We start from the raw sequence: 72089 nt of genomic DNA, 5'->3' as shown, positions 1-72089 counted from the left end.
ATATATTTGATAAAAAGGGGAAGAAATCCCGGTTGAATGAAAGGAAAATTCGATGGATCTCTGAAAAGGAATTGACGGTAAAAAGGATCTAGCCCGGACGGGTGATCCTATTCTGATATAGCCCTCCCGAAGTATATGTGGAAAATAGATTTAGCCCGGACGAGTAATCCGAATTAGAGTCTGAATTTAGCCTGGACTAGTAATTCAAATCCAAGCTCATTAGAGTAATTGTCGTTGCATGGGATTTAGCCTGGACTGGTAATCCCGCTGTAAGGATGAGGTTCGCGGGAGTGTGCTTTCTGAAATGAAATGTGTAAGACCATGGTTGAAAGATACCATGACAACATGATATAAAATGTGTAAGACCATAGTTGAAAGATACCATGGCAATGTGACATGAAAAGAATAAGACCATGGTTGAAAGATACCGTGGCAACATGACGGGAATGAATAAGACCATGGTTGAAAGATACCATGGCAACATGACGGGAAATGAAAAAGATCATGGTCGAAAGATACCATGGCAACATGACAGAAAATGAGTAAGACCATAGTTGAAAGACACTATGGCATCATGTCGAAGATAAATAAGACCGTGGATGGGGGATGCTATGACATCAGTTGAACAATTGATATTCAAGTAATATGTATCTGATGATGAATGGTTATATGGAAATATATGTACAAAATAGTTGTATGAAACAATTAAGAAGATAGATAAATGAAATAAGTATAGGTACATGGAATTTAATTTATGTTAAGTTTAATATGAACTATTACCGAAATAAATATACATAAGATATAAGGAAATGATGGTGCATGAAATATTGATATAACAAAATGAATGATATATGCTTATGAAGAAACGGTAAGAGAATAATATGTTTCGTGACATGTACATATATGATTATCTTTGATATGTTGATACAAGGAAATTATGTAAGTTGAGACTATTATTAAACTCAAGTGTGATATGTCGAGAAAAATAGGTATATTAATGTTGAAATTATATGAAATATGTACAAGTATACTAACAATGTTGATGTTTGATACTTAGACAAGTGCCAAGCTATTGATTGAACGGTAATATGTTTATTTGTATGATACATTGAATCGGTAAAGTATTTAATTGAAATTTTTGTTAAATGATATGTAAATCTTGTTAATGCCCCGAAACCCTGTTCCAGCAACGAATACGGGTTAGGGGTGCTACACCTAGTTATGTGTTGTTTTATTGAAGATATTCTGATCCATTTATGGATGACCAATCATTGACATTTGAAGATTGGATTGGATTCGAGTGAATCAAATAATCCCTTAAAACATGGAGAATCAATGAAAACTATGTAGCTGTTTTAGAAATCAAATCTTCGATTGATTGTGGTTTGATTATTGTATTGTAATAGTTATTTTCGAAGAGTTACTTTATATTCACTTATTGAGTGTAACACCCTTAAATTTTAATTTTTTTACAATTTAGTCCCTATTACTCAAAACCTACAATTTGTTCTACAATTTAATCCTTTTCCATTTCTAGCTTACAAATCTATCAATTTGATCCCTAATAATAAAACTATTCAACATTAACAACATTTAAAAACTTAATCAATGCTAAAATTTCAACATGGGTCGAGTAACCCTAAGTATCAAGATTCCAAAACATAAAAATTACAAGAAAAGAGACTAAATTGACTAACCAATTGAACTTTGAACCCTAGAAGTCCTTAGGTTGTGCGTATTTTTCCTTCCTTCTTTCTCTTTTTTCTTTTTCTTTCTTTTCTTTCTAATTTGTATGTTCTCTTCCTTTATTTCTTTTTTTTATTACACTAGCTATTATTATATAATATATATTTAATTAATTATTAAGATAACATATTTTAACTTTAATTATTATAACATAGGTATAATTACTACATTGGCCCTTTCATTAATTTTTAATCTACAATTCAACTTTCATCCCATACGCAATTTAGTCCTTATACTATAATAACTCTTAATTCATGCAAATTTACTTAACCAAAACCTAATTAACTACGCAACTAACTTCGTAAATATTTTTAATAAATATTTACAAGTCCAATTTACGAGAATGGAGTCCTGGAAATGTACTTTCCGACACCCCTGACTATCGGGTCGTTACATTGAGAGCTTATCTAGGTTTTGTAAAAGAGCTTATAGAGAGCACTTGAATCTGTTCATTGAGAAATTATTTTTGTGAGAGAATGCAAAGGTTGTATTGTAAATGTTGTTGAAAGTGTTTACTGCCCAAGTTCTCAAGGGGAGAATTTGGAGATGAGAGTTCTAATATTTTAAGTACAAGGGTGAGGTCTCTATACTCAGAGAGTGATAGAGTGTGAATCACTATTTGTATTATTGACTAAAGAGAGTCAAATTTCTTACTAAGCTAGGCTCTGCAAATGTAAAAAAATCGAATTGTGTAAACAAATCCTTAATGTTATTTGTTATTTTGTTTGCACAATTTCATAGTGCCAAGTCATAATAACCACTACAGTTTAGCACTTCCATTACAATTGTTGTGTTAAGCAAATAAGTAACTTAAGATAGCAACAATAATATATTTTTTTTCCTTTGGATGAAACCAATATGTTTGTTTTACTGTTCATGTAAAATACTTCTTCCAAATTTCATGATTGCCTTCCCGACGATGTAATCTCTAACATTTAAACACAAATTCTTTTCACGTAATGTAACTTAAACATAACACAAATTTTATCAAATATCTCTCATTTAGTTTTGAAGTTGGTATTTTTATTATTCAACTAAAAGGTAAAAGCATGAACAAAATCAAAATCGGAAAAAGGAATTCAAACGGGACATAAGCATTACAACTTTTATTTTTCATAAATAAAACTATGAAGATATAGATTATAGAATATATGTTTTTATTAGTTTAGTTTGAATATATACTGACCACATAATTCTCTCTCTCAAAAACAATCCAAGAGTGAATATTCATGAGAGCAGTTAGATTTCTTTTTGTAGTTCAACAAAAAATAATAGTACCAAAAAGATGATATGCATATCAACCACAAAATATTTGAATGGTGAGCGGACAAATTGCTCAACACATCAAATCTAATTAATCATCCAACAACTTTTCCCTTTTATCTTTCTAAATCATTCCACTTCCAATTTTATTCATCTTCTATTTCATGCTTTCATTTTAATTTCCCTCTACCTTTATTCAATCTTCTCTTTTGTTTAAGTTTTTCACTCTTTTCTTTCTTTTTTTTTTCTTTTAAAGTATATTCTAACACTTAATTCCTAAATTTGACATTTCTTTCCTTTTCAGCCTTGAATTTTTTTATCCATATTCATCAATGTGATTTTTTCAATCCTAAATATATATATATATTTTGCATTTTCTTAATATTTTATTAAAAATATTTTAATAATAAATATACATTACAATTCACAAATATTTTATAATATAAAATATAAATATGAGTATTTTAAATTCTATTTAATTTTATTTATCCCTTTCAGCTCCAATATACCTCAGATATAATTGATTACCAAATTAATAGTTTGTACTTTTTCAAAAATAATAAGTTGTTTTGATTAACAAACCCCGTCATCGTATATAAGCAGTATTCAAGGGATGAAAAAAGCAGTTGATTGTTGAGTAAAAGTGAAGGCAAGAACCCCTACACTCTAGTCAATGATTTTAATTTGTTGGTATTTCTGGGTAAATTTCGAAGCAAATTACAAGTAAGAAAAGGATTTTGTTAATTTCCTATAAGCTTGAAGTCGATTTGTGTTGACTGTTTGAGATGACAGAGAATGTGGACCCCAGTGAGTAAGGATTAAAATTCCAATGATATGGGATTACGTAGATTTTTAATGAGATTTGTATTTCTATTTTTGAAGTATAAAGTGTGTTTTTTTTTTTACAAAATAATGATTCGATGTGAAATCAAGAAATTAAACGAAGATGAAACTCGAATTTAATATGTGAATTTGAATTTGATGTGGTGTAACTTTTTCCCAATAAGTTCATCAACTAGGTTTTGGTTTGTACTCAATACATTAACCACATTAGAAACTAGGGTGATGGTAATCTAATAATACATGAGATTTTACAGATAACATTTTTACTGATCTGGTTAAAAGTCAAAATTTTGAGGGACCATTTTCATTATAGACCAAATTCTTGTGGCGATTAGAGCCGCCACTTGTTTGTAAAATCTGACACTGAGCCATGTTGTTAAGCAATTATGTGGAACTCAACAGCCGAACCTCCTCTGAAATTTTGGCCTAAGCAACCAAAGCTCACTGCCCACTTGTCAATTTTTTGTTGGTACTTTTACAGCACGTATATTCATGATTCGTGTATGTTTACATTGAAGGTAAAAAAGAGTTTGAAAGGTTTGAGCAGGAAAAGAGTTGAGACTTCAAATAAAGACGCACACCCTTCTTGACACTTGGAAAATTTTCAAACAATGCAATCAAGTCCATCACGCAACAACATTCTTTTCATGCTTTATTTGATTCCATTTTCCTTTAATTCAAACTTGTCAATTATTGGATTCTTTTAACATTAAAGTTAATGCTATAAATAGATAAATGAACAAACAAGGGAAATGTTTATCAAAATTCAAACTCCAAAATTATGGTATTAATGATAAATCAGGGGAGCTAATGTTGCAGTGCATGAATGAAGTTGACATTCTGATTGGTTCCCTTGAGGTCCATATCTAGTATTATATGCAACAAAACTTTACACTTCCAAGTACAAGTCATTGAAACAGTCTTGCAAACTAAACTATTAGACTTAGGCGAATTTAAATTCAACAGAGTAGTAATGAAACTCGACACCATATTTGAGGATGGCTTTCTATTTTCCATATTTACAAGGTCACTCACTTTTTGCTTGTAAAAAGTAAACACATGTACCATCCATTCCTTGTTATCTATCTGGTCTGGAAGTTGAGTGTCCTTATGCAGTAGGCAAACATGAAGGCGAAGAACACTGCAAAGCCAACCAAAACAGCTGCAACTGGTCCTATGAAGTCCGAATCATACCCGTATCGATCTTTAATATAAGCTTTAACCATAGGGTCAGGACTGATGCCGGGTGCTTTAATGGTGTCTACGATATCTCCATACTGTGTCACAATCAGTCCGTAAACCGTCCACGCCACGGGGCAAATCCAGTAATACCAGACCCACCACTTGGGAATTCTCTGAAATTTCAAGAGAGGAATGTATCAGCTTTGATTGTGGATCCAATTAAGGGTTAAAAATCTCGGTTTCTTGTGAAACAAGTAAACTTACCGGTCTTGGAATAAAGAAGCCAGAGAAAAGATTAAAGAGCGCATAGAAAGCTGCGGCAAAGATAGCTGCTACTTGATGGTTTGGTGTGATGGAAACAGTCATCATTCCGTAGAATGTGAAGTAAAGGAAGGAGAAGCAGTTGATAAAGAAGAACCAGAAAAACTTTGCTGCCGTCCATTGAAAGCCCACCATAGCATACACGATGAGTGTATAGTATGTTGTTTGGACAAAAATATAAGGTATTTCACAAAACACCTGCATGCCATATAATTAAAGTTTGATTATTTAGCAGTTTATGTAGGTCTGTCATTTGAACTTTTACAGATTGAAAACAATTACTTGTATATATTTTTTATATCATGAAATAGCATCGATGTCAAACAAAACTAATCATAAGTCAGGAAACCAATGCCCTTTTTTTCTCACCTGTGCAAGGGCATAAGGTAATGCAGAATACATCCCGGCTGCTCTTTCACGATAGAACACTGTTCTTTCAATGGCTACAACTGGTTGAACTGTTGAGCAATTATTAATTCCGACAAACAAGACTGCAGCATACATTGCCCCTATTATCATTGTAAGATCAGTTGTGGTGTCCCTGAACGATTGAACAAATAAAAGGAAAATGTAATGAGTCTGTAAGCCATTTGTCTTGCATTGGATCATACAGTAGACATAAAAGAACAAGAAATGTGAGCATTATAAGCATGAAATAGGCACTGACCTTTTAGTGCCGACCTGCCAGAAAATAGTACCGACCATGAGGGCGGAGACCAAAGTGAAGAAGTATCGGACAAGGTTATAATCTGGACTTCTCCAATAAGTCCACCATTGCTTCCAAAGGCATGATTTGAATTGACCCCATGCGGATTGTGAGTATTGAGTGGCAAAATAGAGGTCTTTTGCTCCTGGGAGTGGTGTGCTCAACTCATTTACTAAGGCCTTGTTTCTCCTGTTATCGGATTCATATGTTAGCTCATAGCATAAAGAAAAGGTAAAACAATTGAATTAGTGTCACTATTGCTTATGTCTCGACTTACTGATACAAGGATGACGATTTATAGTGTTCGGCAAAGTCCATTCCGAGCCTAACTTCAGCAGCTACGGAGCTCACTTCTAGCATCCATGTAGCTGGATTGTACTTTTCTTTAATTTTGGGAATTCCAGGAATTGACTGCAGTGATGAATAAGAGGGGAATCAGATAATACCGCCTTCTTTATCTTTAGATTAGTGTATTAGATATTGAAGATCATGCTATAGATACATACCTCAAAATATTCAATGATCTTGTGAGAATTCCGGCCTAATGGTCCAGAGTAAATCACCTGACCTCCTCTTTTCATCAGTAGCAACTCATCAAAGGCTTCAAAGATATCAATACTAGGCTGATGAATAGTGCAGACAACTGTTCTTCCAGTGTCCACAGTGTTTCTGACAGTCCTCATGACAATGGCTGCTGCTCTCGCGTCAAGGCCAGATGTCGGCTCATCCATGAAAATTATTGAGGGATTAGCTACAAGCTCTACTGCAATTGTCAACCTTTTTCTTTGCTCTGTTGACAACCCTGTGACTCCTGGCAGCCCTACTATGGCATCCTTGAGATTGTCTAATTCTACCAGTTCCATCACTTCATCCACGAATATCTAAAAGATAACAGCAAATATTGTTTAGAGACTAAATTGAACAACTAATTCCATGCTTTATTTCACTGAAAAATACGGAAAGGAGACTTCTTACCATCTTTTCCTCCTTGTTGACATCTTCAGGAAGCCGTAGGAAAGCAGAGTAAATTAAGGATTCTCTGACAGTAACTTGGGGTGAGTGAATATCATTTTGTTCGCAGTATCCAGAAATTCTTGCAAAGGTATCTTGCATCTTGGGGAACCCTGAAATTCTAATATCACCCTCAATATATCCACCGGTCTTTCTTCCTGCTAAAACATCCATCAGTGTTGTCTTTCCTGCACCACTGACTCCCATGAGTGCAGTCAACACTCCGGGCCTAAATGCACCAGTCACTCCTCTAAGTAGTTGTAACCTGTCCTCTGCAACTCCTTGTGCTTTCATTTCCTGTTAAATAACTGAATTTTAGACCATGCTCTATGGTAACAATTAGAAGGTTTATGTACTTATTTCGCTCTTGAGATAAGTAATAAGAGGGAAGAGGGATCTTACTGGTGGCATATCAACATAGTAATTGACAGTGTCAAAGGACATCGCTAGAGGAGAGAAAGGAAGAACCATTCCTCTCTTGGGAGCAACACCACTGGCTATATCAATCGAAGAATCATTCCTGCTCATTCTGTTGGGGTTCGTCCGACTGCTCATTCTCCGGATTGCCATTTCTCCTAAAAGATTTCATTCGATATGATTGACACAATAGTAAACATTGGTAACCGAGCTAAGAGAAACAAAATCAACATTGTCCATTTTGTTATGTTTCTTACTTGAGTTGTTGGCATCTGCAGATGAAAGTGATCGAGAGAACGAATCTTTGCTTGATTTTGGTCTCCTTAACCTTGGTTCACCCTCATGGTTAGCCTCCAGCTCTTCAGCGGTTTCCTCTGAAATTACGGCCTGTGGCTTCCCAAGGGCTGTTATGCCAACCAAGAAAATGTACAAGATTAGCTACCTAAAGGAAAAAAAATACAGATAGGCAACAAAAGGAACACATTAGCCTAACTGAATGTTAGAACTTACGGTTTAGGTACATGAGCGCAAAGGTGAAGAGAACGTTGAACAAAACTGCGAACCCTAAAAGAGCACCTGCACCAATCCAGTACCAGTTTTTATCATTTGGAACATCAAAGTTCCTGAGCACTTGTATCCCCAAGCTCGTAATGTTGTCCGAGGCCTGCATTGTGGACAAAGATTCCGCTTGTAACTTGCTTTCTTTCAAATGAGACTATATATATGTATACTATACGTCGAATGCTGAACACGCAGATTTTAAGTTAAAAACCATCGGAAAAAACCACAGCATAGGAAAATTTCACTAATGTTAAAAAACAATAATACAAGATTCTACGAAAGCTGAATAAAATACGTCTTTTGCTTTCTAGGAAAGCTGAATAAAATACCTTTTTGTTCATCCACCTTGGAGCAAAAAGTTCATTCACAGTAAAGGCATTGTAACCATAAGTCAAAGGTGAAATCCAGTAAGCCCACTCCCACCACTTTGGGATTTCACCTGTCAAAAGAAAACTATATTAGTTTTTTTTTTCGTTAATGTAGCTTCCTTATCATAAGAAACTGGAGATTTACAAATATAGAGAATTTAAATAACCGTTTTCTACGTATGCTCTCTTTTACGATTTGAAAGCTTACCTTTTGGAATGATGAAGCCTCCCAGCAAGAACACAAGGAGAAGAGTGAGAGCCCCACCAGTGTTAGCTATGATCATAGTTCTGCATATTCCAGCAATGAGTCTAAAGATCCCAGCTGCCATTTGTTGTACTAAAAACACCAGGAGGAAGGTCTTGAAAAACCTGGAAATAGATTTTAGGGATTAGCCAGTTAATACTAATTTGAGCTGCTATTTAACTTGTTAGTCAAGAAAGAAAAAAGCCGGATTAGTGTAATGAGATGAAAATAAATTGGTGCAATTCAAGTCACCTGCTGGCCTCAGGTGCAAATCCCATAGTGTAATATGTTACAATCATCCAAACAGTGGATTCTAGAATAGATATCGGAACTCGGAGTAGGAAAGTGGGCAGAGTGAAAGTCCAGACAGGGTGGAATAGAAGGTCTCTTTGCTTGTAGAACACTGGAAGCCTACTGATCATCAAGGAAAGCTCAGAGAAACCATTGAACATGTTGATGATCATTCCAAATATAAGTGCACCAACATAGATTGCCGCATCCTGCTCGTTCCTAGTGTGCAATTCAGTCCTCAAAAACACCGTGGATGAGATGATTGCCACGATGATAATTTGGACAGTCTTGAAAACGTAAATAAACGAATTCCTCTTAATCAATAGCCATTCTTTGTCCCAACATGCCTTAAGAAGTTCCATTTTGGAGACCGAGTATTTTTTGAAGGCCAATGCCGCTCTGTGGCCTCTTGATTTGTCGAAAGGCACGGAAAGCTCGTTCTCTAACTGCATTCCGACATGGAAACGCTTGAACTTGTTTGCAAACTCGGTTACTGTAATGTATCTGTATGGTTTACTCCTATCCGCCCAGTATTGTTCTTGGTCCTTCTTTGAGGTAACCTGTCACAGTTTCACTGCCTTGTCAGCTTATGTTGCACCAGTTAGTTATGTTTTAACTAAACTAAATTAAACCCCAATTTACTGTGACTAAGGAAGTTAAAATGTGAAATATCAAATGGTGTATAGTTGTACCTCTTGCAAGAAGTCAGCAGTGCCTTTCCTTTCAGGACATCTAAAGCCACAACTCTCAAAGAACTCAACAACATGCTGACGTGGACCCTGGTATACAATTTGGCCCTCTGATAAAAGAATGATATCATCAAAGAGGTCGAAAGTCTCGGGAGCAGGTTGGAGTAGGGACATCAAGATTGTGGCCTCTGTTAGGTGCACAATCTGCTGCAAACACTTAACTATCTGGTATGTCGTGGAACTGTCAAGACCCGTTGATATTTCATCCATGAAAAGTGTCTTGGTAGGTCCAACAATCATCTCCCCTATTATTCATCAAACCTTTACATTATTATTTTTTATATTACATGACCTAAAACGCCAATAAGAAAGTAGAAAACAAAATAATGAAGCTAAAATCAGTGGAAAAAGTAGCCGTGTCCCTATTCAGAAAAAATAAGGGTATATTTCCACATTGGAGGGGTTGGTGGGGAATCAACTTTGAGATTTGGTCAATCACTTGCATTTGGCTTAGTTTTTCAGTCCTTTGAAAAATTGGAAGTTTGTATAGATCAAGTAAGGTGGGTTTTCGCTGTTTAGTGTTTCTCACACGTAAGTTGGAAGCGGATGATATTTTTAATTGCTTACCAGATGAGATAAGGAAGATATAATCATGGATTAAAAACAAATTAATACTGATAATTAAGGTCTTTGTGGGACTCAAAATAATCAACCTGTTGTTACTCTTTTCTTTTGACCTCCAGAAATTCCCCTCTGCATCTCATCTCCAACAATGATATCCTTGCATATATCAAGTCCCAAGAGCTGACCAATTCAACCACATACCAGAAAGAAAAAATGACGTTAGAAATGGTCATTTTATCTATGCTTATTATTCCCATGATTGATGACTGTACTTTTCATTGCATTTTTTTTCTATGGAAGTGGGAATTTAGGAAAAATCATATTTTAATGAGAAAAATTGTTCACCACCAAAATTGTAGAAATCGAGAACAAAGCTGCATAAGGAATAGGACCCATATTATCCACTGACGGTATATTATAATTGGTGAGCAAGAGTCAAAAGACAGTAGGTGAGGGTACATCTTTGTCAAGAAAATTCTAAAATATCAACTGATAGAAGACCTTGGTTGAACCTTTGAATTAACAAAAAATTTTCAACGACCGAGTGAAAAAAATTTCTAACATGGTAAATGCCGATTTTCATACCTAATAAATATAATATTTTTTAAGATGAACCTACTTTGAGAGTGTAATCAGTGAAAAGGCTGCTTTCAACTCCTTCCATGGCAGTTGCCTGAAATTTCACATATTTTAAAGCATGATATGAATAACAATGTAAAACTAAGACATTAGTAAATATGAATTAACATTATTCACACGAATGATGACAAATATTTGCCTTTGAAAGATTGTGGAATTTAAGATTTTGTTTACCTTCATGAAAAGGTCTACATCAGCTTCTGGGAAAATTCCAGCATCTCTTTCCCTTCTAGCAAGCTCACTTAAGAGATCTATATGAAACAAAACACTTGCAATTTTTAGTAATTCATCACCCATTTCATAAAATTTGGTATTAAGATAAATTGTGGTATACACTATTTTTTGTTAGTTTTTTTTTACCGTATCGGGTCCCAACACCCTGGCATCTTGCTGAGAAATCCAAGGTTTCTTTCACAGTCATTTCTCCAACATGAACATCATTTTGGCTGATATAAGCAGATGTCTTTTTAGGAACAAATTCATTCAATCTATATCCATTATATGTTACTTCTCCTTTAACCTGTGTTTCATTCCAAAAAAACAGCTATGTTAATCTTGAATATTTTATGAGCAGAAATTAAGTTTAAAAAAAAAATTGATTGAAACTAACCCTTAAGCTTGGATCCAACTTGCCCGCCAATGCCAGCAAAAGAGTTGTTTTCCCGGAAGAAGGTGGACCTAGCAAGAGTGTCATCCTATAACAAAAAAAAAAAATCTATTATAAGCCATGAAATGACAAATTTCATTAGCTGTTATCAATACATCACATATAAACTTTTTAAGAAACTTACAATCTGATTTTTGTACCAAAAATGAAATGAATGAGTTAAAAAAATTATACCTTGATGGTTTAATAACTCCGGTGGCATCTTTAAGAATGGTAAGATTTGTTGTCTTGGCCAGTTTGATTCCAACCATTCCGAGAATGGATTCAAAAATGTTTCTAGCTGCGTTTGGAAGACTAGGAAGAGCTCTGCTGCCGATGTAACAGTCGGCTTCTATGGTCAAGTGGTCGAACCTAACTTCTACTGTTGGAAGCCGAATCCCAACCCTGTGATTATCATCCCATCAACAGTCTACTTAAAAACTATTCATTTGTGTCGGATTAAAATTCATGTAAAGTTTACATATATGAATTATTAATTACTCATGATGTCCCAACACAACAAAAACAGATACACTTAGATTCCTTCCCAAAACATACTGGATTTACAAAAATTCTTGTTTTGATTTAATTAGTTTGTCTTGTGAAAGATAAAATGACAGGCTGAAGGCAAGTTGGGTAATAATATGCAAATGTGTGCGTTTGCGTGATGAGAATATACTACTTTCAGCTAACAAAACAATTAAAGACTAACATACTATAATTATCAATGCTAAAGTTTAGGCATATCCCAAAGAAAATAAACTTTTCTCCAACCGCCAATTAGTGGGAAAATATCACATAAGTAAGACAAGAAGCTTCATTTAATTTTTTAAAACATGACAAAGTATAAAATGTATGATATATAATTTTATATTCCTTGAAGTTTTAAAATATTTGTATTCTACATTGATATGTTTTAAACATAGGATCAACTTTTAAAATCAAAGGTTGGACTTTGTATTTGGGACGTATATTTGTTTTCAATACTCAATCGAATTCTACATTACATAGTACAATTAGTATGGTTCAACACAACCAACAACTATGGCAGACTGAATTTTTGTTTTAGGCAAAGTTGAAAACCAATATATTGATGGTAAAATTTGAATCTATTTTGAATGGAGTGGATGTATTTTTCTTTTTCTTTTTTTTGAAAAGTACATATGAGATAGGGCAGGGTAAATTTTTTTCTTTTGAATTATGAGTATAGAGTGGTTATGGTAATTGCTTGTCTCAACTTACCTTACTTCATTATATGAAATTATTATTTTATCCTTACATATATAAATTATTAAAAGACTAAAAATGTAACATCGTAATATAGACAAATATTCATATATTTTATTTTAAATGTTTTTAAAAAGTTATATTTAAATATTTACTTGATTTTAAAAGGATTGAAAATATTATATATATATATCAAAAGTTAAATTGAAACAAACGGGAATAGATGTGTGTAAGTGATAAAATGTAGTGAATTTAACGTTCTCTATCTTTATCCCTTTGTTTTCGAAAGGGATTAAAAAATGGAAGGATATGCTCACAAAGCCATGGTTCCTTAATGCCTAATCAGGAAAAAATGAAAGGAAACCTAACATAATAATAAGTCATAACCAAGATATTTGATTTGAAAAAAATAAAAAATAAAATAAAACTTACTTATCAATCCTGTTCCTAAACTTCTTGAGGAACCTCTCATTATCTTCCTCAGCAACCTTGAAGAGCATGTCGATGAACTTCTGCCGGTCATTCATGTCAAGCTTTGTAACATCGACAGCTCTATGTTCCACCTTGTTTCCCACAATTTCATGGTCCACAAAGGATTGCATGATGCTGGTTCTGAGGCGATCATATGTGGGCAGCTTCTCGATGGCCGCCCATTTTAGAGCTTCTTCATCTTCATCCACCCGGCTACTTCTCCTGGAATGCTTGGAACCTGAAAATACTTCTTCCATGCTCCAGCTACTCCTGCTTAGGCTCCTCCCTATGCTGCTATGCCCTGTTCTTCTGCTCGGATTTCTTCCTCTTTCCATACCGTCCATCTCTTTCCCTATCCTGGATTCAAATTCTCGTTAACCTCGTATATATTTGTTTGGTTGATTAATATAAAAGCCTAAAGAAAACCAATTGTTCATATTGGTTGAAATGAGGTTTTCAATGCTTTGTAAGCAATAACAACATCTGAACGTCAAAAAATTACAAAAAGGAACTAACGAAGAAAACACCAAAAACTGAGGTACCACCCCACCACATGGATTTTCTCTTATGTTTTCTCTACAAACAAACAAAAAGTAGCTGAGGGAAGGGAATTGCTAGAAATGAACTCACTGTGGAAAAGAAAAACCCAAGCTTTGGGTTGTTTATGAATTTGACACTTTTGACTGCACCTTGTTGTCGTTGTTCTTCTTCTCTTTGTCACCTTCTCTGGTTGTAATGTAAGGTGTAGAGATAAGAGAAGATGGTGCAATGCAAGTGAAGTCTATTTCCAGAGTTAATGGCGATATTTATATATACGTGCTGCAATTGTAATACGGGCTCTTCTTAGTCTGAGGTCATATTTTTCAATTATTTATGAATCAAGTGTTCAAATCTGATAGGCCGCAATCCAATAGGGTCATATCAACGAATTGGAAAGTCAAAGTTACGGGTGCCACCCAAACAGCCTCCTCTGTTTTCAACTAACATTATTCATTTTCATTTCTTTTATTTACTTTTGGGTTTTTATTTTTTTTCTTGTGAGTTTTAGGTAACTCTCAATAATCATATCTTTTCTTTCCATTGAAATTTTCTCACTAAAAATGCAATATTCTTTTTATTACTTTTTTGGGTTGATTAAAATTCTTATAATTTGCATGATTACTTTTTGCTACCATATAAGGAGTTGTGAAGGAAATATTTGAATTCCATTAAGTTTAAGCATGTGGATAGCCACCCTCAACAATGCTCTGTTTTACAATATTGTGATGCGTAGTCTTCGGCTTTGTCTAGGGCCTTCCCCTCCTTCTCCAACCAATATATATAATAGTGGAAAAAAAGCAAAATTAAAGAAAAAGGGGTGTATAAATAAACAGGGGCGTAACTTCGCTAGAGTCACAAGGCCTCTTGGCTCCCAAAATTTTTGAAAAGGTTGAAGCATATCATAAATGTTAATTTTTTTATTTTAAATTTAGATTATTGTAATTTAATTTTCAAAAAAAAATTATTTTTTAAATTTTAAAATTCAGCTTTAATTGTTAATATTGTTAAATTTAAGTTTCTTATAAGATTTTATTTACATTTTAAACCTCAAACTTTTCCTATTTTTTCAAATAAATACTTAAAAACTTTTTTTTTATCTCAAATAGATACTTGAACTTTAACCCGTAAAAAAAGTTCAATTTTTTAATCCAAGTGACTAACACCGTTTGTTCTCTTCTTGTTCTATTACGAGAATCTGAAAAAAAAAAACCCAAATTTTGTTTTCATTTCAATCATCCATTTTCTTAATTAGGTTACTAAAACATTGAAGAAGAAGAAAAATGAATTCAATTGGAATCCGATTCTTTTGATATGAATTGGATTGACCCTTCTTTTTCTTTTTCAATTTCAATTTCATCAAAAAAATCCATGACGATGAAAGGTTGGGCAATAGAACAACGGAGGGGCTATTTCCATACACCAAACTTTGATATATTCGATAAAATCAATCATGCTATTAGATTGTCTCAATCTCAAAGAGTTCAGATTATGCAAAGATCGAATCACTGAAAAGCTCTTCACTTGCAACTTAACTTGTTCTTCGGATTGTGATCGAGTCAAGTTGATTCTACCCAAATATAAGGATGATGATAACCCTACAGGCTGCCATGGGAGCTTTAAAAGAGAAGCTCATTTGTTACTTTATGTATATTAAATATTTTATTTCTTTTTTTATTTACGTTTTCACAAATAATTTATTTATTTCTTTAAAATATTTGAGTGGAAACAGTAATAAACGTGTCAAAGCTGGATTAATCAGGGATTTTTTTTTCAAATGACATTACTCACTTGGACTAAAAAAGTTAATGGAGTTAAAAAGTTCAGCTACCTATTTGAGATAAATTAAAGAGTTCAGGTACCCATTTGAGAAAATGGGAAAAGTTTAGAGGCTAAAATGTGAATAAAGCCTTATTATAATGTCATTTTTTTAGTTAGATGATTATCTAGTGAAAATGTATTTTTAAATTTAAAAATATCACACCAACAAATTTAACAAAATAAAATTAATAAAGTTAACAATTAAACTTAAATGTTAAAATATGAAGAGTATATAGACTAAATTCTTGAAAAAAATAAGGATTAAATTTTAATTTTTAAAAAATACAAAGAATTATTTAAAAAACTTTTATTATTTTAAAAAAATTAATTAGCCGCTCAAATTTTAAAAAAAATGATGATTGAGCCTTTTAAAAGTTTTAAGACGTTTTTCATTAATTCTCTCAAAAAATATTAATTAAATGTTAGGATTTTTGAAATATTTATTAAAACCCTAAAAAAATTGAAACATTTAATTAAACCTCCTAAACACATTAAAAGATTTAATCCTGTCCAAAACTTACCATCAGGTGACACCACTATAAATATAAGAAATGATTGAATAATATTATAATAAAAATTGAACGAAGTATATGCATGCTATTACAACGACGAACGTCTATATATATATTGAAGCCACTGCAAAGACCATAATTATTCAAAGTTAAAAGCACTCAAAATGTGTGTACACTTGATGGTTAAAACTTTACTAATTTTTTAAAGATTGAAGTGAGAGAAAGTAGGTGGAGTAGAAAGTGATTTGTGCAAATTGGGTGCTTATTATTCTAAAATTGCAAGTAGAGGGAGAGGGTTGGTGAATTTCCCTTCTTATATTTTCATTTCTTTGCATTAGGCCAAGAACTGTCTTTTTCTTTTCTCAAATCACTTACAACACCTTTGCAACATCATTCTTTCTACCATATATGTAATGAACCGAAAGTTACGATATCGGAAATTGAGTCTTGAGTACTGTTTCCGTGAAATTTATTCATGAATATTTATTAGAAATATTTATGAATTATAGTTGAATGGTTATTTAGTGTTTATAATTAAGTGAAGTAGCTTGAATTTAGTTTAAAGGATTAAATTGCATAAGGAATAAAAGTTTAATTATAGATTAAAGAAGTAAAAGGGACTAATCTAGCAATTAGACCCTAAGTGCCATGTGTGTGAATGTATGATATAACATGTGTAATAGTTGGTATATATGTGTAATAGCTATAAGATATTTTATGTTATAGCTATTACACATGTTAATTTTATATTTATTATAGGTTAATAATAATATAATATAGTATAATGAATAAAGAATAATAAGTAAAGAATAGAAAAGTTACAGAGAGCAAACGTGAGAAAGAAAGAAAGATAGAAAGACTAACAGAGAGCAAACGTGAGAAAGAAAGAAGGAAAGAAAGAAAGAAATAAAAAAGAGAAATTTAGGATTTAGGCCCTAAAGTTTGATTGGTAAGTTGTTTTAGCTCATTTTCCTATGATTTTTATGTTTATGGATGTCTAATTCAAAGTTCTACATGTATGAGGTTAAAATGAAGAAAAATAGAGAATTTTTAGATATTGATTTAGTTGAATAAATTGAGGTTTTATGGGTTAAATTGATAGAAATTGAAGTTAGAAGTGATTAGTTAAAGGAATTTCTAAGTTAGGTTTAAATAGGGACTAAGTTGAATAGAGCTCAAAATTTATGTTTTATAATGAATTTTATGAGTTAGAAATTGTTAATGAGTTGATTAAAAGAGAATATGAAGCTTAAGTTAAAGAAAAAAAGATTAGTAATGGAAAAAGGACGAAATTGGAATTTTTGTAAAAGTTTGGTAGAAAGTGAAAATGTGTTTTATGAATTAATATATTGATGATTTTTAATTGTATGATTGTTAGTAGCAAACGTAGCACCGGATACGTCATCAAAGAAGGGAAAAGAGAAAGTGAACGAAGATATCGATTAAATTCGATAAATAGTGGTTTGTATTTCTATAAACCGAGCTTAATCGTTATTGCTATATTTGATATTTATATTGTATGAAAATGTGAACGAGGTAAGTATTTTTACCATATTGAAATGAATGTGATTTTGAATACCCTATTAACAGTGTCGGGCTAGTCGGATATAGTTGACATGTCATAGGAATTGGAAGTATTGGGATATTCCGACATTGAGTCGATGAGACACTATGTGTCGACTACTGTTAAAGTTTCGGATTTGTTCCGATGAAGTACTTTGTGTACTATAATGTTAAAGTTCCGGATTTATTCCGATGAAGCACTATGTGCTTATCCCGGAGTGTGGGTTGGATCCGTGTATCCGTCAGTGTCCGAGTTATGTTAATAAGGGTAAATAAAGTAAAGGTTATTAAAGTACTAATTGATATTGAATAATAGCAATAATGTGTTTGAATTACCATGTTTTAAAGTTGATTAAGCTATTGTTTATAGAAATACCACTGAGAGTATTCTCAGCGTACAGTTTGTTTCCGTGCGCAGGCTAGGTACGAAAGTATAAGGACTCAGCATACAAGCCGATCCCCAAACTCAAATTGCTGAAGTTTCTGTCTTTTTGGAAAATGGAATTGTACCTAGGATGTCTTTTGGTCATTTTGAAAGTATCTAAGTTGTTAAGTGATATTTTGGTATGTTTTTGTAAATGTTACCAAAACCTTAAGTATGGTATGTTTTGATATGTTAGTGAAGAGTAATAAGAGGAAGTGTTGGTAAATATTGTAGAGAGAAGAAATGAAGATGTTATAAACTTAGTTATCAACATTTTATATTAAAACAGATTTGGACAGTAACAGTAGTCCAACTTTGAAAATATATCAAAAATAGTATAAAGTGAATTAGATAATGAATAAAATTTTTAATTGAATCTTAATGAATCTATTTTTATATGGAAGAAACAAAATAGGTAACAGAGTTGTATTTTATGAGATATTTACGTTTTGGTAAAATAGGGTTAGAACAATTTTTGGATTCCCTGTTCTGATTTTAGAAATTCACCATAAATCATGTATTAAGAATTAGGACTCACACTTTATATGTATGGATTCCTTATTGAGTCTATTTTTAATTGAAACAAATGGATTAGTCATTGGATTTCTGTACAGGAAGAAATTTGATTCGTAGTGCACAAGGGTCAGAGTAGCCGAACCCTGAAACATAGGAGACTTTTTCTAATAAACTGTACTAATTGGCCTGACCAAAAATTCTAGAAAAAAATTAGTAAGTAGATATATGAGTTTAGTTTCAGGAAAAATTTACGGAATTAGATTTCGAGTTTCGTAACTCGAGATATGATTTTTTTAGCGACCATGACGCAGATGGATAGTTTACTACGAAAACTGTTTAAGTGCTAAGATAAGTTTTGTAATGTCTCCTGCTTGACTCCGGTGACGGTCTCGGATAGGGGGACGTTACAATATATATTTTTAAAATATATACATATTTTTCCTTTTTTAATTATCTGATATAAATATGCTATTTCTTGCTCCAAAAATGCATTCACGAAAGTCAAATATATTAAATTAAAAATACTAAAATCTCATAAATGAATGGATTACATATTAATTTCATAAATGATAACATAGAATATTAAGAAATTTTCACGCTTGATAAGAAAAAGAAGGGATTTATTTTTTTTAAAAATAAAAAAGAAAGCTTATCAATTCCTTGGATCACATTTCCAATAAGCATGTAATCATCATCATCAATTAAAACTATTATTTTGCTTTAGTGCTATATTTCTTTAGCTCACTAATGAAAGCACTAGGAAAGAAGTGTTAATTTCTAGTTGTTGTGACCAGGAAGATGAAGAGAAAATACAATTTGGCATGTGACAAATGAGCTGGACTTGGTCTTTGTGTCTTTATTAGTTGGAAAAGAACGTCCATTATTAAAATCACATGCTTTATGAGCTTTATTATCAGTGCAGGAGGATATAAATTTGAGTGCGATAAAGCGTATTATCTTTCTATTTAAGAATTGAGAAGTGACTGAGTAGTTCTAAAAAAAATAGATATGATCGTCAAAAGAATTTTGTTTAGGACTTATTTTTATTTATAAATTATAAAATTTGTTTACAATTAAGACTTACTCGTCCATCCCAATATTAATCCAATTTATTATTTAAATTATAAAGACAAATTAAAATAAATTTTAATATTTTATAGTAAAAACGAGTTTTTGGATGAGGTTTAGATAATAAAATAATAAATCGATGTTCTGGTATATAAAAAAGTGTTAGTAATAAATAAGTGGATACTAGGCAAAGTGAAGTCAACCAAAAACGTGTGAGAAAATTAAGGAAATATGTACTTGGATTATGTTACCAAAACTTTTCCTAAGTTGCTATTAAAGGACTAATTGGTTTTTCCAAATTTTAGAAAAAAAAAAATTAATGTCAAGATATTCTCATTTCCAATTGACATTGGATTGTGGTAGGAGAAAAGGTTAGGAGTGGATCAACCAAAAATATTGAAAAGGAGGTTGATATGAATTTTGGAAACCAGACATATATAGTATCAAACCACAATATTTCCATTGCAGTTCTCACCCCCAACAGTTTTGGATTTGTTGAAAATGATGTTGGAAACAAACTTCAACCTACTCCATCCACATGCTCTACATGTTTTCTCTTCTAGGATATATATATATAGAGAGAGAGAGAGATTACTATCTAGAATCAGAAAGCTTGCTTGATATCTATATAAAACAAATGACAAATGATACATTATTTTTTTAAATTTAAAAATATCGTAATTTAAAAAATGAAGATGAAATTATAAATGTTAGGACTTACTATATAAATCTCAAATTTATTTCGGATCATTTCCTTAAGATAATTTTATAAATCAAGCGTATTAAATTTTCGATTTATGATCAATTTCTTTTTAACATTGTATATTTTAATTAAAACATAAAACATTAAACACCAACATGGTAACCAAACACAATGGCATGGTAGAAAAATATTTGCGTAATGAAAAGAGTGCGGTGGTTAGGTCGATGAAAGTGCAGATCAAATGAGGCAAAAAGGGTTGTTTTTTTAGGTAAACCTTCCATATTTGTATAAGAAAGAAAAAGAGAAAGGCTTATCTGCAATCTTTATAATGTTTGTGGTCGAAACATTGTATATAGCAATAGCATGTCTATTACTCGTTCTTATTTTATTCTTTGTAGTATTATTAAATCCCTTAATTGAAATTTGTAAGTTTTTTTTTAATATATATATATATGTACATAAATTCATTCATTTCTTCATTCTAAACAATTTTAATTAATCAAAATATTTGATATAAGTACTCTTTTTGTCTTTATTGTTAAAAAATGTAATGAGAAAATTGAAAGTGATTCATTTGATAGGCAATAGATCTAAGAGATTCAAGTGATTGAGTTAAGAGAAGAGAGACTGTAAAGAGTTTTAGTAGAGCTTAGCCAAGAGAGGAGGATAGAAGGTAGAGTCTTCCTCTTACGAGAGATATGAGAGAGAGAATCTAAAAGGAACATAATATGTCATATATCCTCTTTTAATTGGTGGATTTGTCATTCAAAATAGATGTATTGTTAAATTGGTTAACAATGAATGACAAGAGTCATATTGAATTGGTTGAAATTGACATAAACTTAATTTTAAAGGAGCATGAAAATTTATACACTATTTAGAGTGACAACAATTATAATAATTCTATCTCGTTCTATCAAAATAACTGAAAATATTAAATAAAAAAATGGTATTCCACATACCATCTAATAGTATTGCATTCCATCCCAGTAATATATTGGATTCACTTTGAATAATCCCTAATCATGGACAATTATTGAGAATCCAAACATAAAGATTGGTTTATGAGGAATTTTGGAGCAAAAGTATATAGAGTGGGTACATTGCAAGCAAAAGAATGCTAATTTACAACTTTCAATATCATTAGAAAGTCAATAGGAGTAGAAGTAAATTTTGGATTTATTCAAATGGTTTGACTGCAACCCACCCTCCAAAACAAGACTTGAAGAAATAATCAAAAGGAGGTTGAATCAAGTGGTTTATCACTACATTTAAATAATCCCTTGTTGGATGAATCATTGACACTTTGTTAGGTGGCTAATCAAAGTAAATTTATCTGACACCAAAAACTTGGAAATATAAAAATTAGGGTAGAGGTATAAATTTGATGTTGGACATTGGGACCCATTTTTTACCCGTTTACAGATTGGGTTGTTTCTCTTTTTTCTGTTTATGTTAGGAAATAGATATAAAAATGAAAAAGAAAAAGGCAGTAACTTTAAGATATTCAAAGTCAAAATTTTCAACTGGGATGGTTCCAAATATGTTGACAAGGGGATATGTACCGTCAGCGTCAGACTCCATCAGACTCAGACTCACACCATACATTAATTTTTGCAATTCTGAATTACTTAAAATACTCAAACTATTCTTTTGAATCAACAATGCATCTAATTGTAGTTAATGTAAAATTAGTGAGAGAGATAAAATTAGTTATTTCAGTACTGAAATTAAATATTATAACATAAGATAAAAAGAAAATTAAACGTATTATATTAGAACACATTGTAACTCGATTTTATTTAAAAAGAAACATTAGAAGAAAAATCTAATAGAAAAATCATTTTCATAGTTTATTATGATTACATAATTTATTAAATTAAAAAATTATTTAATGATAAATATAAGCAAAGCGATAATGAATTTATATATGAATGTTATTAAATACGTATTTGATTTCTAAATTTATAATTTATAATTATTTTATTCAAAGATAGAAATAAAAAAATATAAATAATTAAGAAAAACAAAAGAAGTTGAAAAAAAAATACTGGGTTGGAAAAGGATCTTAATTAGGTTTGTACTAAAATCAAAATTGTAAAGATCAAAGGTTGAACAATGGGGATATATTCGGATTCCATCATATGTTGTTAGGTGAAAGCTTTTACTTGTAGTATGAACATGAGATTACAGTATGAAGAAGTGGTTGGTGAAAATTACCCTTGCCTATTTAATATCTCATTCCCATTATTTATGTTCATGTTTTAGTTTGGTTAGTAAAGGTGAAAGAAGTGGGTAGTTCATCTTCCATCAGGCACTCGTCACCTACGAATTTCATTACATCATCATGACATTCTTACAACTAACTCAGGATTGATCCACAAGTTTTGTAATAAAATCATCAACTTGACTTTTAATCGGTATTGCTGATTGTGGTTCACATGATCCACAAATAAAATACCAGGCCACAGATAATAAGCATGGCACATCTGATATAACTGCCATGGAACACAATAGAAAAGAAAACATGTGACAATTAATTTCTTAAGAAACCAAAACCCATAATTTGAAATGGACTGGTTAAAACAATCGAACCAGATGCTGAGAACTTGTCTTAATTTTGACAATATTTATCATCAAATTCAGACACCAAAAAGTCCACACTGTGATCATAGTCCATACGATTCACAGAAAAGAAAAAGTTGGTGCTGTGTTCATTGTCGTCCTCAAGACATTTTATCTCCCCTGGAATGGAAAAGCAAGAATGACCTATGGATTTATAGGTAATGATAGTGATTAATTTAATTATTAATATTAGAGTCTATTGCTAATTCAATTCAGAATTTAGGTTCTTAACCACTTCATGCAATTTATTTGCCGATTAATTGTTAGAATCTTCGGTAGTTCATACACACTACTTTCATAACCATAAATGATTTATTATCTATTATTACCTGTCAAATATGTTGTACGGGTTTCTATCAATGCTAAAATTTATTTTAAGTATTTCAGTATCACTTCTAAAAAAAAGCTTCTTAATAATAATTTACCCTATGGTAAATTTGAGCACCAATCCGTTAAATGTTTTTTCTCATTAAATAATTTACCCTTGTATATGGTGATCACGATTTATATCGATTTGTCTTCTCTGACCCCATTCCACAAAAAACCTTGGTTTCCATGAAAGAGCCTTTTCATTAGACATTACCTTCGTAGGATCAAAGCAGAGCATTGGCAAATGTTTCATGCCAAAAAAGCAAACCAACAAAACCAAATAATTATGAGAAGCTTGTCATTAGAACCTGCCCTAAACCAAGTTGTACTTATTAATCAAGAGACTATACATAGTTAATAAGGCCCCATCATTTTGGGCTTTTTGGGGGGACATCAATTGAAGAACATTCCATACAATAGAATGGAGAGAGGGGCGCAACACCAAAGTTCATCTAGTACCTTCTATATTTTAGTTACAATAAATAAATCAAAAAAAGATTAAAAAGCCTGTACTGGTCAAAATTTCTCTAAGCCTAAAGAGAGCAAATTCAAAGGGCCGAGAGTTCCAGCTTTTATCATATGGACAACAGAGTAATGTCTCCAGGGTGAGTGGAGACCCTGACCAAAGATTTGAGAAACCTCATGAAACTGTTCGCCCATAACAGACAGAAGCTATGTATAGATTTTTTGCCCACTTCTCCTGCGAGATCATGAATAAATTTAGAGACACCGAAAATAAATTAGTCATATAGAAAGCCAAAAGTTGCAAAATTTATGCGTATTTCACCTTTACATGCGTGCTAGGAAATGCTGAAGTTCTAAGAGTTTCCTGTGTTTCATCGGTGGGCCTCCTCCTTGGCACGCTAAGAACAAAAGCAGCCTGATCCCAAGTTGCTGCTGTAGCCGTTATACGATACCCATTATCCCACCGTCGATGGATTCCTTCACTAGGATAAAGGAAGTCCAATTCAACAACCTGGAATTAAAATACAATAACAATTTTGTTATACACGCTTCTTTTATGGTGTGCATTTGGATAAAATGTCAGTTAAATTTGTGAGCACCTGGTCAGAAAATCCAGCACCTCTGGACATTACTACCCCCCATCTGCTACCAGAAGTGGCCATTGAAGTGACATGGAAACCCTCTCTCCATTTTTTGTTAATCCACTTGAAAGGAAAGGACTCACTCACTTTATATGACTGCTGCAAATACGAAGTACCTGAATGCAATAAATCAAAGCTAAGCATGAGGAAGCCAAAGAGATCCAACCAAGAAAATCTGATATTGGAGCCCTGGACACTAACCTTTTGACATTACTACTAAGGAGCCCCCATTTGTAGCCCCTGCTATTGCACTGATATAATAGTTCTTCTCCCACTGCTCCATTATCCATTCCTTCAGCCACAGCAAAACATTCAAATCAATCACCACTAGAGAATTGCAAAAAGCACATAAACAAAAATAATGTACACACATTAAAGCTAGAGATTTGCTCCACGTTAATAGAAAATACAAAAAAAACGTACCTTATGAAGGAAATATGGTGAGAGTTCATACACTTGTGCAGAGAACCCAGTCCCAGCATCCATTATAAGGGCCCATAGATTTTGACAGGAAGCTACACTGCTGATAAATAAGCCATCCTCATTTCCTTTTTCAATATGCTGTGCAAGCCTTCCATCTGCCACATTATAGTGATACCTGCAACCAAATTACAAATGAAACTCACATTTTTTTATAATGACGCAATGAGATCACTAATTATTTACAAATAGAGTTATAATGGAGAAAGATGAATAAGGCAAAAATTAAAATGAACCAAGGTCTGAAACCTACCATAAAAAAGCCAAAAGAATGATAGGTTCAATTAGATCATAAAGCAGTCCTAAAACTGAAGTAAAACACAACAGATAACCTGAGACATATACCTTTGCTTCATTGGCCTACGAGCATTGTAAACACTAATCCATTGCGTCGCTGGCATGCCCAAACGAAGCTTCTTTTTTGGTTGTTCATCTTCCTCCTCATCCATAGACAACCGGCCTCTCTTTTGACCAACTTGATAGATAAGCTTCAGAAGAGATTAAAAAGGAAAAAAATGCCGGGTATGTCAAAATTCACTTGCCAAGAAAAGGGCATGTAAAATTTTATTTGTAATAATTAACATTAACAATATTTACTTTGAAAGCATAAAAAAAGCCTGGTTCAAGATATATTATTTATATCAAGAAAGAATAACATATACCTCCAGTGCGCCTTCTGTGTTAATTGGACGGATATCCGGATTTGGACCTACAATACCATCAAAGAGAGAAATATATTTGGCATAATTAGGTTCTTCATCAAACTTCAAGTTGACCACATGTTCAACAAACTGTTTAAAAGGCGCCGGACAGAAGCAACACAAGGCTTCTGGAGATGTTGACATCTTCTTCTTACATACAAGGAAGCCTTTATTCTCTCCCTGACATCATGTTAAGAACAGGTTAAAAAGAAAAAAGAAACACTTACAAGATTATATGCATGACCAATTGCGAAGAAAAAATTGGAGTTAACAAGGTTGATAGTATGGGAGGCCAACCTGGTATCCTTGCCAAGGCAAACGACCTCGAAGAAGGAAAATAAGTGTATATGCTAGAGATTCTAGATCATCTCTCCTGCTACACGTTCTCCCTAAATGAGCATGCACACTAGCATAACGGACTGTTCCCCTAAAAAACAAATGTGTACCTTTACGTAAGATAGCCAAGCAATTTACATTAACACCTTACAGTAACCTTGATGTTAGCAGTTGTAGTACCTAAAAACATCCGGCCTCTGATCATATTCAACATGCAAACCAGTTGAGCTATCTCGCCACCTGGTTGCTGTTTTGCCAAAACAGGTCAGGATTGATGAGGAATTAATTTATCTGGGAATACATAACAAAACAAAGGATATTACAAATTACCTAATCCAAGATCAACAAGAAATAATTTCTTTTCATCAGGAGTTCCCGTAGGACCTAGAAGAAAATTCTCAGGCTTTACATCTCCATGCACATAGCTGTCCAAATCATCAGAGAAAAAAAAACCATTAATAAGTTTGAAGAAGCAAGATACGATCAACTTAAGAACAAAGATTTTTAGCTGGTATAAGAGATAGATTATCATTGGAGCAAGAGAAAGACCCTTGCTAAGCTATGCAACAATCACAGGGAAGGGATGGGGATACAATACTTCCAAACACAAGAAGGGCTAGGGGGTTTCAGGGATTAATTTGCTTACCCTCTAGAGTGCATTTTCTCCAATATTGATATCGCTTCAATAGCAATGCAAGCAACCATTTCTATGGACATCCTGTAGGTAGTAAAGAACATTTCCTAATTAAGCAATGAAACATAAAAAAAATATTAAACCTACTAGCTGGTAAACGATTAAATAATATTAGTTTACTAGCACTCACGTATGAGAGTTATTATTCCAAACATCCCACAGACTTGGACCGAGCATATCCATAACCTGCATAAATAAAGGGATTAATCAGAAAGCAATTGAAAGCCTAAACAGAAATAGCAGGCCAGATTGAAAAGGAAAAAGATGAATGAGACAATAGAATGCACACATACCATAACGTAATAGTCACCTTGACGACCCTTATAGTGAACTCGAGGTATACCATGACTGCCACCAAGAGTGCTGCACCAATGAGGAGTAAGTAAATATTTGTAAATATAACTAATTTTAAATATATATATATAATAAAAAACTGCAACCACTCACTTGTAAACTTGCCACTCATACGGTGGTCCATAGTTACATCCTTTGCTACTTCTATGCTCAAATTTCAAGGCAACCTAAAACAACATATGGAGTGTAAAGATCAAACTCTTTGTTATTGTTAAAGAAGATCAGAAGTCATTTCTACAAAAATGGAAAATGAATCAATCGCATACCTCTAGAGCCCCAGAACCATTTCTATCATTTGTATTTGAGGCTGAAACACGCCGACCGACACAGACCTGTCCAAAGCCACCCTTGCCCAACTTCCTCTCAATTCTATACCATGGGGAACCTCCAACCTGAACCTGCAGCAAGGTAAATAAGAAGGAAGAACCTAACTTTCAGAAGACATTATGAAACAAAAAGTTCTAACAAAATCATTATGCCATAAATAGTAGATCCAAGTGTATGCAAGGTAAATAAGAAGGAAGAACAGTACAAGCATGATGATAAGGCAACAGAAGACACAGTAGAAACTATCAAAACATCTTGCAATTTTCTCTTATTTATCTTACTGAAAACGTGATACTAAAAAGAGGGCAATAAAAGCAAGAATACTAGTAGCCAACCCCGGTTTAGTAGAGAATGGGCAGAAGATCATAAGTTTTTCTTCAAGGAAATAATGTAGCATAACTAAAATAAAATGCAAATATGGTGTTAATTAGAGGTGAGCATTCGATCGAGTCAAGTTGAATCGAGTGAAAAAAGTTCGAGTTAGCCAAGTTGATGAATCCTATTTTATCAACCAAGCTCAATTTGAAAAGTTTTCAAATCGAGTTGAGTTATATGAAATTTGAGTCAAGTTGAATCAAATATATTTGTTCGAGTTAGAGATGGTGAACTCTTATCATCAGATATATATATACCACCAAAAGACACTTTTATTTCTACTTTTGTATGGTTAAAAAAGAAAGAAAATAGTTGCTCTATTAGCCTGACAGTATTCAAAGCTAATGGTCATTTTAATCATCAAAAAGCAAAAAAAACTCACTAGCAGGACAAGATAAAAAAGGATCCAAACTTTAATGTGCCTGATTTAATAATATCATTTCTTCTTTATTCTTCACAGAAACAATGATGAACCAATAACTAAGCAAACAGCTTTACATCATAAATTCTGACACTTCACGAAGCAAAAGCAAATACCATTCATAACAGCATTTCTAATAGCTAAACTCAAATCAGAACTCGCAATTTAAAATTAAGCTCAAGTTCGATGAAGTTCTATTATTCTAGTTCGAATTGAACTTGGAGATAAAAACCAACTACTTGAACTTGTGAACTTACTTGATTAGCCTAGTTTATCTAATAAAAAATAAGTTCAACCACAATACAAGACTTCGAGCTCGATGTACCTGAGCTTTTGTTAACATACAAAATGTTTTTTGACTTTCATATACCTCTCGCAGCAAGCTACTCTAATTCAAATGGATTAAGGTTTCAAATAGCAGTGATGAACCAATGACTAAGCAGACAGCTTCACATCACAAATTCGACACTTTACAAAGCAGCAAATACCATTCATTAGAACCCTACTAAAGCATTAATTTATTGAAATCCAAGCAGACAATAAATAAAAGAACAAATGCAATAGCACCCGGCAAGGATTCGATATGCACTACAGAAAAAATAACAAAAGCAAATTTCGTTCTGATAATGGGAAAATAATAATAATTAATCACTTTCCATGTACAGAATCAACAAACTTCCAAGTCCAGAAACATGGAAAACAGAAATGCTTCGGTTAGTAAAATACCCAAATCATAAATTCCTCAAAAAAAGAATCAGATATGGCAAATCAGAAGAAATGAGTTAGGATTAAAATAATGAGTTAAGAGTAGCTTTTCCGGAGCCTAATACTTGGTGAAGAGCCTTCTCTCTGTCAAAGGGGCGATAAGCTTTGATCTTGAGAGAGATGGTGTGAGCATGAGAGCGCTGTCGTTGTCGGAATTGGAGGAGGATAATGGCAAGGAGACCGTTCTGTGGATCTCGTGAGCAGAAAGTTTAGCAGAAAAAAAATCTAGGGTTCCTAATTCGAGGTTTTCAGTATGGTCGGGAAAGAAATTAGAAAATGGCAATGGACAGAAAGTTTGGCAGAAAACGTTAAGTTCTAACTTTCAACCATAAGAGTAAAACGACGTTGGGTGGCAGGTTAAGGCTTTAAAATTGAAATTACTCCTACATCCAAAACGACGCCATTTTGGTTATTCAAGTTGTAAAAATTTAACTCGACTCAAACTCGTAAATTGAATTTTTTTTTCAATTTTTGCAAGTCAATTCAAGTTTTGCTCACCCCTAGTGTTAATAGGTGGCATTATAGCATATAATATAAAAGTACTGAAAAACCATAGATGCATCCTTGCTACATATCCCAATTGAAAAGCCTGCACATGAACCATCCATTGATATGATAATCATGCCAATGGGCATAAATCAACATGACCAAACAGAACAAAGAAAATCTTTTGTATTCAGAGCAACTGAGGCTATGCCAAGAGAAAAAGTAAAACAGCAATAGAAAAGAATACAGTCGATGAGAAAGCATATACCACGACAATATTAGAAAAACTTATTCTTTCATCGTAGATAGGTGACCAAAATGATATAGTGATCATACTGCTTTGGGAATTGTGCTGTCAGAATTTTATTTGGTTACTCCACATCTACCTCAAACACTTCAAATATCAAAACTTCATTTCCTACATTATAACTGCAACTCTAATATATGCACACATGTCCACATCTCAATCTCATTTAACAAAACTATTAGCCCAATAACAAGCTTTAACAGGATCAGTAACTACAGCCGTATTTATATCCGTACCACTTTTCAGTTATAACTTCTATCTGGTAACACCGAAAGGGAAAACTAAAATATTCCACCCTAAATTCAGTAAAAGACAATATTATGTCCATTTTTTAAACACATTCCCTTCTTTTAATTTCACCAAGAATTCTCTATATATTTCAAATAGTTAAATCTGTGTTCATTGACAAACCAGTACCTAGGTATAGAGACTGTTTTTCTCACTCAAGTTTGAAGGTAACTGTACGGTACCCCCAGATGTGGAAAGATCTGTAATTTTAAATCACTGCAAAAGCTTGAAAAAACATGCCTTATCTCAACAATTGGTTGTCTTCCACAATATACCAATCTTATGCAAAATATCTTAAGTCCACTAATTTCCAGAAATGCATAAATATATATTCTATAAGAATTTAAGAACAGTTTCTTTTTCAGTAATGTAAAAATGATATACTTTGAACACAAACATGAAAATGCTAATAAAAAAGGGGAAGTTGGGACCGTCCATATAAGTCTAGATTGCAACGAAAACGAAATCAAGGTTAGTAAAAGAAATCCTAAAATCAAACTTATTCTGCATAAACAAAAATAAATGAATAAATCTACCAGCTTGAAAGCAATATAATACCATAAAGAAGGAACTTCTAAGGGAATCTCAAACCTTTTCAGGAAGCGGCGCGGTGCTGCCTTCATCCTCACCAGCATTACCCTTATCTTTTCCCCGCCCTCCTCCGCTATTGAATTCGTCCATCGGCTTTTCCCCGACTTCCTCTTTCTTCTCTTCCTCTAAAATCCTATTCTTAGTATTCTTCTCCTCTTCTCTAACTGCCGCTTCCCCAGCCGCCGCGACAGCTAACTTCTCATTGACCTCCTGCGCCCGCGGTTTCTTATTCCTGTTGTCGCCTTCGTCGTTGTTATCTTTTTCCAGTGGCGAAGCTGCTGCTGCGGCCGCCTCTTCTGCCGCCCTCCGCCGCCGCCTAGTCCTCGTCGCAATAGCTTCCCCCGCCTCGATCGGATTCGGCAGTTGTTGCTGCTGTTGCTTCTGTGCTGCTGCCCGTCCCCTGCGTGCTCCGCTACGCAGTACCGGCATCATTCATTCTTCTTCTCTCTCAATTCTCATCACCCAACAGGAAAACCATCTCTTTCTTCACTCGTCTCTTTCTTCTCCGACTGATAGCCCAATTAACGCCAATTTTCAGAGGAAAAGAAAAGAAAATAGAAACGCTCAAGAATTATTATAATTATTATGTAAATAAAATAAAAGAAGGGATGGGTTAAAAAGCACCGAACAGATAGAAAAATCGACGAATAGAAGAAAGAAAGAAAGAAAAATTGGAGATTCGATGATTGTGAAATTAGCGAGATCTGGCTCTGTAAACAAAGAAAGTGAAGAAAAGGCTTTTTATTTATTTTTAATTTTTGTTTTATTTCAGTTTTATGTGGGAAATTGTAGGTCGTTGATGGAGGTAAATAGACGGTTGGATTAGGGTTTTGTTTTTCGATTAAAATAATTAGAATTGGAAAAGAGTGTTAAATTACTGAAAAGGAGTTGAGAGTTTTATAATACTTTTACTTCCTGACAAAACCTTGTCCCCCGCAACGACTGTGCTACACTGCAACGTGTTTTTCTCCTTTTTATAATATTAAAATTAAAATTCTGGTTTGAAGTGTGGTCATGTTGGTGCGGGTTTATGGCACTCATTGGATTGAGGCCGGCGAATTACAAAAAATTAAAAGATCTTCTGCTCTGCTGTTCAACTCATGGTTTTATGGATTTTGTTAATATCAATGTTTCTGTTTTTAGGCTCAAAGAATGTTATGTGTGTGGGACAGAATTAGCAGAATTTTTAATATTAAATTTATTAATATTTCAACAAAGAGGAAAAGTTGGTGGGGGAGTGTCAATTCCCCCGGTAGAGAGTCGGAGCTAACCTTTGACTTGATCACAAAAGATGACTTATCACTCAAAATCCTATTTTCGTGCTTTCTCAAGAAAAATAAGGGAAGGGATTTTGAGATTATGTTAAGTGCAGAAAAATGTTATGACATGGGAAAATAGATTATAATGGATAGTGATACGTTTAAAAAGAAAATTATTGCTCATTATGATTTTGAAACTTGCTTGAAACTTCTTGAAAGGAATAAAATATTGTTTTAAGGAAAGAAAAGCAATGAGAAAGCCATAATAGGGAGCATCAAAGATGCAATTCAATTGAGATTATTAGGAAGAAATGTATTAAGTTAGATTTGAGTTCTTGCATTATTGGTATTAAGAAAAAATGAAATTGTAATCTTATTTTATTTATTGTATATTTTATTGCCAACCTTAGAATAATTCAGTGGAATTTCATTTGAATTAGAAATTTATAAATATATGAAAAAGTTGTTTAAGCCATGCTAGGGTAGTTGATTCTGTTAGTAATCCTGTGGCTCTTTTTCTTATTTTTGTTTGTATGCTCTGAAATCTGATTCATCTGTTACCATAATATTTTTTTGTATTTTTTTCCTTTAATGCAAAACGTAAATAATCATCAAGTCTCGTTTTATCTTCAAGGTTCATTTATTTGTAATTTTTTACACATTAAAAATAGGTGGAGTGAATAAAACCTTAAAGATGGTGGCTTGATATGCATCTTGGAGTCTTGTCTTATTAATTGATTTTTTCCTTCGTGTTCCATTCGTGTGTTCAAAACTTACCTCACCAATATCTCAGAAGTTTCACACCAACTGTACTTGATGTTGCAACATTAGTCAAGGCTAACTCCAATTCTAATAAAAAGAATACACGCTCTTAATGCAGCTATTATACCTATTGTTGACACCATTTTTTTGATTGAAAAACGGGGTCGACTTGGATTTGAAAATGAAACGAAATTGAGAGTCGCCATCAATCTTTTTTGATGAGGTGTGATCGGGTCACCTCGTAAAAACGGTTGTTTTTAATAAACGATTTAGATTTTATTAAAACAACGATTTTTGTCTACGAAATTCAGAAAAATGGATTCGGGAGTCGGTTACGCACGAGGAATGATTAGCACCCTCGATGCGCCCAAAATTGGTACCTAGTTGATTAATTAGTGTCTTAGTGTCAAAAATTGAAAATTTGAAGAGTTTTAAAAATACGATCCTTAAAAGAAACTCTGATAACGTAATTGAAATGTAAGATTCTCTTGTTCCGAAGGAATATCACATCCAGCACGTTAGGACACGATACTCTAAACCATCGAAACCAAGATCATCTTATAGTTTAATGAAACCATACTTTGAAGCTTTAAGAGGATATTTGGCTATTTAGTCGAACGAGAAATCGAAACCCAGCACGTTAGGGCACGTTTTCTCGATTTTCCAAACGCGAAATATTGCCTCATTTAGAAAAATTTTCCTTTTGATGTTTAGTGTCAATGCTTGACAGAACAACAACGAATACGACAAGGTGAGCAAAGTAAAATGAGTAACAACAATACAATAGGCAAAATGAAATGACGAGGCGATTACATAAGCAAAGCATGCAAATAAATAAATAGAACTAACATTTTAGAAAAAGCACAAGTGTACATGAATAAATAAACAAACGCCAAATAACAATGATGACAATAAATACAATTATGTAAAAATGTATATACATGTATAATTTTAAGCCATAAAATAAGAAATGCGTATAAATTATAGAATGTGAAAACATAGATAAATATATACATACATAAAAATCGGTAAATATTATAAAAATAAAAATGTAAATATGTGTTTATATATATTTATAAATTATGATAATATCAAATATATGTATGTGAATTATAAAATATGTGAAATATACAAAAAGCATTTTTAATAATATAAAGAATATATATAAGTATGTATATGATGTAAAATATGCATAAATATAGGTAAGTATATAAGAATTATGAAATGTGAAAAATATATTTAAGTATGTATAAGTACGCATATATATACATATATATGAATTAAGATGTATGTATTTATGCCTATATCTATGTATACATAAAAATATGAAATATAAAAATATAAAAAGTATATTTATAATAAATAAAAAGTATGTACGTAAATATATATTATAAAAATGTATCAACAATTTAAAATTATGAATATTAAAATATTTTAATATAATAATATATAAGATGATGACATATATATTTAGCGATATTAAAAATCCATATAACATACATAGAACATATATAGTATATGCCTACCTTAGAAATGATAAGAATAATAATAAAACTATTTTCTATGCTACATAAATACATACACACATATATATAAACAATAGTATATACAATATAATATTAGAAAAATGTATATAATAGTGTAAAATACAACTAATAATATTAAAATATATACAATGATAATATATATAAAAGATATATGTATATATAATTATATAATATAATATTAAAATATAATAATACAACATAAAAAAATATGACACAAATAAAGTATAATATTAAGAACACACATATAATACATGAAGAATATCATAATACTAAAATATTTAGGTAATATATGCGTATATTAAAAACTAGTAATAATATTACTGAGGTATATACAAATATGTCAAGTATATATACGTATTATAAATATATAAACATATAACAAAGCATAAACTAATAAAAAATAATAATAATAATAATGATAATAATAATAGTAAAATCGAAGAGCATCTAAAAAAACATAAATAAATGAACTTTTTAATATAAAAAGTTAAAGGAATAAAGAAATAAGTAGATGAACAAGATAATAAATAAAACAATTTAGTTTGAAATTAAAAACAGAAAATAAAATAAATAGAACAAATAAGACAAAAATAACAAATAATATTGATGGAGCAAAAAGGACAACGTGATAAGGATATTAATAGTAATAATACAATGAGCAGTTGTAATAAGCCATGAATGTAAAAATAAAGACAATGGTGAAATAAAAAAAAAACAAAATGGAAACTAAAAGAATTTGAAAAAATGAAGTCTAAGGCGTAAAATATAGGTAAATTAATAAATATAAAAATAAAATAAAATATAAAGGGTTGAATTTAAAAAGAGCAAGTAAATAAAATACTAAAGAAAATAAAAATAAAAGCAGAATATTGAAAATAATAAAAAATGAAAAATAAACAAGATTAAATAGTCAAGGAACCGAAAAAAAAAGAAAAGAACTTTTAAGGGATAAATTAAAAAGTTAGAATTTGAGCTAAAGTGAGATACATGTAAGGGAAGAGGAACTCATATTGTAAATAATGAAAAGAAGGCCATCAAGGATCGAAATGAATCACGTTGAAACAACGAGGGACTAGCTGGAAAATATTCCTAGCTTTTTATGCGCAATGTTTCGAAGGACCCAGATGTAACCCAAACGAAATTTAAGAGCTAAATTAAAAAACAAAAGAAAATAGAAAATGGGGCCTGGTCGAATAGAATTGCAAAAGAGAAGGACTAATCTAGCAAATCTCCTGTTTAGGGATAGTGCACACCCCACTCCACCAAACACGCCGCTTCATCATCATTTAAACCAAAAAAATTTCCTTTTTTTTATTCCATTACCAACTTTCCCTTTTTTATTCCATTACCAACTTTCCCCTTTTTTATTTTTTATTTTATTATTCCATTACCAGCCTTCCCCCAACCTTAAACAAAAAACAGAGAGCTTCCCTGCTCTCCCCCCCTTTCCCTTCTCTTTTATTTTTTGCTAGGGTTTCAAAGAAACCCATCATTGCCGCCCTTCAATCGTTGCACCACCACCGCACTCGATGGCTGGCGATACACCAAAATGGGCTCCTTTAGCTCTCCCCTTTTTTACTTGTTGGAGGCTAGTTCCAAAAACGAAAAGACAAGGGTTCAACCCCCTTTTTAGGCTCAACCACGCCGAACGGAGGGGAAGGCTCCGATAACGCGGCAATGGGCCGGATCTGGTGAGAATCCTTCCTCTTTCCTTTTATATTTTTCTTTTTTGTATCTTTGTTTAATAGATTTGTATAAAAAATAAAAGAAATATTAAAGAAGCAAGAAAACGAAAAACGAAAATAAAGAGAACAAAATCGGAGATCAACCTTCTGTGTGTTTTTTGTTTGATTCCTTGAAAAATATGCGAGTGATACAATTTTTTTGGATTCCCCCCCCCCTTTTACTTACAACATTTTCATTCGGGTTTTATAACTCCTCCCCTCTTTTTTTTTTTTTTACATCCATCCTCTATTATTTCTGTCTTATCTTGCAGATGTTGGAGAGGTGGAGGTGGCAGACAGCATGGGAGAATGGGAATGGTGCTGGTGGCAGACAGCATGGGAGAATGGGAAGAGGCAAGTGGGAGTCTAGGGTTTTGGGATTGGGCTTGGATGTTGGGCTAGGTTGATTTTAGGTTTTGGGTTTGAGGATGGGTTAAATGGTTTAGGGTATTGGGCTAGGATTTTGGGTTTGCTGTATTTTATTTTATTTGGACAATGGGCCCAGCAAATTTGGGCTTCTACACCTATTATACCTTACGTAGCGTACCTTGTGGACCTCACAAACCTGACAACATATCCATAAGAGAATCCGACACATGTCTCTCAATGAAGCTAACAACACGGCGAACCTTAAGTTAGACATCTCCGTTAAGATTACATGAAGATCATGCGAAGGCTCAAGAAAATTATTTGCCCCTTCTTCTTAAAACTTCTTATCCTAGTATATAGAATCACCATCACTGCCAAGAATATCAAATCAAACTTCAATGTCAATGGCCTTAGGACACATAGCTAAACTTGTCCACCGCTATAAAAAATGTCATGCAAACAACTTATATAAACTACGTACAAACCATTTCTTCTTGAGCTCCCAAACTCTCCACAGAAAGATCTCCTTCCTAACCTTCACCTAACTTTCCATTGTATAACCATTATCTTCTTCCCTTATTCACCTCACCGGTTAACAACACCTTATTTGGTCACAGTAAGGACAAGTGCTATAATCCGTACGGTTACCCTCCAAGTTATCAACTAAGCGCATGACCATCAAACAAGGTTGCTAGTTGGACAACCTCACAATTTCCTTCAGCAAATCAAGTTACCGCCTTGACCCAATGCAAGTCCCTTAACTCCATCACAATGCAAACAATTTATAGCTATGCTTTCTAGCTAATTGATAGTTGTCTCCACATCTGACATTACAACGTCAGTTAGCATATCCGTGAAGGGTATGTTTATTCTCCTGTATCAGTAGTTTCCATTAATATATTGAGATGTAGTCATGTATGTTACTCAAAGTCTTTACTTGCTTATCTTGAATGTGTTGAGAATGTGTCTACCCATACATTATTTAGGTAGAGTTTGTGCTTCTCCAGAAATCACTCTACATGGTGTATTTATCATTCTCAAAGTCACATCATTTAATTCAAAATCAATCGTGCATGATTCGAAGAGTTTGCCAATTTATTTAGTTAGTTATGGTAGCAATTACCTTAACTCTATTGTGTATATATACCTGCAATAATGTTATTTAGTTTCTTAATAAGAAATAATTTGTTTTTGCTTGACTGCAGATTAAACAGAACTAATCCTTTTCTAAATTTCCTGGATTTAAATGTTTAAATATGTTACTTCACAATCCGGAACCAACAGCCCGTCTAGCTCAGTCGGTAGAGCGCAAGGCTCTTAACCTTGTGGTCGTGGGTTCGAGCCCCACGGTGGGCGTAAAACAAATTTTATGCGATTGGACTGTTTTCCTTTTGGGCCGAATGATCAATAATACTGACTCCCTCGATGCTCCAAACCGGTATATGGACCTGCCCACCAATTTAATGGTACTCCCGTTATATGATGTTTCTTCTTATCCACTCTCTTTTTTTAAGAAATTAATCCATTCTTAAATCTTAAAATGTCTAAATTTTGGAATTTATTGACTTAAAGGGATATTATAAAATTTTCTGACCAATTTAATTAGAGAAATATATTTTTTTATCAGGTTTTTTTTCTTTGATAACCCCTCTCCTTTTTCCTAAAATCCTCATAATAAAAAAAGATTTTAGATTTGGTGTCAACATTAAACTTAATTCTAATTCAAATCATTTTCCACTTGATTTGAAAACATTATTTTGTTTTACTTTTAAAAATATTATTTTATTTTAATTTAATAAATTTTCTCATCAAATTAAAATAAACATAAAATACAAATTAATTTAGATATTCAAATAATTTTAATTCAATATTAAAATTAATGGTTTTTAAAAGCCTTTTTTAGTATATTAGCTAAAATGATTAATTCTTTGTTCAATTTTTTTATACAATATTAAGGATAGAGGATGGAGGTAATATGATTTGAGCTCGTACTAAATCAATATCTGATAAGAGCTGTAACCATCCCTCTATTCAAATCAAGATTAAAAAAAATCAATTGTTAAGCATATATTAATAAATATAAAATTTTGGATTAATACGATAAAGATATTAAATTAATCCAAGAATTTAAATACAAAGAAAGCACCAAGTGCTTTAACTTAACTTGTCCATACATATGGAGTACCTAGTTTATCTTCCAATAATAATCTATTAACTTGTAAATCAGGAAATTCAATGTTATCTAATTCCGAATTTAAAGAAGGGCAAGATCACGCCAACCAATCGGTTACCTTATTACCTTCCCTAAGAACATGTTGGAACTTCACAAATTGAAAAGAACCACATACTTCTTGTATCTTCTGAATAAGTGTCACCAATGAAATATTCTCCAATTTATCCTTAATTATCTCCAACGCATGCAAGCAATCACTCTCAATAATTACTTTGCTATATCTCTCGGATCGTGCTACTTCTAACCCATGTAAAATAGCCCACAATTCAGAATTAATTGCAGATCCCCTCCCAATGAATCATCTAAAACCATATACTTAATTTCCATGTGAATCTCGAACGACATCATCGATTGTCGATCCATTACTACCAATCAATCTATCCGTATTAATTATTAATTTTCATCCAACGCGCACTAGGTGCCTACCATCTGCCATGTAAAATTGTGACTATCTCTCGTTACGCCATACCTTCTCACATTGTTACATATATTAATGGCAAAACACTCAGTACTCCTCACTATCTCATTAGCATTACCATCATAATGTTGGTATCAATATAAAAAATATAATATATTGTGAACATTAAAATAAGTTTCTTAAACATAACCGATTAAATGAAAGCAAAATTTGGATAAAGACAATTAATTTGTAAGTGAAGTGAAATTCAGCTTCTTATTGCATCATGTAGTCTTGCATTAGATATCAAGTGTTGCTAAAAACACTATTCAACATTATTGCTTTGATATGATCAATTATTTGATCCCAATGTGGATAAAAGAAATTGGTTGTAATCCATAAATCCTTTTGTCACTTATATCAAACCCTTTACTTTCCTTAAAATGATCTATAAACCATATACTATTTTGATGTTTAATAAATTGAAATGGGAACATTGTGGATAAGGATATGAACTCAATTCATTTTCTTTTAAAAATGAATTAAAGTTTAGAGAATCTGTTGCTCTTCTTTTCTTGACGAAATATTATAATTTCTAAAAAGAAAGAAACTAAAGTAGTTTATCATTATTTGAGAGCCAACCTGCAAATCTCTGCAAATACTAGTGTTTCTCCTTTTGAGTTTCTATTTCTTATAACAATTCCCACTTTCTTTTTTTCTTTTTAGTTTTGGATAATTAGAATAAATTTCTGTATTATTTATAAGTTATACATTAATTTGATTAATAAATTTAATAATTACCTTTTGAGTCAACATTAAAATTTAAAACTTTTTTCTTTTTCTTTTAATCAATCGTATACAATTTAAATACCATTTATCTTTTCGGGAAAAAAACCCTATTATCTTTATTCGATTTAAATAATAATATTAATTAGATATTCAAAATAGTTAAATGTTTAAATTTATTGAATTTTTCTTTGTTATGAAAATACAAAATGACGAAATTAAACAATAGTTAAATATGTAAGTTATTTTGATATTCGAATTTATTATTCCTATAAATAATACAGATTTGAATAGGGTTTATAATTATTCATTGTGGCCCTAAAATAGGGTTTATAATTTTTTTAAATTAGTCATTTTGATTAAGATAATTGTTGTTAATATAGGAGGACGTAGGTTTGAGTATGCTGAAACGCATTATGAGTAAGAATTATGAATAATTCTAGGCATTATAAAAAAAATAGAATTAAAACTTATAATGAGATTGTTAAAAAAATAATTATTTGAATTAATCAGTGTCATTAAAAAAATTTTAATCCCTTAATACATTATTGATGTGACACATTAATCCGTTGAGTGACTCACACGTGACTTTTTTTTATTTTACTTTTGATTAAAATTACCAACTTCTCTACAATTAGTGAGAAATATTTTTTTTTGTTCTTTCTTTTTACTTTTCTGGCAACAGATAAGGAGGGCAATAAAATCAAATTTGCCTAGCTAATGAATGAAACTCATTGAAGAACTGGAGCTGTTCTTGGCTAATCTGCTGTAACACCACTGGAACAGGGGCACCAAACTGGTATAAATCCAGCCGAGAACCCAGCGCCAGCTTCGTCAGAATGTCCGCTGCTTTATTCGTCTGTCGTGGAACATGAACCACTCGTACATCCCATTGTCTCTTGCGAAGCTGTTGTATATCCCTTACTAAACCAAGTGATGATAGAAAATCCTGCCTATTTATCAGTTCAACCGCTTCTCTACTATCACTTTCAAGAATAATCTGCTTGAAACCATAGTCTCAAGCGAGAGTCAACTTATCGAAGGTTGCCCATAGTTCGGATAGAAGAACTGTAGCGACCCCGATGCTGTGAGAGAATCCCAATATCCACTCACTTTTATCATCTCGAAAAATACCCCCAGCAGAAGCCATAGAACTTGATTGCCCATTGTTTTTTCTCTTCTCACTTCTTTTTTTTTTTTTCTAAGACGGGCAGATAGCCATTGGAAAGTGGGATGCAAACTAAAATTTGGTAAAAATACACACACCTAGTGCCATGCATAACTCAAGGAACTCACTTCTTTTAATTTCTTGATTTGATTTGTAGTTTTTGAAGTAAGATGTCCAAAGAACCTATGTGGAAAAAATGACAAAACATATTTACAAATCAATGATTGATTATCTCTCTGTTTACTCATCACTTAACAAAAGTGATATGACAAGCTATAAAGAGTTGACTGCATAAAGTACAAGAAACAAAAATGCACCAGAATATTTCCAACAAATTCAAACTATATTTGATTTTAAAGTAATGCATCCATCAGTCATGCACACAATAACTTAAGAGAATTTAAAGAGGATATAGGCCTCCAGGAAAGTTTGATCAGCATGATGAAGGCATAGGAAAAGTAAAGCATGGGATGCAAATCCATCAGCTGCAATCAATACAAATAGTAATAATTTGTTTTAGTGATCTTTGGTCTGACTCTTGAGATGAACAATGTGACCATTTTCTTTATCTTGTTTTTTAATTGTTTTAATTTCTAATTGATAAACCCTTTTAAGACCTTGAAATTAAGATATCACATGCCTTCCATTTGTAGATAGTCTTTATATATAGCTTGAAATGTATATTGTGATAATACATACACTAATACTAGTGCTTTGAAGATTTGAAACTTGTTTTAGATTGATACAAACAAATGAAATTTTGATTTGATTTAATTCTTATAAATTATTAATATAATTATTGATATAATATCATTTTATGTTTATATATTGCATACAAAAATACTTATATTTATCAAGTGTAAAAATAAATTGATATATTTATATCTTTAAATGTACATGATTAAAGCTTCATATATACATTTGAACCATAATCAAAGTTTGATGCGTATAATCAAAGGTAAATTGTACATTAAATTAAAGTTTATGTATAATTTTAAGATTTATCCTAAAATAAGAAGAAGAAATATTATTTGGTCTAACTCTGAAAATTTTCAAGAAATATTTGTAACTAGACTTTATTTTTCTTAATTAGAATGGAGATGAAAAGGGGAATTTAAGCTTAAATTTTCTTTGCCAACTTAACCATTAAGGATTCTCATGTTGAATTCAAGATCCCCAACAACTCCTAAACTTGCTTCTTGTTGAAAAAAGGGCTACCTATTAGAAGGCAAATTGGATTCCATTTTTGCTTTCTCTTTTGAAACTTTATTAACGACTACACACATTTTTCTCTTTTAGGAAAAGAAAGGACTGGATTACTCCATCATAACAAAAACATTCCATAGTTTAATTGTCATTTACCCAATGTTGTTCAATATTCAATTAAGGCTTCTTAATGGCACAGATTATAGATAACCTGGAAAATGTGAGAGAGGTAGTGTGGACTTCAATTATTGAGCTGTGGCAGCCTTTCACTCATTGCTCCCCTTTCTTTTTCCTTTTGGTTCATTTTCGGCTCTTAGCTTTTTATTTCACCTAAAATATTTTATCAAAGTTGGACCACTATTCTCTCCATATCAATTTAATCGATTGGAATTAATTTTTTTGAGAGCGGGTTTACAACTTTACACGTATTATACAATATAATACGTAGTAATGTTAGAAATTAATAAGTATTGTATATAAATATAATAAAATATTTTTTAAAAAAGAGACCCATTATATTTTTTTAAGGTTATTTGTGGAAAAAAGGTGTATATTGTTGGTGTATCAAATTCTGATTCATTTACAAATATATAAAATCAATTCAATAAAAAAACAAATAAATTTAATATAAAAATAAATTAAATTAAAATCAATCCAGTAAATTAAAACTCCCACATGGTAATAGTGTATGGTGGATTAAAGATTCATACATGACAATTATACATTATGAGACTCAATCTTGAATAAAGAAATCTCATGTCTCATTGGTGAGTAGGATTACGTTTAAATAAAAAATAATAATCATTTGTTCTAGAGTTAGGTCTAATTTATTGGGTTGGAAAAAAACATCTTTTTTTTTGTCTATCTATAATCTATAATATATATAAAAACACGAGTTTAGAAATTTTTTTGAATTGATGAGAATATCATTTGTTTTCCATCCTATTACTAAATTGTCTTTAAATTTAATTATAATTTAATTTAGAAGTATTAGTTAAAAATGTTGTACTAATTTTAAGATAGAGTTATTATTTTGATAGAACTCTAAACATAAAGTATAGAAAAAAATTGTGATAATTATAATTAAAATGAGTTAAAAATTTGAGGTTGTGTTTATTGATGTAAAATAGAATTATTACTTAAATAGAACTCTTAGCATGTTAATTATCACTTAAATTGATGTAATATTAGGGTCATATACTAATTAAAATTTAAGTCTAGCTTTATAAATAGTATTTGGTAATTAGGCACATTCAATCAAGTAGCATCCAAGAAAAATTACCAGTAAAAAATTGGAGATATTTAGCATTAATAAGTTAGATTTATAAAAATGAATGAAGAATTAAAGTCATGATTCTTTGAAGAGGCAATATCGAATCATATTCGAACAACAATAGCATCAGAGAGTGATTGAAGATTATATTACTTGATGATAAGGTAATATGATATTATGATATTATTTTTTAATTTTTTTTCTATAAGTTTATATTATGTGAAGCAAGCGCTTTTAAATCATTTTTTATATATATCTATTATTTGTTTGGTGCAAGCAAAAAATATTTTGTGGGTTTATTTTGAAAAGAAAGTCAAATTTCAACAATTCTTTTTTAATCACTATTATTAAATATGTTTGTTAATTTAGTTTAAATATATTTCCTATTTATCATGAACTATTATTATAATTAAAAATGATAGGTAATAACAATTAAAAATATATTATTTAAAAATTAATTAAGAATTAAAGGCGTAAATTTACATCTAAAGGATGTAACATTAGAAATTATATATAGTAAGAATTTGAGTAATGCATTATTTCCATGTAAAATACGACAAATTCTCCCTAAAAAAAATTCCAATGAAAGCATTTTTAGTATCAAGGTACAATATTTATTGGACTTTGATTTTTCTGATAATTTGTTTTGGATGAAATGAAGCAATCGTTGATTTATAAATACTAATTTCTTCAAGATCCACGACATTATAGGTCGCACTCTATCGTTACTTATAAAAACAAAATAGTGTGACATTATTATTTATTAAATATATTTCATAAAATTAACAGTTAATATTTTAATAAAAAAATCTTTAATTTTAAATTTAAAACCCTAATAAGTCTTAAAAATCATAAATCTTAAAGCAAATAAATAATAAATTTGTATTAAGGAAAACGATAGCCAACTTTTCTCCAAACATTATCAGTTTATATTCATTGGAGAAATAGCCATAGCTTCATGCATTTCATCTAAAACTTTTGGCCTTGATTTTGAGAAGGCAGCCGTTGTTATTTTCTCCTTGTATGCGTCGCTAAAAACTTATCCATGTTTTGAATATAGATGGAGCTTTTATTAGAAAATTGATTTGATTTTACAGCCATGCTCATTAGCTTTGGTACGTTATATGGTTGAATGATTTATATTAATCCTACCGCCAAATGTTAATTACTCAAACTTCATTTAATTTTGAGGACGCATTTTATTAAAACATCACTTCATGGATTTGCTCATACATATTTCTAAATGATTTCCAATTTATTATTATGTAAAAGGTTTGTTTAAATTCATTTAGATTAAATTTAAATTCGAGAGTATTTATGATAACATTGTGATTATACAAAAAAAAAAATCTCTCTTTGAATGTTTGTGTGTATTCCACGGGTTTGGCTCCACTTCATCATTATTTTTTTTTTGGATTGTGGCCACTCCATTATTATTTAATCCTTGTTTAATCATTGTTTATAAGTTAACTTTTATACCCGTCTGAGTCTTAGTTTGATTGGTATTGACATTATTGTTAGTTCAAGAAAACGTGAGTTTAAACGTGCTAATTAAAACACATTTCATCCTCTTATGTAAGAGTTGGAGAGAAGTTATGGGTAATTATAAATACTGTATAAAAAGAATTAGCTTTCACATTTAATAAATGGATCTTACACATTTAAATAAGTGATTATGATTGTATTAGATATTAATGGATGAAAAAGTAGTGAAATAGATACTAAGTTAAAGAAAAAAAAGCGAGGCACTTTCCTCAAAGTGGGGTTCATTTGATTTATTTATGCCTTCAATTATGGTAGCTGTCTTTGTTTTGCACTTGGAGGTTCATGGCAAACTTGAGCTTTTCTTCATCGGGTTCTCTTTTTTGGATATGTTTCTTGCGTTACAAGTGTTTTTAACTTTTTTTTAAAGGAGAAAAAGGAGGCACATTGAAACAAGGAATTGTGGTGTTGGATGCAATATTTCAACGCTGCAATACCCCCACCGGAGATTGAAAACCCTGACCCGTTTCTCATGTTGGTTTTAACACGAGGCCAAAATTACTGATTTGATAGTTCAAAAAATGATTGCCTATGAGTGGTGTTTAGTACGACGATTCTTTATTTTTTCAAACCTCATATTCTTTTCTTATTTACGTTCGTTAGTGAATCTGAAGCTAAACAATAAATCTTTGCATATAGTTTAAGTTAGATAATCTTGTAGATAACATTCTGAGGGCAGGAAGAAAACGGGAAATCTTTGATCTTATTCATGCTAAAAGTTATACTATGAACAAATATTTGCTTTTACCGACAGGAAAATTCGTTGCTATTATCTCATTTCATGCCATGAAATTCAATTTACTGAGCCGATAGAATCCATCGATACATAATATACTCAACCAATCGATTAACATGCATTAGCAACGACATATGTGTCGGTAATAGTGGTTTCCCCATAATTTTCTTTTATTTGTTTGATATATTATCTACGACAGAATTAAAATCCCAAAAATTAACCACATAAAACATCCAATCGGGAAAATGATCTTAAACAACACAGCAAAGGAAGGAGTTCCCTTATAACTCAGCCAATCTCTTACTTAGTTTGTTGCTTTAAATCCTTGTAAAACCTGTTAATGAAATCCTCAGCAGCCTTGTCGACGTAGTCAGCGTCTTCGTCCATATCCCTCAAAGGAAACGGTGAGTCCGTTATTCTGAGTTGCCTCGCCAATGGAGTTTGTCCGAACCCTGGTAACATAGGGGAAGCAGCAACCACGCTGTTGTTGCCGTCGTTCTTGTTGATCATCTCCAAGGCAACCTTAAGGGCGTTCATGGTGGCCACGTTGTCGTCGTCGAGAGTAGGAGGCGCGTGGGTGCAAGCGAAGAAATGGTGGTAGTAGCTGTTTTTCTTCTTGGCGGCGAGGTTGAAAGGGAAGATGTAGTTGGGGGTGTTGCTGCAGCTGAACTCGTACTCCTGGACTGCCGTTGCAGTCGCCTCCGCCGTGGAGGATGATGAAACCTGGCGGTTGCTGTGGTGGTGGAACATGAGGTTGCCAATGGCTTTGGCACCGGCGATTTTGCCGCGTTTGAGCATCACGTTAAGATCAACCATGAGCTTCCTCTTAGATAAAAGACCTTTCCTCATCATGAAGAGAACTGCTTTTACAATGCTCCATACTCTTTTGGTCATGACAGGTACGTTCTGTTCCATTTCTTCTGCCTTTGCGTCCCTCTTTCTTTCTTCTTTGTGGTTTGAGAGAGAGAGAGAGAGAGAGAGAGAGAGAGAGAGAGAGAGAGAGAGAGAGAGAGAGAGGGGAAATTAGTAATTTGTTTGGGCTAGAAGGGGGGAGAATGGGGTATTTAAAGGGGAAAGAAATAAATTAATTAACAAGAGGTTAATTGTAATTTTAAAAGAAAAGAACCTCAAAAAGGTAAACGTGTGTTGGACTGAATTAAATGATCCCATCATACATATAAGTAGTAACTCCATGAGTTAAGTTAAAAAAAATCATTATTTTTAAAATACCATTTATAAAATTAAAAAAACTCTTATCAATAATTATCCTTTCAGACACTACAACCAAATTGAACTCATATGGAGGATGTTGTGTGTTATTTTTTGGGGTTTAAGGTGGTTGCATTGGTGATTAATTATGTGGGTTCAAGCTGCTCTGAGTTTGGGGGTGATGAAAAGTGCCATCTAGCTGTTAGACCATAGTTAAAATTCACCCACCCTTAGTTCACAGTACATTGTAATCAAAGCTGGTAATACTTTTTTTATTATTTATAATCAAAGTATACAACTATAACTTGCATTATATTAAAGGAGAATGGATTATACATAAGAATCAAATCGTGAACCAACAAAATTAGAACTCCCCTAAATTATTGTCTTTCTATCAGTATCACGTGTTTCTTTCCATGTTTCATTTTTTTTTCCTTTTGCTAATATTATAGATTTATTATTACTCTATGAGTCTTTTTTTTAGTTTTTTTATATATTTGTTTATATGATTTTATATAACATTTTTTTATATATTTTTATTTGACTATGTGTAAATTTATAGTAAATCATATAGGGTTATACAAATAAAAATATATACTTTTACTTATTTTAAGAACTTTTAATTTTTAATATTTATTAATTAATCAACTTGCATGACTCAATTCAATGATGCTATATAAATTTAGACATTAAATTTCATCCCACTCCTTTATCAGTGAAAAATATACTATTTTAGAAAACAGTTAAATTATTAAAATATTAATTATTTAAAAAATTATAAAAATATGTATATTTATTTTAATTTTAGGGAGGATACATTATTTTTTATATATTTTTTTATTATAATTTAGGTTTAAATTTTATATGATTTCTTTAATGAAGTTGATGGCACTTAATTTGTAATATTAATTAAAATATTATAATAATATAAATAATCATATGCCAAATATAAATATTTTCGTTTATTACAAAATAAACACATGACAAAAAAAGAAAAAAAAACAATCAATGTTCTGTAAAGAGAATACATAATGTACACATTTGACATTTTACCAAATTTATTACTTTATATTTGTCCAAATAAACAAATAAGGAGTTGAAAAGAAAGCCAAATTTGAAGCAAGGTATAGACTGGCTGCAATATATTTATATTCCACTAATATCCCCCAACTTTATGCATATATACAATTTCAACTTTAGGCTAATCAAGCAATGAATAAAAAGGTAGGAAGGGTATTTTAGAGAAGACAATTATAAAATTGCAATGCCCTCCTTGGAATTTCAACCATCCAAGAAGACTTTCAACGCATGATGGAGTTTCCTTAGCCTATAAACAAAGGCAAAGCAATGGCTTTTAACAAAGCAAATGTGTCTCCTTTTTGACAAAAACAAAATAAAATAAATGTGCAAAGACTTCAATTTCATTGCGAGTTGCATTATTAGATTTGTTTGTATTATCAATTGAAGGATGGACAAAAAAACGTGCGGGTGAATTATATCGTTTCTTCTTCTTCCTTTCGTATCACCAAGAACGTACCAACATTGTAAGGTTGTTCGTCCTCTTGCAATTATTTAGTATTTTACAACTTTTAATGCTCACTTTGCAGTTTGCACCCTCTTTCTTTTTTCCTTTTTGGGTTTTAAATAATTATAAATTAACCACATTTTTAGCTGTAAAATTTTGATGCTTTCGTTTGGTTTGAAATTAAATTTTTAATTTAATAATAAAATATATCCAATGGACTATAATAGTTGTGTACGATACTTGTACATTACATATATGTAGACATGAGTTATACAAAGTAGAAAATATTATGGTACTTCATTCTCATACATATCTTGAATTTTGATAATGCATCGCTTTACTTTTGACAACAAAGATGATTCATTATAAGCTAAAGATTAAAGATAATTGTATAAACCAACTAAACTAAGATCTGGGTTGTAATGCCTCTGCTTTTGACTCACTGCTGCATTTGGTTTCGACGTCCGACCATGAAATCTATTATATAATAAGCCTGAGATGTAGAGCGATGGGAATATTAAAGCATCATGTTGAACATAATTCTATTTCAGTCATAAATAATTTTCACTGCCTGCTAATGTATGATGCTTACGTAAAGAGAGTTAGCAGAATTCACCACAATGTTAGTTTCCCATTTTAATCCAATTAGCAAACAATAAACTGCAATATCTTCTACATATACTTGGAGAAATAGACAGATAGTTTCTACCAAAATAAGGTCAAGCTCGAAATTAAAAATTAAAAATTAAAACTTGGTGGTGAAGATAGTAAGACAATGATGTTTTTCAGTTTTTTTCCGTTACCTTTTTCCCTCTGTTCAAGGTATTCATGTGTTGGACCAAGTTGGCCCAAATTACGAAATATTCTTTCTCAAATCCGAATTAAGCGAAATGAGTGATAAACAAGGCACAGTTCGCATGGATGCTTCGTACTTTCACAAGGGCTGCACTCCCCTTTATAAACAGATTAATGACCTTCAAGGGCGCAGCGAAATAATTAAAGCTTTGGTAAGTATTCTTCCACAAGTTTACCCACAGATCAATAAATTTATAACACTTCAAATATATGGTTGTTTCTTATACATATATATATATTTACATTCATACACAAAAACCAGAGGTACATTAGATCCAAGAGCTCTTAAAACGTATCTATCGAGCTTGGACATTCTTCAACACCAAGGATATAAGTATTATATTGCCCTAACACAAAAGATGCTATAGCTTTGCTTATAATAAACCTTTCTTTGAGGAATCTTATATTCATGGGAGAGCTCAACAAAACAGCCCCTCAAATTGTAAATGCATGCATGACCCAAAATTATTTGGACAATCGCAAAGCTTGACAAAAAACTAGAGTCTTCACAAATACAAATAACCAAAGGGGGGTTGCCAATCGTAATGCCTGAAAGCTAATTATAAAACTAGCCTTTTTAAACGTAATTAATTTTGTATCAACTCACTGTCATATTCACATGTGGCTGCTCATCTACAACCGTGCAAAAATTTCCACCTTCTAAAACTATTATACCCAAACCCTAAAACTTCTTTTTTAAATTAAGTCCAACTCTTGGCCAATTGGAACCCACATATCCAAAGGTAATTAATTTCAAGTTTTTTTTCAGATTCCTTTTCCAACATAAATGTGAATTAATTTATCATATTACTTCAACTACCTTCCTTAATCTCTTACTCCCTTTTTCTCTCGTGCGGCTATTAATTAGATTTAACAAATAAGAATATTCGTATTTGGTTATTTAGCTTACTGCTCCCGTGAAGCTCTCGGGTTGTAATAGTTTTAGCGATCGATTGATAATACAAAAATGTCTTTGTTTTAATGTTGTTGTCTCCAAAAAGCTAAGGTGGTTGGGGCTATAATATGCATAATACGGTTAAAGTTTAGGCTCCCACGTGAATTTGCAACTCTTTCTGCATGCTTTATGGAAACAAATTATTTCAATTTAATTTTGGTTACAGTTTATTGACATATATATTACAATTTTGATATGTAGCAATTATAATGTAAGCACAATGGTTTTCATCTTCCACATAGCAGTACTTCATGGCATATAAAATTTGTTTTCTTTCTGTATAATTTTGGAATAGACATGTTCCCAACAAAATTAAACACGAAAATATGGGTTAATTTTCTTAATTTTTGAAGTCTTTATGGCTATTTATTCAAAAAGAAAAAGAAAAAACTTCACTCACATCAAAGTTAGGATTCTCTTTTTCTTTCTTCAATAAACTAAAAGGACCCAAAAACTTGATATAATTAATTGCATCACCTGATGGTGACCCAACCCAACTGCCCCAACTGGAACAGTAGTGGTTAAGATGAACACTGAAAAAAAATATCCTAAAAACTTTTCCATGATACGAAAACGATGGCTCGTCTCCTCTCCCTCTTAGATTAAGATAAACAGTTAGCTTTTAAACCCAAAAAGTTTAATATAAGTTGGCATATTTCCTGAAAAATCTAGCATGTTTCTAAGGCAGAACTGGCCCTTGTGTATGTAGATACAGACATGTGAGTCCACAAGATCCACACATACTTTCACTGTTAATTGGACACAAAAGGAAGAGTTCCCACATTCTATAAATAACATAGTTTCATACACTTAACCCTCTATCTACCGCCATCTGAATTTTACAAAGAATCTTTCAACCTATTCTCTAAGGTTTTTCATCATTTTTACTCGGTCGTTTCATACGAAGTTTCCCAATATCAACACTTTGGGTTTTTTTCTTTTTTGGTCTCATTCAACATGGCACCACCTGGAGAGGCTATTACTAGCACTTACACAAGCAGAAACAACTTCCCGAAGCCACCAAAACTCTCAAACGACAGCCTCCACCGTACCGTATCCGATATCACCTTCCAACTGAGCAAGGAAGTGTTGGATAATTATAAAGAAACAGCTGCGGTGGCAGTGGACGAGAAACAGCTGCCGCCAATATCGGAAGTGGAAGATGCAAAGTGCGAGTGTTGTGGGATGAGTGAAGAGTGCACCCCGGAGTACATCGAGCGAGTCCGGAACAAGTTCTTGGGGAAATGGATATGTGGGTTATGTGCTGAGGCAGTGAAAGAAGAAATGGAGAAAAACGGGGGCAAGATAGAGGAAGCTTTAAGTGCACACATGAATACATGCGCTAGGTTTAACAAGTTCGGGAGGGCATATCCAGCTCTGTTGACAGCTGAAGCCATGAGGGAGATTTTGAGGAAGAGTTCGAGATCGGAAGGGAAAAGTCTTAGGGCCAAGTCTTTTAACCCTAGGGATAGATCACCAGGAGCTCAAAAGAACGGTGGGATCGCTAGGAGTTCTAGTTGCATTCCAGCCATTACAAGGGAGATCAATGATCTCACTCTTTCAAACTGATTATCATATATTATTGTTATAGCCCAATCTCTTCATAATGTAGAACTTTTCCTCCCCCCTTGTGCCTTACGTTTTTTTCGCCGTATGGACCAAACCTTTTTTACTCATCATCATACCAGACAGTTTTTTGGGGTTTGGTCCAAAGTCGTATAGATGGAACTCAAATCAAGGAGAGCTATTTTTTTATCCTAATCCTATTGGTTCTGTTATTTTGCATAATATAATCTCTGATCTTACTTTTCCTTCCTTTTTTTTTTTGGTGTGACGTATTTCTTATAACAAAAACTTTTAACCACCTTTTATCTAAGGTTTTTTTAGGGCTGGTTCCAATTTTTCTTCTTTTGCACCCCTTTCGCTTCACCGCATGGTAATGACCTTGAGAGCTAGATTTTGTTGTAAACTAATATTTGTGGAGAGTCGGCATCCCTTTACTGATATAGGCTCAAGCTTTTTTTAACTACTACTTGTTCTAGCAAAGCAATTGTAAGCTTGTATGTTTCAATGTAATAAATCCTTAAATGTTTAATAAATGTCTGTAACCGTAAAATTTGGAAGCTTCTTCCATCTCAGGGATGTTTACTTTTACCTAATTCAAAATCAGGTAAATGAAATTTTGTTCAAGAACAAAACAAAGGGTTAAATTTTATCGCAACTTTCTGTTTTGACCGGACCGACTTCATCCAAAAACCATTCAACCAACTTTCCAGTTGCTAAAACTGATTTGATGCATGATTGATTGACTAACAAATTTTCAACTGATTCAACCATCCAACAAATACTAAATAGTTAGTGACATGACTCCCGACCCAGAACCAAAACCAAAAGCATCTTTCAGCTTGACTGTTTGAACATTGGTTCTTTCAGTGGACTTCTTGGTATCAGATAGGACCAAACCAACCAGAACGGACCTAACTGCACTCACTATAAAATTCCTTAAAAGTGAAAACGGTTACACACAAAATGTAAAATCAACTGATTGGAGCATAAGATTGTCATAACATAAAGCAGTCGTCTTAAAAGTATAGAGGAATAACAGACCTGAAGATTTAGCATAAAAGGTTTTACGGACTACAGATAGATAAACATCAAACCAACAAAACAGGATCGGATAATTTGTCTCCCCTTTTTGGGGTCAGAGTTTTAGACAAAAGACCAGTTGACAAACATAAAGCAGATGCAATGAGCATTCTCTTCTTCGTTCAACACTTTCCAAGCTACTGCTCTCTCATATGAAACGGGTCTTCCCATGCTTGACAAACAGATCCCACCTTGTAGACAAGCAAAACCCTAACAACCACCAAAACAAAACAAAACAAAACAACCATGTCAAAACAAAGCATACAAGTCGGTTCAATCTAGTTATACATTAGTTGGTTTTTTGCGTTTGAAGCTGATGTTCACTCAAAGTTAGAAATCAGAACAAAATGCTAGACCTGCTGGATTATCTGTGGGAACTCCGTGCAGAGAGTCTTTCGTCCATGTTCATCGAATATCTTTTCCAAAGTCAAGTCCTGCAGAGCAACCAGGGTCGTCTCCAGCATGTCAAGGCCAGCCTGATTTGCAAAAGTAAAAACTGGCAAAGCCTGCAAAAACAACCAAAATTTCAAATATATGCTAGGACTGACATTTATGAAACATAATGACCAACAAACGAAGAGAAAGGGTATCCAGACCAACACTAAAATAAATAAAAAAAACTGGCTGCTAATTCAAAGAAAAACCTCTTTAACAGGAAAAATCAAAGGAAAAAGGTCCACGGTTTTCATCCTCTTCATATATTACTTGTCATTAAGAAAAAAAAAGTTTTATCTATTTTATCTTAAATTGTTGCCGCGTTTGCCATTTTTATTGATTACAAACATGATTAAGGTCTTATATAGTAATAAAAATTGGCATGTTAATATTTCATGTCATTTAGACACATTCCTATAATTCGGTCACTCTGTGCTTATCGTTTCCATATCAGAAAATTGTGCAGTGTTAATAACAGCCGATTATAACAAAAACAAGCACCTTTCACCGTAAAGGTAAAATCATCCTCTTCAAAATATACAGGTTCAATTTGATATGGTGTCTGTCACCAAACGAATATTTTAATAAGACCAGATTCATACCTTGAGAGAACAGCACATGATAGCATCGGAGTGATGCCACAAGGTCTTAAGGACAGATTCACCCCCTTCAGTGCCAGATTTGAGCAACTCGACACCCATGTAGACCCTGCAAAATAATAGACAAATCATGCATTGTTCAAAAGGTAATGGCAGTCATTCCAATCACAAAGATCGAGCGCATGCAACACTTTCCAAACTGATGGTATAGGATACATCGGTGCAATAATAGCAACCAAATTCAACAAGTCAGATTCTCAAATCTACCATTAACAAGGGTGAAACTATAAGAGACCAACATTAATCGACTTCTGATCTAAAACCACACAAAAAAAAGTTCAGGTACTAAAAAACCCAGACCAAATGTCAAGATCTCGAATTTGACAATAGCCCGTTTGAGGTTGAAACCCCAACTCAACTTAGTATCAAACATATTACATGGAATAAGTTTCATTCTGGAAATAAAAGGAAGGTTAAGGTACCTATAACTCTGGCAGATCCAACGAGCAAGAGTCTGTGCTTCAGGAGTACCTAACGGGGTGCGGAGACCAGCATGTGAACCTGAATATGAAGGAGAAAGTGCCAATGCCACCCTCTGAACTGAAGATATAATGCTACGCACATATTGTCGGGCCATAGACGCTACATGTTCTTGCAGGTGGCTCTCAAATGCAAACTCAAATGCTATGGTCATCACAGATCTCATACAGCCACCAGCAGCAGAATAATCATTAGATGCTTTATTTCCAGCTGGCCCAATCTCAAGAGCAGAAGCAAGGTCAAGAGTCCGATTGGGACTAGAGGCTTCCTGCATCAATTTCCAGTGCTTATTAAGAAACTTCACAAAAGATACAGTTTAACTAAGAAAAGACCACACTTAACATAGGAAAAGATGCAAACCTTCCCAGAATCGAGAGGAATTATACGAAAACCAGAAGGCAAAAGAGGTGCATCATCAGCAAAAGAAGCATCGATGGGAGCAAATATAAGCTCAGCACAGGTGCCCACAGCATTTTCATCCATTCCACTGCATAGCTATAAAACAATACCACAGTAACGTAAATCACACAAGATAAAAACTTAAAAATAACAACGATAACAAGGAAACGTAGAGTAATAGCAATCAAGAAGCTGCTGACAAGCAGAATAAAAATAAAATAAATAAATAAATAAAAAGAACACTTACTTGTAGGAGGAAAACATCTCTTGGCATTAGCGCATCTTCAGGAGATTGTGCAATTCCCTCCAATTTAATGACCTCTAAGAACTAATAATAGTATAAAAAAAGGTCATGGAACATTGAAGAATTATAAGCTAAAACCCAAAGGCAATATAATTAATTCACAAAAGCTGAAAATTTGAAACTAATAATATGAAAACCAAAAAAAGTTTTGCCATCAATTCAATTTCTTACCTCTTCATGTTCGACAGTATGAGCCAGGGGAAGTATAACTTGACTGCCAAAACCTCCTACTCGAGATCCACGTAGGCTACAGGGACCAACTTTAACAACTGCAGCGGAGTAGGCGTCAATGCTGCTGTCAGCCCATTCTGATCTGTGCTCCCGCAGGAAACGAAGAAGAGTAGCAGGAGGTACATTCTAAAAGAGATACACCAGAGGGCAAAAAGGAAAAGGATGAAATTTACTTACCAAATACAGACATTGATATAATAACTGCAACAATGCAAATGTCATATAATATTCAGATAATATCAAGACTTTCAGTTTTAATGGATGGAAGCAGGGGGAAGGCCCTCCAAAGTGAGCATCACACCATGAGCAAGCACAAACCGCACGACAGTACAACTTATAGGGAATTAATAAAAAAAGGTATAAACTTCCAAAAACAGTTCTTCCATCAGGAAAAGCTTCTGAAGCATCCTCACCTGTAAAAGCATCGAGGCCTTAGCACATAACACTGCATTGCTGACAGATGGAAATCCATTAGCAAACGAAAGATTGAGGCCCATTAGCTTGTCAGGAGACGAGTTCACAAGGATGGTAACATCATCCATGCCATCATTTCCCATTATTGACCAACCCTCATCAGTGAACCCATTCACAGCATCATTAAAACCCCTATTGAATCATCTAACAAATTATCACTAGCATATCGATTGTAACATAAAGAAAACACTTCACAATAAGCACTTAAAAACTAACCTGCTCAACCTCTGGCTAAGAGCCCGTAAAGCTGCTGGCCGTCGTCCCCAACCAGTCACATTAGACTGAGAAACCTCCTGAGCTATCTGCCTCAGTTGTCGTAAAGCCTAAAGAAAAATCAGAAAAAAAGAACTTCATCCATTTTACTGAAGATACAACTATTGAAATTTTGAATAGACAAGCCTTCAAACAGATCCAACAGGAACCAAAAGAAAAAAAGGCAAAAATGTTACAAACTAACAGGAAATATAAATCTTACTGCCATCGTTGTCTTCTGAGCAAGCACTGTTGATGATTCATAAAGTGGGCGCAACACTTCAGGCACACTCCATGGCTGGTTGATAAGAAACATTTCAAATTAAGTATCAAGTTTAGGTAACATATATAGCTTAAAACATTGAAGACAATTTACAGGCAGAAAGAAGGGAAGAGATGTATACCTCCAAATCCATATGATCAACAATATGTATGATTGAACCACCCCCTTCACAAGGTCGAATAAGGTATCCACTTGGCAACATTTCTGCTCTCACAAAATGCTGGACTGGAGGCATGCTAGGGCCATTTTGAGTATTCTTCAGAGATCTCTCACAGACCTATACATTAAAAAAATGCATTTCAGAAAATAAAAAAGTAGGTGCATCTGTTTCAATCATTATTTAGTACCCAAAATAAAACAGGTTATCAAATCACATACAACGAGGCTTCCATCTTCTAGAACAGAAGTATAACGCAATAACCAGAAGTCACGAGCAGGCGCCAACGTCGTCGGCGCATAGAGCTGTATCAAAAAAAGTCAAGTGATCATTAAAAAACAATGTAACAATGAAGCCTGACAACCACAACAGTAAATGATAACTGACCTGCATGTACAGCAGCTCAATGGTTCCACCATTGGCAGTAGGCAGCACATTTAGAACATCCACAGCTCGGCAATCGTGGAACCACGAAGGCCTATCCTTGAGGAGTTCTGCAACCTGGAAGGAATGTGATTATTGAACTTTAAAAATCAACTACCATGAAGAGGAAGTTTTAGCAGGCTACAGCAAAGACAGTTACACTTACTCTTGTAGGTTCAAGACCCACAAGGCCGCAGGCACGTGCTGCCACTCCAGGGCAACCATGAGAAATAGCAATGATTCCTATGGAATCCGGACCAGGCTGTTCCAAGCCAAAACGAGATAAGAAGAATGATTAAAAGTAAAACATTGCTGCTTAATGAATCAACTTATTAAAAGTCAAACATTGTTGCTTAATGAATCAACTTATGGTAACCATTATGGCATAATTTTATCAAAAAACTTGCAATTTAACACACAAAACCCATGAAAAAGACGGAGGGAGCCCACAAAGAAGCTTATATTTTATCATGAAAACAAGTTCTACTGGAATTTTATGTTAATTTGTAGCATGAAAGTAGTTAAAAAAATATCAAATATTAGGGGGTGGTGAGGTCATCATATACCTTCATTCCAGGCATTTGGACCCACTCTACAGCAGTTCCAGTGGCCTTCGAAAGAAACTCTGCTAAAGTCTCTTCTGCAATGGACAAAAGCCTGGGAAAAGAAAATACAAGCATCAGTTAAAACCCACAAACACAAATACTACAAAATTGCCAAAAAGCATGATGAAAAAAAAAAGAACCAAACCCTGCAGGACTAGCATCTCTTGGAGGATGCTGATGTGTTTCACGTTGTTGACCACTCATCACTGCCGATTCACAGCTAGGATCTTTGGTTGCAAGTGTAGCCTGTAGGAAAACAATCCGACCCTTCTTTGTCAGTTCCGAAGTTAATGAAGTTCATCAAAAGTAGATAAAAATGCATACTCAACTCCAATTTAGATGAGTTGGTAAACAGTTAAAACTTCTAAAGTAGATAAAAAATACAAAATCTAAGTAAATGAAAGGAACCACAAGTAGAAACCCAGCAGAAAACAAAAGCATAAATTCTCACATTCTGAGTATGTTGGCGAAAGCATCCGTTTTCATAAACCAGCTGTGACACCTGCTTTTGCAACCTATCATTCTCCTCCATCAAAAGCTTGTTCATTGCTGTCAGCTTCCTATTTACAGCTTGAAGGCGTGATGCCTCTTTTCTCTGTTTCTCTCTACATCTGACAAATCCAACACATAAAGAATCAGATGTATTATTAATGTTAAAATTGGCATTTCACCTGAAAAGAAACATCTGACCAACCAAGAACAAGATAAATACTAAAAAATTCCACATTTCATTACTTTCTTCTCATTCATTTCTTGAATCATTAAACTTAAAACAAACTCATTGAAGCAAAGAAAATTGTTTAAAGCAATGACACTAAACAAAACCAAAGACAAACCTTCTATTTTGGAACCAAACTTTGATCTGTTTAGGTTCAATGTTGGAGAGAATAGGGCACTCCCTAATCAGTTGCTGACGACGAATAGAACTAGGCTTGGGGCATTCATGATAAAGCCTTTCAAGGGCCTCAACCTGCTCAGGCGTGTACCTTACATATTTCCCATTATCCAGGCTCCCAGGTTTACCATCCTTGCAGGACATTGCCATCTTTTAAGCTTCACCCTCAAAAATTTTCAGTTGCCCAAAAACCCCAAAAAAGCCACCCCCTTTCCTAAAACCACACAAACTTTGCAACTTCCTTTTTCCTTAAACTGCAAGCAACCGCAAAAAACGATTTCTTTCCTTGAACCTTGTTTTTTTTCCCCTTCTTTTGCTCTTAACTAGGTTTTCTTCATAACTGCGTGAAATCTTAACACTTAGGAATTGTTTAATGCTTGACTGTGAAATGTTAAGGATGGTGCAAAAGAGAAAAGAAGAGAATGACAGAACCCGACAAGGCACAACGATACCCTGACTGGGTATAGATTTAGCCTTGGACCTTGCTTTTTTTGGCACTCTTTGAGGACAGCCCCAACACCGAGAAAAATCTCGTAATATCTTTCGAGATCAGAGCTTCCTCTCCCAAATAACCGATCTGATTCCCTCGACCATTTCTTTCCGCCAAACAAGAAAAATAAAAAGCTTTGGTCTTGGAGCGAGTTACCGATTCGAATCTGCTAGCCTTCCGATTCTGAGCCACCAAGACATCACCTTTAAAGCTAAACAGACCTAAAGACACAAAAAAGAAACGTTCCAACACTAGACCCTTTTTCGGGATTCAAAGTACCTTTTCTTTTTTTCTCAATCTCTCTCTCTGGAAAACAGAGATCTCCCCAGTTTAAATCCAAAGAACCACCTTTAACGGAACCGTTTCACCGGCCTCCATTTCGGTGAAGACCCAAATCGTCCCTAACCTCTGAAACATAGTTTCTCTCTTTCGGGTTATTCGATCAACCAAAAAACATAGCTTCACCTTTTCACCATCGCAGATTTTATCTTCTTTTTTCTGGAACACAAGCACACGAAAAAAAAAAGAGGCAGAAATTGATTTACAAAACAACACCAGAAACAGATTAAGAAAAAGGAAAACAACAGTGGAAGATATTGTTGTTGGTGAATGGTTTATGGTGGTGTGTGAAGGAAAAGGAAAAAAAAAAAAAGGGTAAGAATGGGCAGAGAGAGAGAGAGGCAGTGCTTTGATGGGCTCTTGCTTTTGCTTTTGAGAGGGTTTTTTATTCTTTTTTCTAACTATTTTGTATTATTTGGTTCTTACATCAACAAGGATTTTGATTGGTTCATCACTTTGGGCTTCTTTAATGTGAAGTGAAACAGAGGAAGAGAGAAAGAGAGTCATCTACTCCACTGTGCAGAAGTGCAGACCAATGGCGGTAAAGTATGAGAAATTTTTTAATGTTTCTTTTTTATTTGTTTTATAAGGGAAAATGACATTTTTGCCCCTTTCGATTGCTTCAAGCACAATACTGTATACTCTTTCTAATTATAACTTCTTTTGGCAGGAGATGTGCTTCAGATTACCATGTTGCCCTTGCATTTATATGATAAATTATTCTATAATTACATAAAAAGTAGAAATGTGACTTTCCCAGATTTTCCTTTTCTTTTTTGACATTAAAGTTTGTTTCTCTAATCAATGAGGTTTCGTTTTGGTGGTGGAGTTAGGTTTTAAGTTGAAATTTTATTATATGTATTTGATTATGGTTTTTTACATGCTTCAAATAACAATTTTATTTACCTAAAGCTAAGTAAAATTTTATTTGAATTTATATTTATTTATGTTTTTTTATAATTATACTTATAATTTAACAATAAAATAATATGTTATGCATTCTCGATATAACATTACGGCACCTAATTAATAAGTAAAATAGAATAAATATTTAATTTGTTTTTCAGTATTGATTTATAAGTATTTTAATATTTATTTTATTTTATCTTATGATAAAATAATTTAATACTATTTGTTAATAATACATAAGATTTATATATCGATAATGAACAAATAATATTCCTTTAAAAAATTGTGTTTAAAATGAATCTAATCTTAATATCGAAAATATTTCTAATAGTATTAAACTTCCCTTTAGAAATAAAATGACATCTTTTGCTACTTTTAATGAATAACAAATTTTGTACTTTCCAAAAAAGGTGATTTTAACAAAAACATTATAAAAATATTAGATTTTCCTTTTACATGTGAATTAAATATAATTTGTAAGGATTTGTGGGGAAAAAAGTGATTTTAACAAAAACATTATAAAAAGATTGGATTTCCTTTTACACGTGAATTAAACATAATAAATGAATAATAAAGATAAACGCATTTTAGTACACTCGAATCTACGTACTTTCATTCTAACAACAATATCAATGACAATCAAACTAACACTCAATCAACAAGTTATATGAGATTTTAGAACAAGACTCTCTTGTTTAGACTCTTTCATATGTTCATATAAAATTAGTATCATGATTACTCATTGTCTTCTCTAATATTGACATAATTGAGAATGTAAACTTATCACTTTAATGTAATGTACTTAAAATTAAAATGTGGAAATTCTATACACAAATCTCATATTACTTTAAAAATATTACATTCTTCGATCCACATGAATATTGAGTATTTTAAATTTATTAAATAAATTTTACTATTAAATATTTATACTATAAAGACTTAAATTACATTGATCTTAAGGTTTCAAAAATTAATAGATACTTCATAACTAAATTAAGAATAAGTATACTTATCTTTTTTTTTCATAAATATAATTAATTTATGGGAATGAAACTTTTTAACTTTACAAATAGAATTTAGTACATGACAACAATTTTAATTTATTTTAATATTCTCTCATAATAAATGGTAATATTTCACTCTTGTTCGTAGACTTTTTTTTGCTTTACCAACAGTGCATAAAATATTTTTTTATTAATTTATTATACACTATAATGATTGCGAATTTTATGGGTTAATTGGTGACGAAAGAAAATATATATATTAATAACATTTGAAGTTGTTTCAAGATTAATTTGATAAAATGAGATTTTTGGTAATTTTAAATTTCACCAACACGTAACAAAGTTTTACATTTCACCCAATATACATAAGAATAAGGTAACATACTCTGCAAAACATTATACAAATTTACATTTCGGTAATTTTATCATCACAAGTAATCTTATGTTCTTAAGACTAAACACTTTTTAGAGTTAAATGCTACTATGAAAAAATGTGGTAGAAATTAAATCGTCGAAAAATATATTTAAACAATAAAAATGATGAATTTTTTTTTCATTCAAAAGTCAATTTCCAAAAGCTAAAATCACTTATGTCTTAAGACTTCATCTATTTGGATTATAAAGCTAAAATCAAATTACAAACGACATCGTAGGTGGAAATTGGATTTGTGAAAAAAGAACAACACAAGGAAAACACTAAAAAGAGTGAAGTGGCAAAAGCGTTAAAATAAGAAAAACAAGGGGTAAAGGAAACGCAGGTGGAAATCAGAGTATTAAGAGGGGAATGCTTATACACAAGAAAACAAAATAATAGAAAAAATACAGTAAGAAAAAAAGGAAGGCGAGGAGGGGAGGGGGGGCGTGGGTCAGAGAGGACATCATGATGAGGGTTTTGCATGCGTCTCGATTTCCAAGCTTTCTCTCCCCTCTCTGTTTTATTTAATACAACTACTTCACCACCATTTTCATTTTGTTTTTTAGAAAAAAAATTCACTAAAAAGGAAAACTAAATAATTAAACACCCTCTTTCTTTTTATTATCACAAAAAGCCTTAACTTTTAATAAATGCAGAGGCATAAATTATTCTAATTCAAAATTAATGGTGGATTTTTAAATGTAAATATTTAGTCACTGCTTTTACGGATTCAATATTTGTCATTATTCATATTATTATATGAAAATACCACAATTAATAAGTTGTTTATTAATTTTTATATATTTAATCTATATACTTCTATATATATAATAATTTTAAGAAATAATACCACTTTTGGGGGAGGGGGTTCGAAGAAAATAATACCAATTAGTTAATAATTGAAGGAACTTAAAATTTAAAGGTCACGAATCATCATCACATAACATGACATGATGGCTTGTATAGAAGATTTTGTTATATAAATATTTTACATGATATTATTATGTTATTCTTTATAACCTAATCTTTGTTAAATTTGGAGAGGTGCATTTAAATATTTATAAATGTCGTATAAAAATCAGAAAGGAAAATTTACTCATTGGTGTCGTACTTGAATTTACTTTATTTTTTTTAGATAGTATTTTTTTTCCAAAATATATAATTTTTAAGAATAGATAATATGTGCTTTAAATAAACTAAATTTTAAAATGAGAATTCATACCTGAATTATATATGATGCCACTCAATTTTATTGCTTCAACTTTTTCATTAAGCTAAAACAAAATTAGCTATTTTTATGTCATATTTAATTTATTTCTGTGTTGTACTTTTAAAATACTATCTAATTTAATAAATTAGACAGATTTGATTTGAAGAAAATATCTCATATCTTGAAAACATTGTTAATAACATGGCCTTAGCTTTAGGAAACTCGCGAATGAACGTTTCACGTTTTTGATTAGCTTTTGGAGCACACAAGTTTCAGTCTCACTATATCCAACTACAATATTTGGTTTTTTAGTTCGTTTATTGTGTTTCATGATATAATTGTTTAAATATATATTTATATTTATTTTATAATCCCGTATTTGTAATAGAAAAAAAATAGTTAAAAAATATACATAGGAGACTTAAATCGTAATTGACTAATAAGAATCCTAAAATTCTCAAATTTTAAAATAACTTAAATGTAAATGGATTTCGATTCCAGAAAATTTAAATAAAAAAAGAACCTTAATAAATGTAAAATTATTACAAATTTCGTTGACAAAAAGTGACCCAAACCTGTCATACTCGATTGCACCTTTTTTATGTGATTTGTATTGAGAATCACTTCACTAGCTAATTTAATCACCGATTTGGAATATCTTTATTAATTATAAACAGTGGTATTTACTTAATTAATGTAACAAAAACATTGAAGAATTTTGAAATCATACATTTGAATCTGATTATATATGTTCATATAGAATCATAATTGTAATTGTAAGCCTCCTAAAATATTTATTAGCATCTAACAGTGATAATCTTAGGAGATTGTACTCAACTCCTACTTTAAAAAGTTAACATAATTAATGTTTCAGGATATATATTATTTATACTATTATTACTATAAATTGTATTTGATGATTTAACCTCAAATAATTTAGATTGTTCTTGAATATTTCGGTTTTAATCTCGAGTTTTTTGTCTTCATGCTATAAGTAGAGCCCCAACAAATTCACAGAGTTTTGATAAGAGCACATAGGTCCACCAAGGAAATGTTATATTATTTTGATCTCAACAGTGTTCAAACTCGAACCTTTAAAAAGGTATTAAAGGTAAGAATACTACCACTTGACTAGCCGCTAGAATGAAAAAATATATTTTTGGTGGACTTAGACGCGCCGAAACTTTTTGGACCCATTTGAGCTCTACTCGGAGTATAGAGATAAAACAAGGCTAAAACCAAGTATAGACACTCTAGGAACAATGCTGTAGAAATGGGGGGTACTTGCTTTGTAAATCAAAAATTGTGGTAAAAATGGTGCTTGGAATCGTGACCACAATTTCAACCACGAAATCAAAAGTGTACAAAACTGATGATGAACATCGAGATTGTTTATGTAAATTAACCTCAATCTACGTCTACAGGGCCTTACCCAAAGCAATGATTCATTATCTTTCTTATAGTACAATCAATTATTAAAGTTCTAACACTAATCTAACTCTCACCAATTTAGCAAACTCATTATTGTACAAATATTAGATAACTCTCCCTCCAATCTTCCTCCTTAAAAATTTAGTTTTGCAATCCATGAGATTCTATCATAACATCGTTTGCTTACAAAAACAATGCACGCATAAAATGTTCCTAACTTGAACTAATTCATGCACGCTCAATCTCTAGGTCTCTCCATTCACTTTAACCTAGATAAAGCTTAAGTTTTGATTACATAGGAGTTATAATCTAATCACTTTCCTGTAAAGTAAAGTTAAAAATCAACATCGAATAATAATTCCATAAGAGTTCTAATGTAATCCAATGTCTTCAACTATAGAAAGTGACGTGTATTGACTCGTAAATAACCAAACTTAAACCGCAATAAACCAATCTCTAAGTTTTCAATTTCAATTCAATTGGTCTTTATGATTTGAGCTTTAACTTGTCCAAATATTTTTAAAATAGACAGTTCAATGTTTTTCTTCTAAAATTTACCAACTTAAAAAAAAACAAGTTTGGTAATGAAACGGTGCCTCAAGATGTGGCCATTGTTTCAACCATAGAAATCACAATTTTTTTTTTGCCTCTAAATGCATCAACAAATACTAATTGTTTGAAGTCCAAGTCGACTACTTAGAAAACGACACTTCAAATACTTCTATCAATAAGTGAAGTAATCTCCCCTCAGCAATAGGTTGGTATATCGAAGACAAATTCATGTACAAATACTATTGAAAAAAAAAGAACTCCCGTGATTATAAAATGTTTAGCCATAAAATTCATCTAAACATAATACATACGTATGGTATGGTGTATGGCTATCGTTGGAGGTAAGCATTCGAACAAATCGAATGAAAATTTTTAAAGTTAATTGAGTTGATGAGTGTTATTTTATTATCCTAACTTAATTTGATTTGATTTTGAATTTAGTCGAGTGAAATGAAATTCAAATTGAGTAGAATGAGTGAAATTGTTTGGGTTAGATTAAAATAATTAAAATATTGTTATTAAAACTAATTTCATGTTAGATCACATAGATTTTCGAAGCAAATTAAGAAAATAATAAGAAGATAATTTAGTATGATAATCTTTAATCATTAACTAATTTATTTAGCTCCTAAAATTATTATTTTGGAAAATTTTTAAAATTTTAACTTTTTTATATATTTTGTAGGTTTTTTAAATATATATTTTAAAAAATCTAAACTTTGGAGTTTTTATAAATATTTTAAAAGTTACAAATTATTTTGAGTTTTTTAAAAATAGTTTGATTATCTTATAATTTTTGTTAAGAAAGAGACAAAATTATTTATTTTCAAAATAGACAGAGATCAGATCGATATTTATACAAATATGTTATTTAATTTGTAAATTTTAACTCAATTCCAAACATTTATTCAAATTAACTTGAAAAAAATCAAAATACTCAAATTGATCAATTTAAATTTAAAAATTTTTATTTTTCAAATCAAATAAAATTTTATTCATCTTCATTACCGTATTTACGCGATAACCCTAATTATACGGTATAAAATAATCTATTAAAAGGAAAAGAAAGGATGATGGACGTGAGGGATGCGATGGGATGGGGGTGGGTGCGTGACTGTGATGGAATATTTGTGAGGCAGTGGGGACAATAAGGCGTTACCAGGCCTTATCGCTGAATGCGTCTTTCTCTGTCTCTTCTGCTATTTTATTTTATTTTCCTTTTTTTCCATATAAAGCCAGAAAATATTTGTATTGTATTGACATCAGTACTTTACAATTTAAAGGTCAAAATTCTAGATTTAATACATTTAAGATTGTGATTAAACGCATTTTCGGAAAAATAAAATGTTGTGATTAAAGCATAACTGTAACCTAAATAACACCCGATAGCTTGCTGAAAATTTTAAATTAATTAAAATATTTTTTTATTTTTTTAAATAAGTTTGATAATTCATAATATATTTATTTGATTTTAATAAAAAAATGTGAAAAAAGAATCAGTCTTTTCTTTAATCAACATTTATTTTTCTAAGACTTGAAAATTTTGTGATGAATATAAAAGAGCAAATAGCAAATCTATTTACAATATTTTATATTTAACCATATAACTTCTTGAAAATATTTATATTTATAATCAAAGTAAATTTTTAAAATTTGAATAGGGTTGATTTTGCAAGTGTTTTTAAGGATAGATTTGTCGTCAATTTTTTTAATTCAGTAGATGTTCAATTCTTTTGTTGATTCTAACTGTGGCTTTGGATCATTAAGGATTAATTCTCTTGTCATATTAAGTACTTGTAATCACCTCTAGATATATTGTAAAGTTGTGACAAAATAAATTGTCAATGTACTGAATATTCTATTTATGAATTTTACCCTTCACCACCAATAGAAAACCACATTTAAATAAAAATCGTAAATTGATTTATATTCTGTGTGCTGCTTTAGAGCTACCGTATGTATGCTGTTGGCATTAGACCTTTGAATCAAACTTTGTGTTCCCACTTAAAAGAAGAAAAAACACCAAAGGTTTATGACATTAACCTGAAGGGATATTTCACAAAATGGAATATATGTACATGTTGTGAATGTAGGTTTAGTTTCATAAAGACTGTAATAGTAGCAATGATATAGAAGTCAAAATCTACCAACCTAACCAATAATGAACAGTGTCATAATTCATACTAGTATTTTTCGTACATAAAAATGCCCCACAAGTATTCATTGTCCCCTTGCCTTATTTGCAAATCAAAGATGGATACTTCGTCTTTTTTTCACCCATCATTTTGTTCATTAGTTATAGTAGCAAACACCCCCCCAAAAAAAAAGAATAAATAAATAAAACTTGCAATCAAGCTCTCCCTTCATGCAAGTTTTCACCATCCGTTGAGACAAGCCTTCTTCTTTAAGCATGTGGAGCACGTATTACCCAATTATATTTGGCCCTAATCCTTCAATTGTTCAATTTTAAATTAGATATTATAATTATTTTTAATGGTTGAATTGTTGTATAATAAATAAAACACTACATGAAGATTTAAAATATGATAGCTTGACAACGACTCTAGAAAAAAAAACCTTCATAAATATAATATTTTAATAATAAAATAAGTATTTTCAATGAACTTTGACTATCTATATCTATAAATGAGCGATGAAATTTGTGGTCAATAAACTTTACTTATTTTTATTGTTGAATAAATTAAAGTTTGAATGGTAATTTGAAATTAGTCGTATAATTGTTAATTTACTAGAATTAATTAAAGACATCACTTGCAAAAGCGTTTGTTAGTTTGTATTTTGACTCCAAAAAACAGCAAATCCTTGTGATCAATAATTTGGATAAAACGGATATAGTATTTGAATTGGAAATCATTAAATTGAAAATGATGCTTGGTATACGTTAAGTCAATCTATGATTAGTTAGCCGCAATTTACAAAACTTGTTCATCACCATTGAAGTTCTTATTTTTAACTTAGCCCCCCATTTTATGTTCTGTCTCGATTTTTATATAAATTAAACCAGCCTATATCTTCTAGAATTCACGTCCTTTTCATTTTGGATTTTAAAGTTTTATTTGGTACGAATGAAAGAAATTTGAAAGAGTAAATAATTAAAAGGATGAAAAAATATATTTTTTTATTGGTGTGTTTTGCAGTAAAAATGAAAAAATAGGTATTTTCTTTCCTTATATTACTTGGTAAAGTTAAAAACGGAAAGAAAATACAATAAAATAATTAGAAATTGTATAATTTGAATTAATATACAGTTCTCTCATCTTATTTCTTTTTATCATTCAAATTTAGAAGACTTAGTTTTTATGCATTAGATTAGAATATGATCATCTCTTCTGTTATCTTTCCTCTCGTTTTTTTTCTTAACTAAAGACACTTCAATTATATTTTCTTTTAACTTTTCTACTTTCTTTTCACCCTTATTTTTTATCCAATTAAATACATCTTAAATATTTATCCACGACCGAATTTATTAAACTCTTTACCTTTTACATATATACAATTATTTTCAAAGTATTTTTAATTTATAGGATTAATGACCCACTGGCATTTATTTAAGTTATACACGTAATAGTAGTAATTACTTAAATTGAGCCCACAACTCTCCCCAACATTGGGAGTGTAATCCTGATCCACCGTCCATCATGCGGACAAAACTTGGATCATCATCACGACCCTTAACATCAGCTACGTACATTGATCCATACCACATCCGTCGTATAATTTAAGTGAAAAGGTGGCAGCGTCATCGTCATCCACGGAAATAATGCACATGAGAACATCAGCACGTGATGCACACATGGTATTAATGTTCTGTTGTAGGACACTAAAAACGTTTTAGGTAAGAACTAGGAGACACGCATGATCCGACAACAATCTGGTGGGTTCATGAATTTGAATTTTGATGCGCTGATCTAATCGATGACGTGGACCTATTAAAATTTCCCCCTTCAATACTTGTACCGCATCCGTATTGGGTATTGGGTATTAGAGTATTGGGTTTTTATGATTTTTTAAGCATGATATTTTGAATTAATTGTAAGTTGAGTTATTAACGACTTTGATAACTTAATTTGGGTTAATACGACTTCTTTTTTTTTTTTTTTTACTTTCGTAATTAGGCTCATCTGAGCATGTGAAGTTGTAATTAACTTTATTTTTTTCGTAATTAGACTAATATGTAAGTTTTTGATATTCCTCTGGAGAGAGAATTCGTTGTCTTATTGATAGGGACAAGAATACGAGTGTTCCACTCACTCAATAGTGATTTATTGTAATTTTATAAGGTTTTTATTTACCACAAAAAAAATTATAATACTTTAAGATTGCATTATGTCATTATTTATAAATTAAATCTTAAAATCTTATATTATTAAAAATTTAAGTTTTTCAAGTTCAGGAATCAAAATAAATTTAATTATTAATTTTAAGTATCAAAATGGACTAACATAGTACTGTGACCCAAGTAGACATGATTGCCAAATTTAAGGAGCAAAAATTATATAAATATTTTTATTTTAAAGTCTTGTATTGTGTAAACCATGCATAAATTTTCAGTCTAATTAATTTAGTTTAAATCTAATCATGTGAATTTTGTTTAGATTTATTCTAATATAAGTTTGAAAATATATCAATATTAATAAGATCAAGATTTACATTAATTTATTCAAGTTATAATTACGAATGTGTATCACTTATAATTACAATATGTGATTATACCTTGTAATTCTACATATTTAAAAAAACATTTTCCATCGAGACATTAGTTTAGTTAATTTGAAAATTTGAGGTCATAGATTTAAATTTTACTTGAGTAGAATGCGTGAGTGTTATTTTTTAATTTTATTTTGATTTAAGTTTTATCATGAATGAGTTATATAGATATTGATTTAGTAGAATTCAACTATTGAAGTTGAGTACAAAAATGTCAAAACAAGTAAAATCAAATTATTATTACAATAGAAATAAATTAAAAATTAGAAAATCAAAATAAAAATCGATTAACTCAAATTAAAATTTACACTTGAGATTAACACATAATAAAACTTTAAAATCCACGCATATAATAACACAGGTGTTGAACTTGACTACTCAATTGCCAACAAACTGAGAACTCATTCCCCAATTATAATATTTAGCATTTTTTTGGGAAAATCCAATAAATATATTATAGGCTTTCAACATTTTGATTTGAGACTTAATCGCATCGCTTAACCAGGGTCGCAATGCTCACAATTCAGTCATATGGATTAATTAAATCATTAATTTTAGAAAGATTTTTTATTCACTGTGATTATGTTGGGCGCAATAATGAGATTGGATAATTGTAATTATTAAAATTTAATTATTTAACTATTAGATTTGAAAATTGCAGCAGTGAAATTGATAAATCTTCCGTCACACTTATACTGGCATTGAAAATTGGAAACTATCGTTTTCCCACAGTGGACTTGACTCTTGAATTAATAATTGAATGCCATGGTATATTCAGTCCTCGCATTCCTCTTTTCTAATTATTAAAAAAAAATTTGCTACATTAAATTAAAAATATATAACCAAGGCTTAATTTTAAAATAATCATAAAAAGGATTTACACATGACAATTGAGTGGCCTTCAACTTCAACTATCAAAAGCTCAAGAAATTAACATTGCCAACACAATGAAAGCATCATTAGCAATCAATCGTTAGATTATCTGTTTAATTTGGTAAATTTAATTTAAACTAAATCAAAATTTAAATATTACAAAAAATAAAATATTCAAATTTATATCTGCACCACATATATTAAAAATTAATTTTATGATCATTTTTATTACACAAAAACAATCTATTTTAATTAGTATTATTAAAGTAGAAAGTTTGTTGTTTTTGGAAAAATAGAAATTTCAAGAGGCCCTAAAAGTTAACGAGATCCAAGCCTATCATAAACGAACCCAAAAAGGACTACATAAACTCTTGGATCGGGCCCATATTGTGTTTAAATTAAACAAAAAATTTATTTCTTTAATTTAAAATTTTATAAAACAAAAAACCGCAACCCAGGCACGTTGCTGCATAACTGTCTTCTCCACTGCCCCCCCCTCCCTTCCCCCACTCTCCTGTCTCTCACGTTTAGACGTTCTCTGAAAGTTGGAAAAAAAACCAATTTCTGCTTCTATTTTTAGTTCTTCCTTTGAAATCCTTTTTCTTAAATGCACCAATATATATATATATTCTCTTGCTACTATTTACTTCTCTGAAATCTGAACCTTTCTACAAGAAAAAAAGAATTTGTCAACGATTGATTGAATATGGAACATTTGAGGGGTTTCATCTTTTGCATTTGTTTTTTCATACTAGCTGCCATGAATGGCTCTGTTGAAGCTTCCAAGCAGTTCAAAGTGGGTGATCATATAGGCTGGCAGCAGCCTGGTGCTAATAACACTGAGGTGTATACCCAGTGGGCTACCAGTAAAAGGTTTCATGTTGGAGACTCCCTTTGTGAGTTTCTAATGCATTTGTTCGTGCATGGATTTTCATTTTTAGCTTCTTTTACACATTCATGCTATTGACTATTAAGTTTCTAATGCTTAGCTATCGTAACATTCTCTCTACTGCAGCATTTGAATATCAGAATGATTCAGTCCTTGTGGTGGAGAAATGGGATTACTATCACTGCAACATAAACAAACCCATCTCTTCCTTTGACGATGGAAACACTGTCATCAATCTTGATAGGCCCGGACTCTTCTACTTCATCAGTGGAGTCCCCGATCACTGCAAGAAGAGTCAGAAACTAATGATCCAGGTGATGGGTCTGCACCAAAGAGCTGAATCTTCACCTGGAATTCCAAGTACGCCTGAGGTTGGCCTTGCACCAGGCCCACACCCTAGTAGTTCAGGAATAGTTGTTACAGTCACACTTACTTCAGTCTTTCTAGCTCTTATTCTCACAGTTGTAACTATGGTATGAATATGGTGTGCACCAAAAACATATATCTTGCTTTGTTTTAGTAGTATCTCTTTTTCTTTATTTGGTGAAAGATTATCATGTTTGCTACATCCGTATTGGAATTCAGCATTTAACAAGGGTTGTTGTTGTTCATATTGATTTGCCAAGGTTTATGTTTTACAGCCAAAAACCAGGATAAGAAAAGTCTATAATTAATGCAAAAGTCTATAATTCATTTTTTGGGACATTAGGATATCGAAACTCTTAATTGGAACAAGAACTCAGGTCAATCCAATGATGAAAATGACAGCCCTTCTTTATTAGAACCATTTGCTAAGCTTCCCTACGTTTTTCTTTTTAAGAATATTTGTATGTAGGATTTGT

General features: G+C 31.9%; 6 protein-coding genes, 1 long non-coding RNA gene and 1 other non-coding gene across 9 annotated transcripts; 4 read left to right on the top strand and 4 right to left on the bottom strand.

Moving 5' to 3' along the window:
* Window positions 1-4607: 4607 nt before the first annotated feature.
* LOC107958433 (ABC transporter G family member 35) lies at window positions 4608-14038 on the bottom strand. Of its 2 annotated transcripts, none has more exons than XM_016894204.2 (22): window positions 13880-14038; window positions 13211-13606; window positions 11747-11956; window positions 11516-11600; window positions 11266-11425; window positions 11080-11156; window positions 10886-10939; window positions 10356-10446; window positions 9646-9947; window positions 8915-9513; window positions 8627-8787; window positions 8380-8489; window positions 8000-8153; window positions 7747-7893; window positions 7475-7647; window positions 7037-7369; window positions 6568-6942; window positions 6339-6472; window positions 6023-6250; window positions 5725-5896; window positions 5299-5553; window positions 4608-5207 (listed from the first exon to the last, which is right to left on the bottom strand). In XM_016894204.2, the coding sequence occupies exons 2-22, from the start codon at window positions 13591-13593 to the stop codon at window positions 4935-4937; spliced, it is 4476 nt and encodes a 1491-aa protein (XP_016749693.2). In that variant the 5' UTR covers window positions 13594-13606; window positions 13880-14038; the 3' UTR covers window positions 4608-4934. The 2 variants fall into 2 exon arrangements, with proteins under 2 accessions (XP_016749693.2, XP_016749694.2); XM_016894205.2 differs by having other exon boundaries at window positions 13211-13601; window positions 13880-14026.
* Window positions 14039-23688: 9650 nt separating this feature from the next.
* LOC107958435 (casein kinase 1-like protein HD16) lies at window positions 23689-31393 on the bottom strand. The gene is made up of 16 exons (XM_016894207.2): window positions 30619-31393; window positions 27325-27456; window positions 27152-27225; window positions 26998-27067; window positions 26835-26890; window positions 26657-26728; window positions 26341-26435; window positions 26191-26257; window positions 25972-26101; window positions 25636-25854; window positions 25319-25461; window positions 24917-25091; window positions 24695-24785; window positions 24452-24609; window positions 24175-24363; window positions 23689-24087 (listed from the first exon to the last, which is right to left on the bottom strand). The coding sequence occupies exons 1-16, from the start codon at window positions 31048-31050 to the stop codon at window positions 24028-24030; spliced, it is 2163 nt and encodes a 720-aa protein (XP_016749696.1). The 5' UTR covers window positions 31051-31393; the 3' UTR covers window positions 23689-24027.
* A 4052-nt stretch (window positions 31394-35445) lies between these two features.
* On the top strand, window positions 35446-36434 carry LOC121229361 (uncharacterized). Its single transcript, XR_005927083.1, has 2 exons — window positions 35446-35877; window positions 36183-36434. It is a non-coding gene; the product is annotated as an uncharacterized lncRNA (long non-coding RNA).
* A 1128-nt stretch (window positions 36435-37562) lies between these two features.
* TRNAK-CUU (transfer RNA lysine (anticodon CUU)) lies at window positions 37563-37635 on the top strand. The gene has a single exon. It is a non-coding gene; the product is annotated as a tRNA-Lys (tRNA).
* Window positions 37636-45626: 7991 nt separating this feature from the next.
* On the bottom strand, window positions 45627-46652 carry LOC107958438 (uncharacterized). The gene has a single exon (XM_016894210.2). The coding sequence runs from the start codon at window positions 46533-46535 to the stop codon at window positions 45921-45923; it is 615 nt and encodes a 204-aa protein (XP_016749699.1). The 5' UTR covers window positions 46536-46652; the 3' UTR covers window positions 45627-45920.
* A 4180-nt stretch (window positions 46653-50832) lies between these two features.
* LOC107906139 (uncharacterized) lies at window positions 50833-52290 on the top strand. The gene has a single exon (XM_016833021.2). The coding sequence runs from the start codon at window positions 51122-51124 to the stop codon at window positions 51731-51733; it is 612 nt and encodes a 203-aa protein (XP_016688510.2). The 5' UTR covers window positions 50833-51121; the 3' UTR covers window positions 51734-52290.
* A 406-nt stretch (window positions 52291-52696) lies between these two features.
* On the bottom strand, window positions 52697-59779 carry LOC121229360 (homeobox-leucine zipper protein ATHB-15). The gene is made up of 18 exons (XM_041113476.1): window positions 58349-59779; window positions 57964-58123; window positions 57658-57758; window positions 57474-57564; window positions 57074-57169; window positions 56872-56985; window positions 56706-56789; window positions 56449-56604; window positions 56268-56342; window positions 56009-56115; window positions 55732-55924; window positions 55259-55444; window positions 55031-55111; window positions 54745-54879; window positions 54327-54652; window positions 53848-53953; window positions 53167-53316; window positions 52697-53020 (listed from the first exon to the last, which is right to left on the bottom strand). Exons 1-18 carry the CDS (start codon window positions 58555-58557, stop codon window positions 52874-52876), a joined length of 2517 nt encoding a protein of 838 aa, XP_040969410.1. The 5' UTR covers window positions 58558-59779; the 3' UTR covers window positions 52697-52873.
* An 11189-nt stretch (window positions 59780-70968) lies between these two features.
* On the top strand, window positions 70969-71852 carry LOC121229359 (mavicyanin). Its single transcript, XM_041113475.1, has 2 exons — window positions 70969-71254; window positions 71374-71852. The coding sequence occupies exons 1-2, from the start codon at window positions 71065-71067 to the stop codon at window positions 71724-71726; spliced, it is 543 nt and encodes a 180-aa protein (XP_040969409.1). The 5' UTR covers window positions 70969-71064; the 3' UTR covers window positions 71727-71852.
* The last annotated feature ends 237 nt before the right edge of the window (window positions 71853-72089 follow it).

This window comes from Gossypium hirsutum, chromosome A05, assembly GCF_007990345.1.
Source record: "Gossypium hirsutum isolate 1008001.06 chromosome A05, Gossypium_hirsutum_v2.1, whole genome shotgun sequence".
Lineage (NCBI taxonomy): Eukaryota > Viridiplantae > Streptophyta > Magnoliopsida > Malvales > Malvaceae > Gossypium > Gossypium hirsutum.
The sequence above is the reverse complement of the archived record's forward strand: the minus strand, read 5'-3'. Positions and strand labels throughout refer to the sequence as shown.

Bases quoted from the DNA above. Each gene is read 5' to 3' on its own strand.
- LOC107958433 (XM_016894204.2), bottom strand. From the start codon at position 13,593: ATGGACGGTATGGAAAGAGGAAGAAATCCGAGCAGAAGAACAGGGCAT. The intron at 9,948-10,355 runs GTTGATTATTTT...GATGAATAATAG, and splicing joins AAAGAAAAGAGTAACAACAG to GGGAGATGATTGTTGGACCT. The intron at 8,154-8,379 runs GTATTTTATTCA...TCCACAATGCAG, and splicing joins CAAGGTGGATGAACAAAAAG to GCCTCGGACAACATTACGAG.
- LOC107958435 (XM_016894207.2), bottom strand. From the start codon at position 31,050: ATGATGCCGGTACTGCGTAGCGGAGCACGCAGGGGACGGGCAGCAGCA. The intron at 27,226-27,324 runs GTATGCGATTGA...ATGTTGTTTTAG, and splicing joins ATGGTTCTGGGGCTCTAGAG to GTTGCCTTGAAATTTGAGCA. The intron at 25,462-25,635 runs GTATATGTTATT...TCTCTTCTGAAG, and splicing joins ACACAGAAGGCGCACTGGAG to CTTATCTATCAAGTTGGTCA.
- LOC107958438 (XM_016894210.2), bottom strand. From the start codon at position 46,535: ATGGAACAGAACGTACCTGTCATGACCAAAAGAGTATGGAGCATTGTA.
- LOC107906139 (XM_016833021.2), top strand. From the start codon at position 51,122: ATGGCACCACCTGGAGAGGCTATTACTAGCACTTACACAAGCAGAAAC.
- LOC121229360 (XM_041113476.1), bottom strand. From the start codon at position 58,557: ATGGCAATGTCCTGCAAGGATGGTAAACCTGGGAGCCTGGATAATGGG. The intron at 55,112-55,258 runs GTAAGAAATTGA...TACTATTATTAG, and splicing joins ATACTGTCGAACATGAAGAG to TTCTTAGAGGTCATTAAATT. The intron at 53,317-53,847 runs GTATGAATCTGG...TTGTTTTTGCAG, and splicing joins TCATGTGCTGTTCTCTCAAG to GCTTTGCCAGTTTTTACTTT.
- LOC121229359 (XM_041113475.1), top strand. From the start codon at position 71,065: ATGGAACATTTGAGGGGTTTCATCTTTTGCATTTGTTTTTTCATACTA. The intron at 71,255-71,373 runs GTGAGTTTCTAA...TCTCTACTGCAG, and splicing joins TCATGTTGGAGACTCCCTTT to CATTTGAATATCAGAATGAT.